This window comes from Lolium rigidum, chromosome 3 (assembly GCF_022539505.1).
Source record: "Lolium rigidum isolate FL_2022 chromosome 3, APGP_CSIRO_Lrig_0.1, whole genome shotgun sequence".
In the NCBI taxonomy this organism is placed as follows: domain Eukaryota; kingdom Viridiplantae; phylum Streptophyta; class Magnoliopsida; order Poales; family Poaceae; genus Lolium; species Lolium rigidum.
The window spans coordinates 98,501,393-98,565,733 of NC_061510.1; the positions used below are offsets into that span (position 1 = coordinate 98,501,393).

The following is a 64,341-nucleotide window of genomic DNA, read 5'->3' on the forward strand; positions in this document are numbered from 1 at the left end:
GCGTCTCGGAACTTTTTCTGTATCGTGGCTCTCGGTAATAGGGTTTTCGTGACGGAGAGTTTAAGTAGGCGGAAGGGCAGAGTTGGAGGCGGCGCAGGGGCCCCACACCATAGGCCGGCGCGGGCCCCATGCTGGCCGCGCTGCCCTATGGTTACGGCCCCTCGTGGCCCCACTTCGTATGCTCTTCGGTCTTCTGGAAGCTCCGTGGAAAAATAAGACCCTGGGCGTTGATTTCATCCAATTCCGAGAATATTTCCTTTGTAGGATTTCTGAAACCAAAAACAGCAGAAAACAGCAAGTGGCGCTTCGGCATCTTGTCAATAGGTTAGTGCCGGAAAATGCATAATAATGATGTAAAGTATGTATAAAACATGTGAGTATCATCATAAAAGTAGCATGGAACATAATAAATTATAGATACGTTTGAGACGTATCAAGCATCCCCAAGCTTAGTTCCTACTCGCCCTCGAGTAGGTAAACGATAACAAGGATAATTTCTGAAGTGACATGCTATCATAATCTTGATCAATACTATTGTAAAGCATATGAGATGAATGAAGTGATTCGAAGCAATGGTAAAGACAATGACTAAACAACTGAATCATATAACAAAGACTTTTCATGAATAGTACTTTCAAGACAAGCATCTATAAGACTTGCACAGGAGTTAACTCATAAAGCAATAAATTCTTAGTAGAAAGCTTTGAAGCAACACAAAGGAAGATATAAGTTTCAGCGGTTGCTTTCAACTTCAACATGTTTATCTCATGGATAATTGTCAACACAAAGTAATATGATGAATGCAAATAAGCAAGTATGTAGGAATTAATGCACACAGTTGACACAAGTGTTTGCTTCTAAGATAGAAAGAAGTAGGTAAACTCACTCAACATAAAGTAAAAGAATGGGCCCTTCGCAGAGGGAAGCATGGATTACTGTTTTTGTGCTAGAGCTTTTCATTTTGAAAACATAGAAACAATTTTGTCAACGGTAGTAATAATTCATATGTGTTATGCATAAGACATCCTATAAGTTGCAAGCCTCATGCATAGAATACCAATAGTGCTCGCACCTTGTCCTAATTAGCTTGGATTTACATGGATTATCATTGCATAACATATGTTTCAACCAAGTGTCACAAAGGGGTACCTCTATGTCGCCTGTACAAAGGTCCAAGGAGATAGATCGCATTTGATTTCTCGTTTTTGATAGATCTCAACTTAGGACATCCATACCGGGTCAACATAGACAACATATAATGGAATCCTCTTTAATGCATAAGCATTCAACAACAGATAATAATCTCATAAGAGATTGAGGATTGATGTCCAAACTGAAACTTCCACCATGATTCATGGCTTTACTTAGCGTCCCAATGTTCTTATCTAACAATATGCATACTCAAACCATTTGATCATGATAAATCACCCTTACTTCAGACAAGACGAACATGCATAGCAACTCACATGATATTATACAAAGGTGTAATAGTTGATGGCGTCCCCAAAAACATGGTTACCGCTCAACAAGCAACTTATAAGAAATAAGATACATAAGTAACATATTCAATACCACAATAGTTTTTAAGGTATTTTCCCATGAGCTATATATTGCAAATACAAAGAATGGAATTTTAAAGGTAGCACTCAAGTAATTTACTTTGGAATGGCAGAGAAATACCATGTAGTAGATAGTTATGGTGGACACAAATGGCATAGTTTTTGGCTCAAGGATTTAGATGCACGAGAAGTATTCCCTCTCAATACAAGGCTTTGGATAGCAAGGTTGTTTGAAGCAAACACAAGTATGAACCGGTACAGCAAAACTTATATAAGAACATATTGCAAGCATTATAAGACTCTACACTGTCTTCCTTGTTGTTCAAACACCTCACCAGAAAATATCTAGACTTTAGAGAGACCAATCATGCAAACCAAATTTCAACAAGCTCTATGGTAGTTCTTCATTAATAGGTGCAAAGTACATGATGCAAGAGCTTAAACATGATCTATTTGAGCAAAACAATTGCCAAGTATCAAATTATTCAAGACCATATACCAATTACTACATGAAGCATTTTCTGTTTCCAACCATATAACAATGAACGAAGCAGTTTCAACCTTCGCCATGAACATTAAAAGTAAAGCTAAGAACACCAGTGTTCATATGAAACAACGGAGCATGTCTCTCTCCCAAACAAAGAATGCTAGGATCCGATTTTATTCAAACAAAAACAAAAACATACAGACGCTCCAAGTAAAGCACATAAGATGTGACGGAATAAAAATATAGTTTCACTAGAGGTGACCTGATAAGTTGTCGATGAAGAAGGGATGCCTTGGGCATCCCCAAGCTTAGATGCTTGAGTCTTCTTGAAATATGCAGGGATGAACCACGGGGGCATCCAAAGCTTAGACTTTTCACTCTTCTAGATCATATTGTATCATCCTCCTCTCTTGACCCTTGAAAACTTCCTCCACACCAAACTCAAAACAAACTCATTAGAGGGTTAGTGCATAATCGAAAATTCACATATTCATAGGTGACATAATCATTCTTAACACTTCTGGACATTGCACAAAGCTACTGAAAGTTAATGGAACAAAGAAATCCATCCAACATAGCAAAACAGGCAATGCGAAATAAAAGGCAGAATCTGTCAAAACAGAACAGTCCGTAAAGACGAATTTTTCAGGGGCACTTAACTTGCTCAGATGAAAAAGATCAAATTGAATGAAAGTTACGTACATATCTGAGGATCACGCACGTAAATTGGCAGATTTTTCTGAGTTACCTACAGACGGGGCTACTCAATTTCGTGACAGCAAAAAATCTGTTTCTGCGCAGTAATCCAATTCTAGTATCAACCTTACTATCAAAGACTTTACTTGGCACAACAATGCAATAAAATAAAGATAAGGAGAGGTTGATACAGTAGTAACAACTTCAAGACTCAAATATAAAACAAAAGTGCGAAGTAAAATAATGGGTTGTCTCCCATAAGCGCTTTTCTTTAACGCCTTTCAGCTAGGCGCAGAAAGTGTGAATCAAGTACTATCAAGAGATGAAGCATCAACATTAGAGTTGGGAATTTTCTCAACAATGCATTGTATCTTGTCTATGTAAGTTTCGTAGGCTCCCCTTTCATTACTTTTAGGCTTACTATCCTCCTCAAATAAATTTTCGTGAACAATCCAATCAAAATTCTTTTCTAGTGCCTCATGCATTCCTATGAGCTTAAGAGGTATTGGTACTTTAATCTCCCCCTCACAATTGGTTTTATTAGTGTACTTTAGCCTATCTTTTTTCATCTTTTCAAGGGTATTTGCAAAATTCGTAAAACACCCAAGCATCTTATGTTTAATAAAGACTTTCCTAGCTTCTCTAGCTACATCTCTAAATTCTCTAAGGGTTTCTAAAACAAAATCTTTCTTTTCTCCTTCTCCCATATCACCGAGTGTAAGAAACATATGTTGCATTATAGGATTAAGATTAACGAATCTAGCTTCCAACATGTGTACTAAAGAGGCAGTAGCAATTTCATAAGTAGGAGCAAGTTCTGCCAAGTGTCTATCCTCAAAATCTTTAACCGTACTAACATGAGTGAAAAATTCTTCTATATTATCTCTTCCAATGATAGACCCACGCCCTACCGGTATATCTTTCAGAGTGAACTTAGGAGAAAGCATGATGAAATAAACAAAAGGTAAATAAAGTAAATACAAGTAACTAATTTTTTTGTGTTTTTAATATAGAGAGCGCAAACAAGACAGTAAATAAAGTAAATGCAAGTAACTATTTTTTTTGTATTTTTGATATAGAGAAAGCAAACAAAGCAGTAAATAAAAATAAAGTAAAGCAAGACAAAAACAAAGTAAAGAGATTGGATGTGGGAGACTCCCCTTGCAGCGTGTCTTGATCTCCCCGGCAACGGCGCCAGAAAATATCTTGTTGGCGTGCAGTTGACACACGTCTGTTGGGAACCCAAAGAGGAAGGTGTGATGCGTACAGCAGCAAGTTTTCCCTCGTAAGAAACCAAGGTTATCGAACCGAGTAGGAGTCAAGGGTCACGTGAAGGTTGTTGGTGACGGAGTGTAGTGCGGCGCAACACCGGGGATTCCGGCGCCAACGTGGAACCTGCACAACACAATCAAAATACTTTGCCCCAACTTAACGAGTGAGGTTGTCAATCTCACCGGCTTGTCTGTAAACAAAGGATTAAACGTATGGTGTGGAAAATGATGTTTGTTTGCGAAGAACGATGAGAGAACGAGTTTGCAGTAGATTGTATTTCAGATGTAAAAGAATGGACCGGGGTCCACAGTTCACTAGTGGTGTCTCTCCAATAAGAATTAGCATGTTGGGTGAACAAATTACAGTTGAGCAATTGACAAATAGAGAGGGCATAACAATGCACATACATATCACGATGACTACTATGAGATTTAATCAGGGCATTACGATAAAGTACATAGACCGCTATCCAGCATGCATCTATGCCTAAAAATTCCACCTTCGGGTTAGCATCCGCACCCCTTCCAGTATCAAGTTGCAAACAACAGACAATTGCATTAAGTATGGTGCGTAATGTAATCAACACAAATATCCTTAGACAAAGCATTGATGTTTTATCCCTAGTGGCAACAAGCACATCCACAACCTTAGAACTTTCATCACATCGTCCCAGCATTCAATGGAGGCATGAACCCACTATCGAGCATAAATACTCCCTCTTGGAGTTACAAGTATCAACTTGGCCAGAGCCTCTACTAGCAACGGAGAGCATGCAAGAACAAAAACAACACATACATGATAGATTGATAATCAACTTGACATAGTATTTCATATTCATCGGATCCCAACAAACACAACATGTAGCATTACAAATAGATGATCTTGATCATGATAGGCAGCTCACAAGATCTAACATGATAGCACAAGAGGAGAAGACAATCCTCTAGCTACTGCTATGGACCCATAGTTCAAGGATGAACAACTCACACATCAGTCCGGAGGCGATCATGGTGATGTAGATTCCTCCGGGAGATGATTCCCCTCTCCGGCAGGGTGCTGGAGGCGATCTCCTGAATCCCCCGAGATGGGATTGGCGGCGGCGGCGTATCTAGAACTTTTTCTGTATCGTGGCTCTCGGTAGTAGGGTTCTCGCGACGGGGAGTTTAAGTAGGCGGAAGGACAGAGTTGGAGGCGGCGCAGGGGCCCCACACCATAGGCCGGCGCGGGCCCCATGTTGGCCGCGCCGCCCTATGGTTACGGCCCCTCGTGGCCCCACTTCGTAAGCTCTTCGGTCTTCTGGAAGCTCTGTGGAAAAATAAGACCCTGGGCGTTGATTTCGTCCAATTCCGAGAATATTTCCTTTGTAGGATTTCTGAAACCAAAAACAGCAAAAACAAGCAATCGGCGCTTCGGCATCTTGTCAATAGGTTAGTGCCGGAAAATGCATAATAATGATGTAAAGTGTGTATAAAACATGTGAGTATCATCATAAAAGTAGCATCGAACATAAGAAATTATAGATACGTTTGAGACGTATCAGTAAGCCTTGTCAATTATGATTTATGAACTAATCCATCATATATGTGCCCTTGTGTTGTCTATGTGGGTTAGGTATCTTTACATGGGCATGCATCCAAAGTGAGATTTAATATAGCCCATGAGAGGATGACATCAAGTGGTGATTGTCATCAAGGTTGAGTTGGGCAAGTTCAAGTTGAGCATCTCAAGAGGATCATATGCTAGCTTGCTGTCCATTTGGTGATAATGGACACGTGAAGATGTGCATCAATGGAGTTTTCCCATCATGGTGTATGGGGGAGCATTTGTGAGTCTTCACGAAGCAACAATGATCAAGTGATGCATTCTGTTTTGAGTGGAGCTTGAAGAGTTATCATCAAGATCAAGCGGGATGCGCAAGGGAAAGGTATGGCCTTGCTAGGTTTTCCTTTTACCGGTTTCAAGGTGGTTGTTGGGAGACCGGGTTATAGGATACATAGCCGGACTATCAAGAGGGGCTTTCGGTTGGGTAACTTGATCACATAGTCTTAGGGAGCTCAACCCTTTGCATGCTTTGCATTCCATAAATCTTGTTGCTTCTTGGTGTTTCTCTGTGTGAGGTTATTGAGCTTGTTTCTAGCTTTACAACAAGCCCAAGTTCATCGAAACGGAATTCACATGCATCTTCTATTGCGTTTTCATGGTTGGAGGTTTTACTGGTTTGATGTTTTTAATTTTTTATAGATAGGCAAAACCTTTTATATTATGTTTCTTACTCAATGGTTGGACTATGATAGTTCTATGCATAATGTTGTAGGGCTCGTTGTCTTGATTCCAACGAGCCCAAGATCATCGAAATCGAAGTCCAGATGCAAAATTTATCGCTGTTTCGGTACACAACCCGGTCCACCGAGTGCTGTTACCGGGTAGGTCGGTAGCCAGCTCGGTACCACCGAGTGCTGCTACCGGGTGGCTCGATTCTGCCCCCAAACGGTCATATTTTGGAGGGGCTATAAAAGGGGCTTCTTCCCCATTGTTCTTAGGGTTCTTAGACACGTTTTTGCACCATTGTTGACCTTCTTGAGCTTGCTTCCTCTCCATTCCCTCCTATGATTCTTGCATAGTCTTGGGGGATTTGAAAGAGGAGATCTAGATCTACAACCTCATCCAATCCATTCCTCCTCTAAGTGAGGGTATCTCTTGGGATCTAGATATTGGAGTCATTTGTTGATTTTCTCCATTGTTCTTCCTCTCTAATCTCATCCTAGCATTTGTTGCTTTGGTGGGATTTGAGTGTCAAGGATTTGAACACCTCTAGTGTTCTTGCTTTGCATCATTGCATAGTATTGAGCTCTCCACCACAATTTGTTCGAGTGAGAGATCGTGAGCTTGTTACTCTTGGAGGGAGACCTCCTAGTTGGCTTGGCGGTTTGGTGCTCCGGTGATCTCTTCAAAGAAGATTGTGAAGAGGCCCGAACTTCTCCTTCGTGGAGCTTGTGAAGTGGTTTTGGAGCTTTCCATCTCCGGAGTGGAGGAAAAGCTAACCATAAGGAAAGGGCCATTATCCTTCGTGGGTTTGGCTCGGAGAAGAAGGTGAGCCTTCGTGGCGTTGGGGAATCCTTCGTGGGACCTCCACCTCTCCAAACGTGACGCACATTCTTACAAAGGAAGGGAACACGTGAATACATCTTCGTCTCCGCGTGCCTCGGTTATTTCTATACCCGAGCTTACTTTTCTTGTGATAGCCATCGAGCTTGAAGTATCTATTATATCTTGCTATCACTTGTTGCTCATATATATATCTTGTGCCTATCTTGCTTAGCTCTAGTTGTTGTTATTGCACTTAGTTGAGCCTAGCATATTTAGGATTTGTGCTTGTAGAATAAACATAGTTTAATTCCGCATTCTTACAAGCCAAGTCCGTAAGAGTTTTTAAACGCCTATTCACCCCCCCTCTAGGCGACATCTCGTCCTTTCACACGGTCACTCCAAAACACATTAGCATAATTGTAGCAAGGATAAAGTTTAATTCCTTTATTTATCTGCTGACCGGGAGAACGCATAATCTAAAAAACTTCCAATCCCTGTGTGTATGTATCTGTGTGCCTAAACGTATACATCCATGACTTGTCCATCTATGAGCATCTAAAGATCGAGACAAATTAAAAGTAAAGACCTAGAGCAGTGGCTATATAGGGGTAGGGAACAACGGTGTACATACCTAAGTATCGACACATAGGTGGTGGAGAACGGAGATGTCCCCCCTCCCCCCGTGTCGATGTGGAGGCAGCGAAGGACGCGGTGGAGAACAGCATGCCCCCCCGGTGTCGGCGGCAGAGCAGGGGAAGCAACAACTAGGGTTTTGTTTGTGGAAACTGGAAAGACCGGGGAACAAGCGAGCGGTGGGATACGTGTTTGGACAAAGTTTAGATGTTGCGCACGCAACATTCCAAGCTCTCGTGTTACTGACATGTGGCCCAAAAAGCTGACAACAACAAATTTTGGTGTCGCGTCAATACCTCTATCCACACAAATTTTCTTATTGCTTCGGGGATGTATAGATGTCGGTAGCAGGGTCGATGCAGAGCCGAGCGGCAGAGCATCGAGAGGACTGCTGGTGTGCAGCTATGCTAGACTTGCGACGAAGTGATGGACCAGCGTACAAGACGTGGTGGTGATGCCACGCGTCTAACAAATGGTGTTGGAGCTTGAGGTTCTGGAGCTCGAATTGGCTTGGAGGGGCGGCGCCGCGGGGGGGAGCTCCATGGCGACCGACGGCGGCAAGACTGGCGCACGCTGAAATTTCATGGACTAGTTGAACTCGCGCATATCTAGATTTGTTTTGGGCATGCCAAAACGCTATTTTAGTGCACCTATTTGGTATCTACATGAGCATGCATCTGTTGCAGATGCTTTAATATCTTTTGAAATGAAGTAGTACCGCTGTTAATAAAACAATGTCTTAAATTTTATATCTAGACCCGATTTAGTATGTAAATACATCTAAATTCTAATAAAGTTAAATCGTATTTTTAGGGACGAAGGGAGTAGATCTTAAAATAAAAGGTGATCATGTGTTACGGGAAGTAACTCCGTGCGACGGCATGGTGTCAGCCATCATTCCATACTCTTGATCGAGAAGACGGGTCTAACAAGAACGGTGGGCCTGAAACCAACCGACCACGAACATACCAAACATGCGGTGGAACATAGACCAAACAAAAACGTCCACGCCACGCGCTGCGTTAGCTGCCGACACTTGGAGCAGCCACAGGCGAAAGCACCTGAGCTTAGTATTCTTTAGAGATAGTGAGATGCAACCAACACCCATACGCATGCAGACAATTTTCTCCACATTCACGAATTCAAAATGATCTTTCTCTTAAACAGTTAATCTAATTGACAAACCGTTTTCACATTTGAGTGCATATCGAAGAGGGTTTTAAAACAAGATCTCATCTTAATATGTTTTGATGATGTTTTTTCACACGTTAGTTGCCAGGTAAAATTACTATAGTTGCCAGGTTAACCTCGTAAATTTTGACCTGGTAACCAACTTTGGCTAAGCTGGTAACAAAGTGACTCTAACATGGCAACTAGGATCGAATTTTTTATCAAAATATATTAACATGAGATCTAGTTTTAAAGATATCGTCGCGAAAAAGCTCATAAAAAGGGATCTAATTTTTGACTTATGGTTCAAAAGAGAAAACATTTTAAAGTATAAAAAGAAAATGAATCATACGAGTACGTGGCAATGGGCTACATGCATGCGTTGACAGTATGTTGTATAAATGCGGTTTCTATATTACATCCGTGTTTACTAGATTAAATTCATACCCATAAAATACTAATCCAGGGCACGTATCGTAGATATCACATTCAATATGTAAACAACTAGTTGATACATATGGTTAGCAACTCAAAACCTGATAAAACAATTAAACGATTCTACAAAAAATGTGTAACAATCTACAAATTGAGCATACAAAGTTTGTAGTATTTGTTTATTTCGCCTCCCTCAGACTGCTCATAGTGGAAGTAATATAGCTAGTAATATCACATATCTCAAAGCATTTTGGTAACATGACATGCTAATAAATGAAGAAAGAAAGTGAGATGGTAAAGCTATGTTAACATAACATCACACGCCTCAAACAAGATAAATCTACAACATAATAAATGATACAATATGATACTACATATAAATTACTACCCATGAAGATACCTAGCAACCTCATATTTACTTTCCCAGACCCTCATTCTTTTGCCTCGCGCTAAACCCAGCTCGACGATGCACCCACGCAGAGCGCGAATCTCAAGGTATTTTCCGGCCCGCCGGCCGGGGACGGGCGGCTCGGTGGCCCAGTTCCGCGGCCAGGCGCGGCTACCCCGCTTCGCCGCGCCGCGCCGTTACGAGCTCCGCCTCCGCCCCGACCTCGTCGCCTGCACCTTCTCCGGCTCGGTGGCCATCACCGTCGCCGTCTCCGCGCCCACCCGCTTCCTCGTGCTCAACGCCGCCGACCTCTCCGTTGACCGCGCCTCCATCCACTTCCAGGTAAAGGGAAGAATTGAAGATGAGCTTCCCCTCTTAATCCATAGCGCCACATACAACCTCATCATCCCTGCCTGGTGCCACCGCGCCCAACTCTCGCAGGTTCTGGCGCCCGAGGAGGTGGTCTTCTTCAAGGATGACGGTATACTGGTGCTCGGGTTTGCGAAGCAGTTGCCGCTTGGCGAGGGCGTGCTCAAGATGGACTTCAACGGGACTCTCAACAACCAGATGAGAGGCTTCTACAGGAGGTATGCCTGCCTGACTTAGGATCTAATTGAGCAATTTGTGCACAGCTAGGGTTGGCATGATTTCCTTTCCTGCTATTTATTATTCCATTTGATTGCAGCAAGTACCAGCATAAGGGGAAGGAGAGGAACATGGCGGTGACACAGTTTGAGTCTGTAGATGCGCGGCGGTGCTTCCCCTGCTGGGACGAGCCTGCATTCAAGGTAATTACCGATAGCACTGCGGAGATTTTTGCCACCTGGCTTGTTTGATCTACTCCCTCCTATCCAAATTAATTGTCACAGATTTAGGCGAAATGTTGTCTAAATCTGTCTAGGTTGGTTGAACTTGCGACAACTAATTTGGATCAGAGGTACTCTCCCTCGGTAGTCGGTACCATATTACTTGTGCAGAATTAGTACAACTTGGGTCAGAGAGAATAGTACTATTTTGGTACTGCTAAATGACATTTTTAGTCTGCTCGTGTGTTGACTATGTCTATGTGTACATATGTCAATCATATTCTTCTTAGTCAACACATGACTTTATGTTCCGCCCAGAAATGAGAAATGTGTACGTGGACCATGTGTAAGGGCAGATATATATTTTCTAACACTTTGTATTACTATTTATTTTCTCCAGGCAAAGTTTAAGCTAACACTTGAAGTTCCGTCTGAGCTTGTAGCACTGTCCAACATGCCTGTAGCTACCACGACAGTTGCTGGTCCTATAAAGACTGTCCGTTACGAGGAATCGCCACTTATGTCAACTTATTTAGTGGCCATAGTAGTTGGTTTGTTTGAGTATGTAGAGGGTGTGACATCACAAGGTATCATCTCTGTTTCTCTCATTACTTTGACATTGTCCATTCAAATAGTTGAATGAGTCGTTTCATTTCGTTTGTATGTTTAATGTTATTCAGGCACGAGAGTTCGTGTGTACACTCAAGTTGGTAAGAGTAGTCAAGGGAGGTTTGCACTAGATGTTGGAGTGAAGTCGTTGGATCTCTATAAAGAGTAAGAATGCAATCTAGCCTTGCTTCCACACTTTGGTTTCTAACAAAGATACATGATTTGTGTTAATGAAATAGTCTGCCTTTAAAGCCGGGCACTATGCCTTTTATCTAAAAAAAGTGAAATAGTCTGCCAAGCCATGGTAGTTTCTGAAACAGTATCATTAAGAAAAAATTCATTTCCTCCATTTCTCAGTTACTTTGACACTCCTTATCCACTTCCCAAGTTGGATATGGTTGCTATCCCTGATTTTTCTGCTGGAGCGATGGAGAACTATGGATTGGTCACATTCCAGGAACTAGCTTTGCTTTTTGATGAGAAGTCGTCATCAGCCTCCAGCAAACAGAAGGTAACTATCATTGCTCAGAAACTTATTTAATTATATATGTTCATCTTTTGCTGTTCACTACTTAACTGTGCGCTTTTTACATACATAAATCGGTATCACAATAAAACTACACTATCTTATGATCATCTATAATTCCTTTGCTATACCTATATTTTTTAAGTAACCTTTTTATCTGTATATATCCTTTCGTTTATTTATATCAGCATGTATTGTTCTAGGTTGCCATTATTGTGGCACATGAATTGGCTCATCAATGGTTCGGCAATCTTGTAACCATGGAATGGTGGACTCACTTGTGGTTAAATGAGGGATTTGCTACATGGGTAAAGCAAATAAATTACTCCCTATCTGAAAATGATTTACCAGGTTTACCAGCATATGCTGAATGAATAGGCTTTCTGTTTTCACAGGTGAGCCATCTAGCAGTAGATTCCATTTTTCCGCAATGGAATATCTGGACTCAGTTTCTTGATAACACAACCGGTGCTCTAAGATTGGATTCATTAGAAGAGTCTCATCCTATTGAGGTAATCTCATTTTTTACTTCGTAGCCTGGTCTGGTGGTTGGATAAGTTGTGCACTACTTCCTCAAAACACAATAGATGGCATGCACTATATTGTGGTAGAACTACAAGAACCTATTTGAAATCGTAAATTTTGACTATGGCGAGTTTAATTGATGATTTTGTTGTTGTTATGGACACATTATCATGCTTAACTCGTAAAGTGTCTACGGAATATTGAAATTGATGCTTAAATCTTTCTAGTCTGAAATATTACTTCGAAGATTAACTTCAGTAGATGCATCAACACATATTCAGCTTGTGGCTTTAACATTTTTGACTTCTCATGCTGACCTGTGATTCATTTTACACTTTTGACTATTCGTTTACTGGATCCTCAGGTTGAAATAAACCAAGCCAGTGAAGTTAATGAGATTTTTGATGCTATTAGCTATGACAAGGGTGCTTCTCTTATCCGGATGCTACAAGGTTACCTTGGCGCAGATCGTTTTCAGGTCTAGTACCGCCTCTGCCTAAACTCTATGAGAGTTATTTTCTTAGTCATGTTGCTTAACAGTGGACCGGATCTGTCTCAAGCTGATCTATTGTTCTTCGTGGAAACAGTGATACTTAATGTTGATGGCATTTCCCCTTCTTCATCTGACGGATACACTAGATGTCTCCATGGCTTATCCAATAGATTAAATCTTTGTATGTTCTTCAGTATTGAATCGTACTAGTTCTAGTTCGTGCATAAGTTTTTGTAAACAGTTTTTTAGGGATACTGTTGTTTTTGAAACATGTTGAGAAAAGTAGCCATTTCTTCCTAAATTGTCCTGTACTTGTTTTCATGCAAACACTATATAGGTCCATTTATACTTCACTGGTCACATGGGTAAAGGTGGATGGTTTGGTAAGTGAGCATATAGAGACAACATGCAACTTTTATCTTTAGAGGTCATATTTGAGATGTGGCGGTCATCTTATGTTTGTTGTAGTATACATCACACCCATAGAGAAAACAAATGGATGGAGTTAACTTTAGCTATCTTTGACCCCTTCGTTGATTATATTATGAATCTATCAAATTCGCATTGACATATATGCTGGAACTCAATTTTTAATCAATTGCTTTATTTATTGAGACAGATTGCTGCAGTCTCCTATCTATCTTGTTTTCCCTTGATATTGTTTAACTCCAGAAAGTTATCCTAGTGTATTACACTAAAGTTATGAACCTATTTTATCAGAAAGCACTGGCTTCATATATGAAGAAATATGCATACTCAAATGCTAAAACCGAGGACTTATGGGCTGTAATTGAAAAGGAAACTGGTGAACCTGTCAAGGATTTGATGTCTACATGGACGAAGCAAAAAGGGTACCCTGTCATTAATGCAAAACTTAAAGGGAATGACATGGAACTTGATCAGGTAATAAGTTATCTTAAATAACTATCCTTCATATTTATTATGAATTTATCGTCAAGAGAACGACTAAGTACACGTTTGTTTTGTTTAAATTTCCTTTTTATTGTTTGGTTAAGGTAGAGTCGTGCTGCCTGGAGTTGCTTCTTTAATAACTCATCTACTCACTAGTAATGATAAAGCTTGACCAAACCTTTTTTTTTTCTTACCAGTTTTTGAACATATATAACTGACTGTTATAGTTGCTCCTCTCAGAAGAAGGTACCTAAAGGTGGACATAATCGAAAATGCTATAGTGCCCCTTATGCAGGGGCAGATCCATAAATTACTAATGCCCAGCGTTGGTTCTGCTCAGCCTAACTTACTCTACATTAAATTCTTGTAGTCTTGGCTTTTTTCTGTTTTTCTATAGATTATAAAGACGGTTTCAGGCGTTGGTGTCTGTGCCTGCCCGTATGACCATTAATCCGTCCCTCGACATATTAATTTATCTACGCAGCAACCCCAATATCTGAGCAAATATTATGGGGTTCAACGTGGGCGTGAACAGTATCAGGAACAAATTTGTTGAATCTCGTAGAAGAACTTGTCGATCTGAGGGTTTTCTTTGGAACCTTCGGTTCTCTATTCCATCTCTTGCTACAGATACTACTACTTATACAAATGGGCCTCATGGGCCAGGATCTAACACACAGAGCCCCCTTCAAGATGGGGGATAAATATCAATCATCCCCATCTTGTCACATGCTGACAAATAATCGTTGGGAATTTGCTGATACCCGTTATATAGTATTTTTCTTTACGAATTTGCTGATTCCTTTTTGTTGCAGGCCAAGTTTTTATTAGATGGATCATCTAGCCCTGGCATGTGGATTGTCCCTATAACTTCAGGCTGTGGTGTATATGAAACACCGAAGAAGTTCTTATTCAAACTTAAACATGATAAGCTGGTCATTGCTTCACAATGTGCTGACCGCAAGAAGGGCGGAAACTTTTGGACTAAGTTGAATATAAATGGAACAGGATTTTACAGAGTTAAATATGATGAGGAACTTGCAGCTGCACTTCAAAATGCGTTGGAGACGAATAAGCTCTCAGTAATGGATAAAATTGGTACACACAATATGTGGCATGTTGAGTTTGCTTGCAATATTTTGGTGGTGGGTGTTATAACATTAATATTGCAGGCATTGTTGATGACTCACATGCCCTTTGTATGGCCCGCCAGCAAACATTGGCTTCATTGCTACGTTTACTCTACTGTTATCGTTGGGAAGCAGATTTTAGTGTTCTTTCACACATCAACTCGGTATATAACTCTTGTTGGTCCAGTTGATTCCATCAGTTCCATTTTTCTTGAAGATAAATCACCTATATCTTTTTTTTTTTTTTTTTTGCTTTTGCTTCGCAGGTGACTACAAGTATTGCTAAAATAGCACTTGACGCTACTCCTGGCTTAGCCAGTGACATCAAACAACTTTTGATCAAGATTCTTTTTTCACCTGCAGAGTATGCTCAATCATGTCATATTTAAGTGCTTATGAGTCTCTTGATGTGTTACATTACAAGATAGCATCTGTCCAGTAATTTTTTCAAAAATGAAGAGAAAACATAAATAAAATAATTCTCTTCTAGCTCAAGTTTCTTGAACGTATCTTCTATGTGGCAATGCATGCACAATCATATGATTCTTTATGTATTATTACTATATGTTTCCATAAATTTGTGTGTTTCTTCTTTCTGACTATATGACAAGTGTCTTTGTGCTCTAATCTTTAAGAAAGTTAGGCTGGGATCCCAAGAATGGTGAGAGCCACGTGGATGTAATGCTTAGACCACTTCTCTTGATTGCACTTGTCCAACTTGGACATGGTAAGACCATTAACGAAGGAGTTAGGCGCTTTAACATCTTCATACATGACCACAACACTTCTCTTCTTTCTCCGGATACTAGAAAGGTCCCACCTTTTGCTATTACTTTGCATGGTGCTCCTATGATTACTGCTTCCATTTCCAACTTCCGTTATTCTGCAGGCTGCATACCTTGCTGTCATGCAGAATGTTAGTAGCTCAAACAGATCAGGCTATGATGCTCTTCGAAAAGTCTACAGTGAGTCAGCTGAGGGGGAAGAAAGGTTTACTGTGTTAGGTGTGTAGGCCTTCAGCTATGTGATACTAACAGAGGTTAATGTTTTTGGTTGGTCTGAAAGCACTTCTTTAATTGTTTGTAGGCATATTATCTTCTTGCCAAGATAAGGATATTGTCCTTGAGTCGCTGAACTTGATTTTCGCCAATGAGGTAAATGCAACAATCGTTACTTTGTTCTACTTTATTCCACGATTGTAGTGTAAGGTCTTTTTGAGCTTGTACTTCTGTGTTAACTACTTGCAAGTTGTACTCAGATCTGCATGCCTCTCTTGTTTATAGGTCCGCATTCAGGATACATATACTGCCCTTAGAGGTGTTCAAATAGAGGCACGTGAAATTGCGTGGAACTGGTTGAAGGTACAGTTAAAAAATATACAACATGTACTAGTGTGTAAATATGCAAGGAAACCCCTCATTATAACTTACACCCTACCCCCAAACTCATGGTGGGTTAATGACACTTAATTTGGAGAGGTAGATTGGTGAGGAGAACTCGGAAGACACATACTGTACAATAACCACCTGAACCTGCACATGGGAGCACATGAAGGAATAGTCGGCATCAGTAATTGGTGAGCTCGTGCTTCAGATGGTCTCACACGCACCTGTAATGTCTGAGAAAAGAGGAGTCAGTGTAGTAACAAAAACACCAAAATCCTCAAGGCTCAAGCAACCACATTAGCCAAGTCACTTGTGATATTAAAAGATCCATAGCCTGCAACTCAGCCTCTACAATCCAACGGCAAAGTGCAGTATGCCGTCTTCTAGGCAATGAGAGAACCACAAAAGAAATCACTGCTACTAGAAAGGACCAACGATCCAAAGGATCACTAGCCCAAGTAGCATCCAAATAAGCCTGAAGTTGTAACAAATTGGAGCATGGAAAGAAAAGATAGTGAGAGATAATCACAAGAAGATATCATAGAACCCGGAGGAGGGTGAATCTGAGTGGGAACAAAAACAAACTGACTCAAACTGACTCAGAGTGTGAATTGGATAGGAAATATCCAGACGAGTGACAACTAGGTAGACAAGACACCCAACAAGATGAAGATAGTGAGTCGGGTCAGAAAGAGGCTCGCCATTAGAATCTCGGAAGTGGACTTTGTGCTCCATCATAGTATCAACAATTCGCCCATCACTAAGACTGGCAAGAGTAAGAGCATGTCTAACAGGCCCCGTATAACCCGCCCACCCCGTAAAATTCCGGCGACATACGGGGCAGGCGCGGTTTGGGCCGTCTAGCAGGCCCCGTATTCGGGCCGCCCCGTTTCGGCGGAATACGGGGCCCGGAAATCGGCCCCGTCGCCCCGTACATATAGTGGGCGCGAGGTGCGAGTGAGGGGTTAACCCCTCACTCGCAACCCTAGCTCCGCCGCGCGCCGCCGCCTCCTCCTCCTGCTCCGGCGAGCAATTAGCCGCTCCCCCGCCACGCATTCCACCCCAAAAGCTAGGATGGACTCCCGCCGCCGCGATGAGGCCTCGCCGGCGAGCGGATCGAAGCGATCCCGCTCGCCGGACACCGTAGAGGAAGCGTGGCGGCTGAAGTGCAAACTTTCCGCCGCCGGGAGCCGTCGCGCGGCCCGCAAGTACGCAGCGCGCGCGTACGTGCCGGACCCGCTCCGCGAGTTCGCCGCGGGTGGGCGGTGGTACAAGCGGGACCCGCCGCTCAAGCCGATGAGCGGCGAGGCGTTCGAGAAATGGCGCGCGCAGTGGGCTCGCGCGACCGCGCGGCGTTGGCGGAATGGAGGGCGACCATCGGCGGCAGCGGCGGCGGCGGAGGAAGCGGAGGCGGCGAGGAGGAAGCGGCGGCGGCGGAAGAGGAGGAAGAGGAGGCGGCCTACCGCCGTGCGGTCGCCTTGTCCGAGGCGGATGCCGCCGAGAAAGCGGCGGCGGAGGCGGAGGAGGAGGGCGGCGGCCATCGCCGCCGTCCGGGAGTTCGAGGCGCGGCGGGCGCGGGAGGCCCGGGAGGCGCGGGAGGAGGCGGCGAGGATCGCCTTCATCCCCTACGTCATCCTGGACGAGTAGAGGTAGGTTTAGATGTAGTATGATCTGTAGTATGATCAAAATGTATGTATGATCCCTAGTATGATCAATGAAGAAGAACTTCCCGGGGTTTTAATTTTTGAAAATACGGGGCGAAATACGGGGTCTGCTAGACGGCATGGCTCGAAATGGAGCAGTTTTTCGATACGGGGCGAAATAAGAGACTTATACGGGGCAGCGAAATACGGGGCCTGTTAGACATGCTCTAAGAAGATCCTAGATGTACTTTTATTGGGAGATGAAGAAGCCATCAGTGGTTTAAGAAACATGAAATCCGAAGAAGTAAACAAGAGGAGTTAAAGGGAATATCACACCTGCGTTTCAGCCGAGAAGACAGATAAAATGCATCACATGAAGCTCTTAAGAAAAGGTATATGGGGTGACGTGGCTTCACGGGAGGCCAGCAAATTGGGGTCATCTATTTAGAAAGGGAAGATCCGTCCGAACCTAAATCCTAGGGCTATGATACCATGTTAGGAAATATGCATCTGGTATTTCCATGAGGCAAAGTGCCAGCATATACACCTGTATAGGTGTCGTAATGGGGCAAATATACAGGGAGTATAAACTACTCTAACAGGTACTCCCTCCGTCCATAAATAGATGCCAAAGATTTATTTAAATTCGGATGTATCTATACACTAAATCGTGTCTAGATACATTCAAATTTAGACAAACTTTTGGCATCTATTTATGGACAGAGGTAGTATTATACTTTCACCTGTGACTGATAACCCTTTTATCTGCGCATGAAGGTGTGATTTCTGGACCCTGTTTGGAACAGAGAATGTTTGTATGTACTCTGGAGAAAATGGAAAATCTAAACGTTGGATGTTTCTCTTTCTACAAACTTCAGTTGAGATATGTCCAATTATTGGATGTGTTTTCCTATTAACTTCATTTTGAGATTTATGGATTACAAAGAGGATCCAGGTGCTTTTATATTTGTCAACATGAACTATTCAAGTTGCATATTTTGAAGTAAGCAAGCGAACAATATTTATGAATTTGTTTTGTGATCCCGATTCTTTTATACAGACTTCCTTTCTATATCTTCTTTCAGTAGAGTGAATTTGAGGCACCGCCCCACCATTTATATTTTGTGGTTCCTTCATCTCATACCTTGGGAAATGATTGATTGGTCATGTTAGTGTTAGTATACTGAAATATTTGAAACACGGTGCTAATACGTGTCCCATTTTGTCTGTCTCCAGGAAAACTGGGAGCATATCTTCAAAACATTTCCGGCGAGCAAACTAGTGTCAGTGTTTGTTGAAGACATTGTCCCATTGGTACATCTAACCACAGTTCTATTGCCGAGTCTGCCTATTTCCGCAACCTATACAATTTGAACTAAAAACGCGATACTTATTATGGATCGGAGGGAGTACTTAATTTTGCAGGCATTGTTTCCATGAGGCGGGCCATAGCTAATGCGCAGTTGCTTGTTTCTTGTCAGTTTTCCTCCAATGACAAGGCAGCAGAGATTTCCAAGTTCTTTGAGACCCGCACAACGGCACGATTGGAGAAGACGTTGAAGCAGAGCCTTGAAGTGGTGCGGATCAATGCGAGATGGGCTGAGGGCATCAGGAGCGAGCCCGGGCTTGCACAGACTGTGCGTGAGCTGCTGGGCAAGCCCTGACTGATGATGCGCTGCTGCTGGTGTGTTATATTTCTAATCGCGCAGCTTGATGGGAAAAACTTGGAAGCTGCTTGTAGGTTTTGCTGTTGTGGTTGACAAAAAGAATGCATTCCTTGTCATCTTCGTCAACCTTGAGGATAGTCAGGGTCCTAATTAGGGCTGCTCCGGCACTGAAGTTTATGCCCTCGTAGTTTATACTCCCTCCATCCCAGTTCGCAAGGCAAATTCCTAAAAAATATTTGTTCCAAAATCCCTCACCTCCTAGGCACATTTTGCATGTGGGAGTAAACTAATTCATTTTTGCGTGCAAACACTCCTCTTTTCATCTCCCACCATGCACTAGTACTCCATGCATGTGAAACCACCGCGCACTAGTACTCCATGATGTGAAAGGCAAAGTTTTTGCATGTTTTAACGTGCAAATTTGAGCCAATGAGAATTCACTTTAGGCCAAGATATTTGAAAATTTTGCCTTGCGAACTGGGACGGAGGGAGTATGCAAGCATATGTAGACATCAATATCATCAATGCACCATCTCTCCTTACCCCTCATTGTAGGATGGCGAAAGCTATAACCTACGATGATATATACTAGGAAGCAGTGGCGCGGCGCACGCCGCGCCTGTGGTATTATCATATATTGCTAGTGCTAACTAATTTGGAATGTGCCTTGAATAAGGAACTGTAACATTTAAGTGTGGCAGAGTAAATTAGCTTTCCTTTCAAAAGTGCTAGCATGCGTACGTTGGAGGACACATTCCATAGTAGAGGCCAAGCCGCACGAATAGATCTTTCTGCTCAGACCTTGCGTGTGGGAGCTGTAAGGAGAGAGTAGCAGAGCAAGGGATATAGATGCAAGAACAGAGCAAGCAGGCGACGGAGACCAGAGCCGGAGTATGGAGAGATTCAGTACGTTAAGGCTGCGGGTAGGCTGTGGGGTAAAAGGGGGAGCTTTGTTTTGCTCGCGTGCATGGCGATGGAGCGCTGCGGCTGGTCGAGATCTAAGAGCATCTCCAGCCGCGTCCCCCAAAGCGTCCCCCAAACCGCGCCGGATTGAGCGTTTGGGGAACGTGGTTTGTTCGTGCCGCGTTTGGGGGACGTCGCTCCCAGCTGCGTTCCCCAAACGCCACCCCCAAACATTTAAAATAATTTTTTTTAACACATAAACCATTTATATCAAATACATAAACCATTTATATCAAATACATAAACCATTTATATCAAATGTAGCATATGAATAAAAATATTTGCGAGGACTGTTTTCAAATTAAATTACAACAAACAATAAAATAAGTAATCAAATATAATAAATAGGGCTAGATGCTACATCAAGGTGCCACGGTATTTCCTTTGATCCTCCACAAATGCTCAACGAGATCAGCTTGAAGTTGCTCATGCACATTGCTGTCACGGATCTCTGCGTGCATGGCGAGAAAATCAGCAAAATCTGCGGGCAACTCATGATCAACCTCCGCGAGAGGGCCTTGACACTCATAGGGACCAACATGTGACCTAACATGATTCTTGCGGTCATCCTCGATGATCATGTTGTGCATGATCACACAAGCCCTGCATCACCTTCCACATTTGGTCGTGAGACCAGCTTAGAGCAGGGTACCGGACAATGGCAAATTGTGCTTGAAGCACACCAAATGCCCGCTCGACATCCTTCCTGCCAAGCCTCCTATCGCGTAGCAATGTGAGAATTCTTCAGACCTGATGGATTCGAGATTGTTTGGACAAAAGTGGCCCATTTTGGATATATACCATCGGCTAGATAATAGCCTTTGGTATATTGGTGGCCATTGATCTCATAGTTGCATGGTGCAGCATGCCCTTCCACTAGTCTGCTGAACACCGGAGACCGCTGCAACACGTTGATGTCATTGTGTGATCCCGCCATGCCAAAGAAAGAATGCCAAATCCACAGGTCATAATCTGCCACAGCTTCAAGCACCACACTGCAATATCCATGACGGCCTTTGTATATACATTGCCAAGCAAACGGGCAGTTCTTCCATGCCCAGTGCATGCAATCGATGCTTCCAAGCATTCCAGGAAATCCTCTGGCAGCATTTTGTGCCATGATCCTTGCAGTCTCTTCCTAAGTTGGCCCTCTCAAGTAGTATTTGCCAAACTTTCCCACCACAGCTCGGCAAAACTTGTACATGCACTCAATGGCAGTAGACTCACTCATGCGAAGGTAGTCGTCCTGTGTATCGGCAGGTGCTCCGTATGCAAGCATCCTCATGGCGGCGGTGCACTTCGAATGGACGAGAACCCGAGAACGCCTACGGCGTCGAGCTTGAGCTTGAAGTAGGGTCGAACTCTCGAACGCCGTGGAGGATATTCATGAACAACCCCTTGCTCATCCTGTACCGGCGCCGAAAATTGTCGGCTGTGTTGCATCGTCGGCGAAGTAGTCGTTGTGCGGCATGGCATGCCCCTCCATCCTCTGCCGGGGCTTCGACTTCCTTCTTCCCGGCCTTGATCCTCCGCGGCGCGGCCTCTTCCCTCTTCTCCGCCTCGGCGTCAAGCATGTCCCGGAGGGACGCGATGATCAGCAAATGCTCCCGCAGGTCGTCGTCGAACGCTTGCTCGTCCTCCAGCGGCGGGGCAACCATCTCATCGTCGCTGTCCATGGCTAAAGCAAAATCAATGGTTAAAATTGCGCCGAGGCGGACGACGCAACAAACGGCGGCCAATCGCGCCTACACGGCAGAGTCGTCGAGCACCTTCGTGCGTGGAGGTGGGGCGGATTTGACGGCGCGTTCGGGGACGCGGCCGGCGACGCGGCGGCGGCGGCACGACCGGCGAGAGCCCCGGCCGCGACAACGGTGCCGACTCTCGGCGAGAGATCAGACGCCCAAACAGCCGGGAAATCCAGCGGCGGCGGTGGGGTGGGAGGCGCGGGAAGGAAGGAGCGACGAGAAAAGAGGCGCGAACCAACGGTTTATGCAAATAGTCGCCGACATGTGGGAGCCCGCCTCGCTTTTCGTTGTGTCCGGCGTCCCCGAAGCGTCCCCTGTGGGACGGGAACGGGCTCGGGGCGCCGGACACCGTATAGGGGCGCGCCGGACAAAAAAGGGCTTTGGGGGACGCGGCTGGAACGCATTTTTCGTCCGGCGCGCCCCAAATCCCTTTGGAGGACGCGACTGGAGATGCTCTAATACCTTGGTGCAGAAGATGGGGCTTGGGCGCGACATGATTGTTGCCATTGGCCTCCAACAGGCTTGTAGCTAGATGTCGAGGAGTTGAGCGTGGCGGTGGCTCTATGTTTTCGGTCAAGGTAAAAAAAGAAGGTGTAGCAGTCTAGCTACACCTATTTTGGCAAATCGGAAGCACTCTATACAATCTGTCAAATTGATGCAAGATCAGCTACTATCTACTGGTATGTTCTCCTTTACTTCACAAATAGAAGACATATAAAAGAAATTTGTCTTCTGAAATTTCTATCTTCAAAATTTCAGAAGTAACTGAACATATATAGACCATCACTTACTATTAGCTGTAGTGACTACAGAGAAACACAGTAAGATGAAGGTAGTCTTTAGTACATCGGTCACAGCCATACATAGCAACAGAAAATACAGAAAAGAAAATACTTATTGTACTGAGTATAGAACCAATCAGTAGCTAACTGTAGCATTTCAGAAAACACTCGACCGCATCGTCCTCATTGTGGAGAAGACGATGATCTCGTTGTCTTTTGGACGGGGAGGTAAGAGACAGAGGGGCTGCATCCAATGTCGCTGAAGGTCCAGCCTTGTCCGTGTTGAGGAAGCGGGCCTCATCGAGATGAATAACCTCTCATTTCCCTTACAGCGGTGGTGTCGCAGTCCGACTTGATTGTCTCGGAGGCACACTTGACCTGATTTGTTTCTTCTTCTTCTTTGGCTTCTGGTCAGCACTCCTCCAGCTCACAGCCTACCCGCCGGAGGGCTCACGCGTGGGTGACTGCGGTACCTTGCCATACGCAACCATCGCACATACCCCCAGGTAGGCCCAGTTCAACCAGAAGTGAAGCAGCCGCCAACTGCCAAATCCATCAGCAGCCAAGCGCTAAATCACCTACAGGTAGGCCCAGCGATAGCGACACCCCGATCAATCAGAAGCCCTCAAAGCCAGGGAGCTTAGAGCTCTTTCAAGATTACAGCACTTCAGCATTATAACAAAATAGTATATTTGAAGGACAATAAATAGAGGGTTCGAGCTCTTTTGTGACTCGGTCAATCATAATGGTGCAGCATATCCCGTAAAATGGTCGAGGAGAGTCAAAAAAAGCCATCATCATATGCTAATACTTCTCACTGGTTCATGTTGGAGAGATCCAATATAAGATATCGTAATGAAGAGGAAAATAATAGGATACCACCAGAAGAAGCAGCATTGCTAATATGCCAAGGAATAAATCCTCGCTAGGTATAGTCCACAATGGAGTATCAATAAGTGGGGGTATTATATTTTCTTATTGGTGTGTTCAAGCTTGAAACATTATGCATACATCTACACTCAAGACATGGTATGGTATCCTGTAATATTTTACCACAGTATCAGCACGGATTAATTTTGCTTTGCAAGGAACCAGGGTACCATATATAATACAATGTGCATGCACACAAACTAAGCTGAACTAAAAAAACGACATGCTAGATGATGATGCAAGGCTGAGTGGACATACCTGGTAAAAGAATGACGGCCATCATAGCGCGCCAAATTCTGTGACATCACCTGATTAGGCATTTCATCGAAGTGATCAAAGGCCACTTAGGACATGCCCAATGCACTGCCCTAGAGGTGCTGCTTCACACCTTTAGCTAGGTTCGGGTGGTCCAAAGTAGGTTCGGATGAGGAGGCAGCCTCCTCTTCAAGAAGTGGGATCTTAAGCTTTAAAAGCATGCTTTTTGGAGAGAGAAAGAGATACATAGTGTCATATTTGTGGGGTCTCTTCTCTTTTTTTTCTGACTAAAGTTGTAGCTTCCATTGGAGAGATAAAATTCACCATGTTGCTTCTTACAACTTTTTTACATGGAGCAGCTAGTTGTGTATGCCACCATTGCTCATGCCCTTACAATATTATAGCCCCTTCTGTAGTTTGTACCACTTGCCAGCAAATTCAGAGACATGCTTCTTCTAGAACATTCAGACACATATGAGTCTAGCAATGACCAAGCTTTGGCAGCGCAATAGAGGAAGAGTGAAATGATTTTTAGTATTGACATCTGGAATACACATCTTAATCTTAACGTTTTTGCTTGGCTTATAAATTGGAATAAAATTAACATTCCAAGCCTTTCATAAGGTTGGTCTCAATTGCATCGAGCTAACGCTAACAATCTTTAAGCGAAGAGTTCCATACCATAAATATGCACGCCGTATGTAGATATAATAAAGTTTCTCTTGTTACTTAAAACATAGGTTCTCTATGTTAGGATAATTCTCCTATTACAACACCTTGGTGCACTTCTATTGTAGAAGCACTGACATCATGAGGCCTTAAGAAATCAACGAAGAATTCTGAAACTGATATACTGTGAATAAATTTGCCAAAGAATGTAATAGGGTATTGAAGCAGCAAATAATTGTTAGCATTTTTCTGAACTATAAATGCAGAGGAGGACATTAAAAAGGGAATATTTTAAATGCATGATTATGCAGCAATTTCTGCAATTTCATATAGGGAATATAAAGACAAACATAACAATTAGGATATAAATGTGGCAGGAATGAACCGTCAAATTTATCTTGTGATTATGCGTAATGCATCCATTTGTGTGAATCAGATCGAAGATGCCATCAGATATCCCTGAAACTAACATCAACTTCACCAGTCTCCACCCATGATACCATTGGGTAGGCATCAGCAGCACCACTCTTTTGTCATCCACAATTGGTTGGGGACCCCGGAGATCTCAGCAGCACGGAGCAAGGGAAGTGGCAGGGGTCACTCCCACTGCGTCCATGACAATCAGTACTCATCCAGGAAGAAGTTCCTTGCAGGTTTCTGCAATAACAATCGGATATCACATATTATTTACAAACTATAACATCGGCACATCTCAGTTTACAAAGTGTGGTGTGAAACTGCTAATTCATGTTAGTATGAATAGGCGATAAAACTGAATCATGACACTGTGAAAAACAGAGAGGAATGTGTACAGATGAGCACACATTAGAAGCTAAAATTAAACTACAGAGAGTTGTTGTTTTCGGAAAAATAATACATCCTTCAATACCTCTTATTAGCCTACAGTCGGATCATTATATTTAGGAAAGGGAAACTGCTATAGCAAACCCTTATTTAACTTCTCCATTAAGTACTGAGAATCCCATGAAGTGGTCTGCACAAGAGAGAGCAGCTGCGACGCCCTTGAGAGCAGTAGCAGCGCTGCATATTACTCGAGCGTGCCCATGCGACATACAGATAAAGATCAGCCGCCATAAGGGCGTCGGGGCAAGTAGTCGACGGCATCGCGGCCAGGAAACACACGGCAGCGCGGCCGGATATACACGGAGGCGGTGGGAACGGGATGAGACAGGCCGCGTACGCGACGAACTGGCCGCGGATAAGGATGTCAGATAGGCAGTGGTAGAAGCCTCACCGCGAGCACTGGCCGCGCCGGCTCCTCCCATGGCCGCCCTGCCACTTGATGGAGAGAAGCGCTGATGTCCTCCGCCCAGGTAACCGCCCTGGGAAAGATATGAGGACGCCGAAATCGCCCTCCTCACGGCCATCCGCCTTGGGGCCTGGGAAGGAGATGAGGGCCCGATGGTTGCGACCCCCGGTGGGGAAGATGTAGTCGGCGGCGATGGGTGGAAGAGTCTGGCTCGTTTTTTTCTTCTAATCTAGGTTTAAGTTCCGAATCGTGAAGACGTGAGCTCCCAGATTATTCGATGGTAGGGACAACCGCACCGTTTTGACCGCCCCGCCGTGACCGGAGTGAAAGGCAACCGGAAACCGGAAAGAAAACCTACCAATCGGTATATCATAACCCGAAGAAAAAAAAACACAAATTAATAGCTGCAGAAAAGAGGAGAACGTGTGACGATCCAATTGGAGGAACGGGAGAGAAATTACCCCATCTACAGTGCCCAAATCAAGGTGGGATCGTTAATTTGTTTACCTTTTATATAGGGTTTATACGAGCTATGCCAACATTGGTGATACCGAGTTCCTCACATCAACTTTGGCATATAAACGCATGAACAGTCCGTCCCGTGAGTGACGGTGTGGTGCTCTCTTTGAGCGACAGTAAAGCGAAAATAGAAGTTCCCAGAAAACACTCGATTCCACTCAAATCCACCAACTTTTCTCAAGTCTGATTCCAGTGTAGTTTTCAGATTCGGGCTCGCGAGTGAGTGTCCTAGTTCCCTTGGCCTGAAATCCCACCACCATACAGATCTAGAGGGGTGTGGCGGGGGTGATGGTGGCGGGGATGGAGAGGATGGAAGGGATGTTGAGAAATCTCAAACTCTCAGAGGCAGAGATGGTAGGGTTGCGAATTTCGGAGAGGCAGATGGAGCTGGCGGATGGTACAGGAAGAGAGGGGGAGGATCCGAAGGTATTGGTGAAGGTGCTGTCGGAGAGAAGGGCGTCTACAGAGGGATTGAAGCAAGCTTTGGGGCCGATTTGGTGCCCAATCAGGGGCATCAAGTGCTCGAGGAAGGGGGAGAACATCTTCATGATCACACTTATACAACAATCAGGTAAGAAGAAAGCGCTGGATTGTGGCCCCTGGATGTTCAATAATGATTTAGTTGTGGTGGAAGAATATGATCCTGATAAATCGGTAGAGGAGTATAAGTTTAATGTAATTCCCATTTGGATCCAAGTTCTGAAGTTACCTCTGGGGAAAATGAACAAAGCAACTGCTGAGATGATTGGCGAAAAGGTGGGGGAATGGTTAGAGGCGGATGTTGGAGAGGATGATTTAGCGGTGGGGGAATATCTGCGAATTAAAGTCAGAATCAACATTACGAAGCCTTTGATGAGAGGCATGATGATTCAGATGGGTGAAGAAGGCAGAAACAAGTGGTGTCCCTTTCGGTATGAATTCCTTCCGGAGTTTTGTTATAACTGTGGTATTATTGGACATGATGAAAATTGCTGCTTGCGCCCAATAAACAAAGGTGAGGAAAAGCAATTTGGCAGTTGGCTTAGAGCTTACATTCCAAAAAAAACAGGGCAGTGGTGATAGACAGAAGTGGACCAGTGAAGGAGGCAGTGGAAGTGGTGACCGTTCTTTTGCCTTAGGGGAAAAAAGGGGTACTGCAGGAAGCTATAGCCTTTCCTGGAGGAAGGACGATTCAAACAATTTGGTTTTACCTAATGAAACCACAAAAAAAGTTGGTACAGAGGAAGAAATTACAAGGTCGGCGAGGTCAATTATGCAAAAGGAACAGTTTGGAAAGTTTGAGAAGAATATCTCTATGGGTACAAAAAAGGAACTGGACTGGGCTACTCTGGTTGAATTAGAAGAGAAGGGCCAAATATTGATAGGTGAAAATTTGAAAATGTCGGTTCACAGGGACTCCTCCCAGTCAGAAGTGGCGGTAGACAAGGTTTTACAGGGACATAATGAGATGCAAAAGCAGGCAAGTCCGGGTAAGATGTTAATGGATAAACAATCAGGACAGAGGGCTATGAATCAAAATGTGCTGAATACAGGGAAGGAAGTGGGAAAGGGTAATACTTTTCAGAGAAGAAATAGGCCAAAGGAAGGGAATGTTCAGAAAATGGAAGTGATGATAGGTGCAAAGAGGAATCAGGACCAAATGGAGGTGGATGAATTGGAGATGCAGATGACCAAGAAAGGGAAAGTTGCAGAAAACAATAAGTATGCTGATAACGCGGGGCTGTCGGAACAGCCCTGCGGGGACCAATGAAGATTGGGAGTCTGAATTGCCGGGGTTTGGGGAATGGCCTGGCAATTCGTATTCTTCTGGAGTTCCAGAAGAAGGAGGACCCCGATGTACTCTTCTTGTCAGAAACAAAATTAGATGAGAAGAGACTCCAATGGTTTAAGTGGAAACTGGGATTAGTAAATATGGTGGCAAAAGATTGTGATGGTCAGAGTGGTGGATTGGTGCTATTCTGGAGAAGTGATGTTAATCTTACGGCAGGGCTGAAGTCAAGGTATCATATAGATGCTACAATAATCCAACCAGATGGTTTTAAATGGAGGTTCACTGGTATCTACGGGGATCCTAAAACTGAAAAAAGAGAAAATACGTGGAAATTACTCAGGAATATTAAGCACCATAGCAAGCTTCCTTGGATGTGTGCAGCAGACTTCAATGAGATACTCTTTGATTTTGAAAAAGAAGGTGGGGCTATGAGACCACAAAGTCAGATGGATAAATTCAGGGATACTTTAGCGAACTGTAATCTTCATGATTTGGGCTTTGTGGGTGATCCGTTTACATGGAGGAATAATAGCTGTACTAGTCAAGGCTATATAAAGGAGAGGCTAGATAGAGCAGTTGCAACAAAAGAATGGTATCAACACTTTTCTGATTATAAGGTGGTAAATGGAGATCCAGGGCACTCTGATCATCGGCCAATTATAATCCATCTGCTAGGTACCTATGTACAACGCCCTGCTAAGTGGGATCCAGGTCCATTCCGCTTTGAAGCAAGGTGGCTTGAAGAAGAGAGCTGTGATGATGTGGTACATGAAGCCTCGCGAAATTCTGAAGTAAATGGGGAAAAAACGATTGCACAAAGGCTTAATTCAGTGGCTGAAGAGTTAAGGAGCTGGAGCAAAGAGTCAATAGGAGATCTGGAAAGAAGTATTTTCAGTCTAAAAAAGAAGCTGGAAATTTGCAGAAGGAGCCCTATATCCCAAAGTCAAATAAACAGAGAACAGATTCTGAAGTACAAGTTGCAGAAACTAGAAACAAAAAGAGATCTACATTGGAAACAAAGGGCTCATGTTAATTGGCTCCAAAAAGGTGATAAAAATACAAAATTCTTTCACTCTTTTGCTTCCCATAGAAAGAAGAATAATAGTATCAAAAAACTAATTAAAGAAAATGGTGAAGTGGTGGAAAAAGATGAAGAACTGAAGGAAGTGGTTACCCAATACTATAATAAGCTGTTTACTTCTACTGCAGGAAATAAGTTGGAAGACACCATTCAACAAGTATCTCATCGAGTTACTCCAGCCATGAATGATATGCTCCTACAGGAATTTACAAGAGAAGAGATAAGAGAAGCTTTATATATGATGGGGGATCTCAAGGCTCCAGGGCCTGATGGTATGCCACCTATTTTCTATAAAAGATATTGGGATCTAATTGGTAGTCAAGTGGAGGAAGAAGTACTCCAAGTGCTTAATGGTGAAAATATAACTTTGGGATGGAATGACACTTGGGTTGCTCTAATACCAAAGGTAAAAAACCCTCAATCCATGAAAGATTTACGGCCTATTAGCTTATGCAATGTTGTTTATAAACTAGTTTCGAAGGTTTTAGCTAATAGGCTGAAGATCATTCTAGAAGATATTATAGCTCCCAACCAGAGCGCCTTTGTGCCAGGCAGACTCATAACTGATAATGTTCTTCTCGCTCATGAAGTAAATCTTTTTATGCATAATAAAAGAAAAGGTCAGGTGGGCTATGCAGCTGTCAAACTTGATATGAGTAAAGCTTATGACAGAGTAGAATGGGTTTTCCTTGAGAAAATCATGAGGAAAATGGGCTTCCATGATAAGTGGATTCAGTTGGTGCTGAAATGCTGCTCCACTGTTAAATATAAATTCAAGATAAATGGGGCACTTACGGAAGAAATTATTCTTGGTAGAGGTCTTGGACAAGGAGACCCTATTTCTCCTTACCTTTTTTTTGATTTGTGCTGAAGCCTTTTCGAGTATGCTTAATGTAGCGGAAAAGGATGGGAAATTAGAAGGAATTAAAATTTTCCAACAAGCTCTGAGTTTTAATCACCTACTGTTTGCAGATGACTCCTTAATTCTTCTAAAAGTGACAGAAGAAAGTGCTATTCATCTGCAAAATATTCTAAATTTGTATGATCAAGGAAAGCTCAGGACAGACCATTAATAGTGACAAATCATCCATTATATTTACTAAGAATACAAAAGATTCTGATAAAAATAAAATGATGCATACCCTGAAAATTACAGGTGAGGGCAGGAGTAGTAAATACCTAGGCATGCCGGCCTTTATAGGAAAGTCTAAGAAAAAAGCTTTCAGCTATATAAAAGATAGAATTTGGGGCAAGTTACAAGGCTGGAAGGAGAAAATTTTATCTAAGGCAGGGAAAGATATTTTAATTAAAGCTTGTGCCCAAGCAATTCCAGTCTATGCTATGACTTGTTTTGATATAACTAAAAGTCTTTGTGAGGAAATCAATAGTGCAATTAGCAGATTCTGGTGGGCGCAGCAAGAAAAAGATAACAAAATTCATTGGCTTGCCTGGGATAGGCTCACTAGAACCAAAAGAGAAGGAGGATTAGGATATAAGGATTTATATGCCTTCAATCTAGCTATGTTAGCAAAACAGGGATGACGGCTACTCACAAAACCTGAATCTTTATGTGCCAGAGTTTTGAAAGCTAGATATTATCCTAACTTTTCAGTCCTGCAAGCTGAATGTCAAAATGGGATTTCCTATGCTTGGAGAAGTGTTTTAAAATGCATCGAATTATTAAAACGGGGAATAATTAAGAGAGTTGGTGATGGGAAGACTATAAATATTTGGCAAGATCCTTGGTTGCCTAGACTTTGGAGTAGGAAACCAATAACAAAGAAAAAGAATAATATCATTACTAAAGTTAGTGAACTAATTAATCCAGTTACAGGCTACTGGGATAGTCAATTAGTGAGAGAAATCTTTTGGTCACAGGATGCTAGTTTAATTTTATCCATCCCTCTTGTTGATGATATGCAAGATCATTGGGCTTGGCACTTTGAGGAGAATGGCTAGTTTTCTGTGAAGTCTGCTTATAGACCTAAAAGAAAGCTGGAGGATATAGATAGAAATGGACAGACTGAATGTCAGGATCCAACTGAAGGTTTTAATTGGCTCCAAATCTGGAAACTGGAATGTTCACTTAAAGCTAAAATGCTAATCTGGAGAATTGCTCATGATAGTCTACCACACATAGTCAACTTGGAAAGGAGAGGGATAGAATTAGATCCCATCTGTCCGGTTTGCAACAGATTGAATGAGGATGGAGCTCATCTTTTTCTGAAATGCAAAAAAATAAAAGGAAGTTGGACTGATCTTAAGATAGATAATGTTAGAGAGAAACTGTTAAGGTGCTATGATGCCCAGGACTTTGTCAATCAAATTCTCAGGCTAGAAAGAGAAGATAAACTAAAAACTATTAGTTTAATTTGGTGGATTTGGCAGGCTAGGAATAAGATGGTAGCAGGTGAAAATAAAAATTTACATGGCTCCATTTCTTTCCTGGCTATGAAAATGGCTAACGAGTTCAAACAGTTCTTTTCAAAGGAGAAACAAATCAAAAAACAGAGTCCTCAATCGTGGCTTCCTCCAGATGAGCATGTTTTGAAAATCAATATAGATGGAAGTTATGTAGCGGACAGATGTAATGGTGGATGGGGTTTTATCATTCGGAACTCTGATGGTCAATTTATGGGTGCAGGTGCAGGCCAAATCTCACATGCCTTTGATGCACTTCAAACTGAAGCCATTGTCTGTCTTGCCAGCCTTCAAAATGCTCAAAGATGGGGTATGACGAGAATTCAAGTTGAGACTGATTCCCAGTTGCTTGCCCAGGCGATAAATGGGAAAAATCAAGATATGGCGGTAAATGGGACCTTATTCAGAGAAATTAAGTTCTTTGCTAGTTTAAATTTTAGTACTTTTGAAGTCAAGTATTGTCATAGAGGTTGTAATAAAGTAGCTCATGCTTTAGCAAACTTTGGTGCAAACTTAGATCAAAATAGTACTGTAAGTTGGTTTCTGGAAGCACCAGACTTTGTAAATATTCTTCTAGCCAGTGACTTTGCTGTGCTAGACAAGTAATGAAGTTTCTGTTTCTAGTTCAAAAAAAAAACATTGGTGATACCGTGCTCTGTCTTCTCTCCTAAAAGAAATGGCGACGTGCAACCTCTCACGTACGTACGTTCATGGTAATTAAACTCCAAGAAAGAAGATTGTACACTACTTGCTTAGTTTAATTCTATCTCGTACCATTTGGATATAATTAAGAACCATCTGGGGTCCTTGGATTTGGATATCTGAGCGCTTCTGCCCACGTCCGAGTCGCATTCTCCTCATATTGCACTTCGTGAAGGTAAGGCTTGCCACTAACACCTTCCCTAGATCCCGCATAGTGCGGAAGCTCTCAACACTGGGTACAATTTTTTTAGCGCCTCTACCTGCAAGGCTGCAATGGTGACCCTGGTGGGGCTCTTCATGAGATGCTATTCGTCTTCGCTGCTGGTGGACTGGGAGGCGGAGGCCGACCCGGCATATGGTGACTACGCCGTGCTCCCCATCCTCGCTGCCTTCTTCCCTGCCCTGCGCTTCCTCCTCGACCGATTCCTCTTCGAGGTAAATTTGTTTGTTTGTTTGCTTACGTTGGTGTGTGATGGGTTGGGATATCAAGATCAACTCCTCGCGTATGTGCATAGGCCGGGGTTATCTTTTTAACGAGAGCCAGTCTTCTTCTATCTGGTTGTGGTGAGCTATTTTCTTATTCGGTTGGAGGTGTTAGGGCAATATGCGTGTTGTATTACCAGGAGACCAAAGGCCACAATATATAGTACATGTACAGGTGCACATATGCAGAAAGCCCCCTAACATATGGGGAAACTACAATATACAGATATATACATCTAACACCCCCCTCAAACTCATGGTGGATCCACAACACTGAGTTTGGAGAGTAAGAAATCATGCTGCGCTCGAGTTCTGTGCCTTCGTGAAGAAATCCGCCAACTGCAAATCTGAAGGCACATAATGAACCGCAACAACGTCATCCTGCACCTGAGCACGTGTGTAAAAAGCATCAACACCAATATGCTTGGTCAGCTCATGCTTGACCGGATCACGTGCAATGCTGATAGCACTGTATCTGTCGGACAAAAGTGGAGTGAGTGTCGTAACAGAGACCCCAAAATTTGCAAGCAACCACCGTAACCAGGTCACCTCAGCAATCAACAAAGCCATAGCCCGCAACGCAGCCTCAACACTCGAACGGGAAACTGCTACCTGTTTCTTCGTCTTCCAAGCAACAAGCGAACCACCAAGAAACACAAAGTAAGCAGAAAGTGAACGACGATCCGTAGGATCACTCGCCCACGTAGCATCCGAGTAGCACTGGAGCTGGAGAGAGCTGGAACGGGGAAAGAAAAGGCGACGAGTGATCGTGCCACGAAGGTAACGAAGAACACGGAGGAGATGACTATAGTGAACAGTGGTAGGAGCGGAGACAAACTGACTCGGAATATGAACAAGATAAGAAATATCAAGACGAGTGACAGCAAGATAAACAAGACTCCCAACATAATGGCGATAACGGGTGGGATCAGGAAGAGGATCACCATCAGTAGGACGAAGCTTAACATTAAGCTCCATGGGAGTATCAACCGTGCGCTCATCCCCAAGAGCAGCACGAGCAAGAAGATCCTGAATATACTTTTCCCGAGAGATAGAAAAGCCATCAGAAGTGGAGGAAACCTCAATGCCAAGAAAATAGCGAAGAGGACCAAGATCAGTCATAAGAAACTGACCGCGAAGACGAGCCTTAACAAAGGCAATATACTCAGGATCATCACCAGTAATGATCATATCATCAACATAGAGAAGAAGAAGAGTACGTCCACGAGGAGAAGTGTGAACGAAAAGTCTTTGGATCATGAAGACTAGGAGAGAAACCAGCATCGGTCACCACGAGAGGCGAAGCGCTCAAACCGAGGCACGAGGGCTGTTTGAGACCATAGAGAACGTCGAAGACGACAAACCATCCCATCGGGAACAGAATACCCGGGAGGAGGCTGCATGTAAACCTCCTCACTCAACTCGCCATTAAGAAAAGCATTCGAACATCAAGGCTGGGAGACAGACCAGCGGCGAACGGAAGCAACAACAAGAAGAGTACGCACGGTAGTCATATGAGCCACGGGCAAAAGTCTCATCATAGTCACGGCCGTGCTCTGGCTGAAAGCCACGAGCCACAAGACGCGCTTTATAGCGCTCAAGAGATCCATCGGAGCGAGTCTTAATTTTATAGACCCACTTACACGTGATAGGACGAACACCGGAAGGGGGAGAAACAAGATCCCAAGTGCCAGTGCGCTCAAGCGCAGCGATCTCCTCAGCCATGGCAAGCTGCCATTCAGGATGACGCTCGGCATCCCGATAAGAAGTCGGCTCGGAAACAACAGAGAGACCATACTGACTAGGAGAGTATTGAATTGGAGCACGACGCTGACGAACAGGCCGTGAAGGAGGAAGCTCATCGGCAGAAGACAACTCATCAGAAGAAGAGGAAGAAGGGACATCATCGGAAGGATCCGAAGCCGGAGAACAAGGAGTACTAGGTGGACTAGACGAACGAGAAGATGACGCCGAAGGGGGCGCAACAGAAGTAGGAGGGAGGGGAGGAGGGACAGCAGGGGGTGCATCCGGAAAAAGAAGAAAAGAGATATCATCCACCGGGTAAGTACCCGAGGTGGGGCGAGGATAGAAGGGACGCGTCTCATCAAACGTGACATCACGAGAGATGCGCATCCGACGACCAACAGGGTCCCAACAGCGATAGCCCTTATGCTCATCACTGTATCCGAGAAAAACACACTCAACAGACTGAGCGGTCAGTTTGGTGCGTTCGCGAGGAGGGAGAAGAATATATCAAACACAACCAAATAAAAGAAGAGTCGAGTAATCTGGAGAGCTACCAGAAAGACGCTCGAGAGGAATGCCACCTTGAAGGGCAGTAGAAGGCTGAATGTTAATGAGGTAAGTAGACGTAGCGACAACCTCAGCCCAGAAATGCGGCGGAAGAGAGGAAGCAATCATCATAGCACGGGTAGTCTCAAGAATATGATGATGCTTACGCTCGGCGACACCATTTTAAGCATGGGCGCCGGGACACGAGAACTGGGCAAGGGTGCCTGCTCGGCAAGAACACCACGCGAGGTCTTGGGAGATATACTCTCCTGCGGAATCGGCACGAAACACACGAATAGGCGTGGAATACGAGTACGAACCATGGCTGCAAAACGCTGATAAATAGAGAGCACCTCCTTTGCGAGAGTGCATAAGAAACAACCAGGTGTATCGCGAAAGATCATCAATAAAAAAAATATAGTATCGATGACCCCCTTTCGAAGGAAAGGGAGCCGGACCCCAAACATCCGAATGAACTAAATCAAAAGGTCGTTGAGATACAGACACACTAGTAGGATAGGGAAGCTGAATCTGTTTGCCTAACCTACAACCCTGACACGAATGCAAAGACGCATCTCCTGAGACAGACCCCAGAAGACCACGATGAACTAATGACGATAAACGGGAGCCACAGAGGTGACCCAACCGATGATGCCACTGCTGAAAAGATCCGGTGACGGAAGCGGCAACCGCGGGAGAGCGGCGGATGAAGTGTCAACGGAGGAACGCGAAGCCGGTCTAACCCCCGAGCCCGGGGACTCAAGGCTGCGAGGGCCAGCTCCAACCGGGGCCTGTGTACGGCGGTCCCGAACAGCACAAGAATCAGCGTCAAGAATGACGCGACAACCGAAATCGATAGGTCGACTAGCAGAAAACAGGTTCATCTTAAAACTAGGAACATGAGAAACATCGGGAACAGAGAAAGAGGTAGTAGAAAGGGTGTCTCGACTGGAAACAGGAAGAGAGGTACCATCAGCCGTGATAACACGAACATGAGAAACAAGAGAGCGAAGAGCAGAAAGAATAGAAGACGCATATGTCATATGAAAAGAAGCTCCAGAATCCAGATACCACGGGGATGACGTACCTGACTGTGTGGAAGGTGGTGGTCGCGCGGTGCCAGAAGAGCCAGGCAAATAACCAGCAGTACCCGTTGATGTCTACGCACGCTTCTATTCCTGTAGACAGTGTTGGGCCTCCAAGAGCAGAGGTTTGTAGAACAGCAGCAAGTTTCCCTTAAGTGAATCACCCAAGGTTTATCGAACTCAGGGAGGAAGAGGTCAAAGATATCCCTCTCAAGCAACCCTGCAATCACGATACAAGAAGTCTCTTGTGTCCCCATTACACCCAATACACTTGTCAGATGTATATGTGCACTAGTTCGGCGAAGAGATAGTGAAATACAAGTGGTATGAATGAATATGAGCAGTAGTAACGGCGCCAGAAAATAGCTTGCTTGGCGTGCGATTGATGGTAGTAATATTGCAGGAAGTAAAGATGCAGTAAAACAGTAAATAAGCGATGATTGCAGTATTTGGAAACAAAGCCTAGGGATCCTACTTTCACTAGTGGACACTCTCAACATTGATCACATAATAAAACCACTCTACACTCTCTTGTTGGATGACAAACATCATTAATTGTGTAGGGCTACAAGAGCACCTCAATGCCGGAGTTAACAAGCTCCACAACATTCGATGTTCATATTTAAATAACCTTAGAGTGCATGATAGACCAACGCAATTATACCGAGTACTAACATAGCATGCACACCGTCACCATCAAGCTATGAAAGGGGAATAGATCACATCAATACTATCATAGTAATAGTTAACTTCATAATCTACAAGAGATCACAATGATAAACTACGCCAAGTACTACATGATGCACACACTGTCACCATTACATCATGGAGAAGGAATAGACTACTTTAATAACATCACTAGAGTAGCACATAGATTAATAGTGATATAAAGCACATTGCAATCATAAAGGAATATAAATAAGCACTTCACTATGCTATTCTGAATTACTCTCTGGCAAGATAACGAACACTAATTCATCATGTAGGCAAACCTTAAATATGTATTCTCAAGTACTAATAAACACCCCACGTTGTCACTGTGAGCATTCATAGGAGGTACTAACACACCACAATTTCATAGAGACATCCAACTCAAATCATAACTCAGTGAATAAGTATTCTGTGAAATATAGCCTAAGAGACCCACACGGTGCACACACTGTCACCTTTACACACGTGGGACAAGGAGTCTCCGGAGATCACATAAGTAAAATCTACTTGAATAGCATAATGACATCTAGATTACAAGCTCATCATATGGATCTCAATCATGTAAGGCAGCTCATGAGATCATTGTATTGAAGTACATAGGAGAGAGAGATTAACCACATAGCTACCGGTACAGCCCTTAGCCTCGATGGAGAACTACTCCCTCCTCATGGGAGACAGACGGCGTTGATGAAGATGGCGGTGGTGTCGATGGAGATGCCTTCGGGGGCACTTCCCCGTCCCGGCGGCGTGCCGGAACGGAGACTTCTGTCCCCTAGATCTTGGCTTCGCGATGGCGGCGGCTGCGGAAGGTTTCTCGTACCGTGGCTTTTTCGTATCGGGGTTTCGCGACGAAGGCTTTAAGTAGGCGGAGAGGCGAGTCGGGAGAGTCACGAGGGACCCACACGCTAGGGCCGCGCGGCCGGGGCACGGGCCGCGCCGCCCTACTGTGGCGTCGCCTCGTGGCCCCACTTTGTATCTCCCTCGGTCTTCTGGAAGCTTCGTGGAAAAATAGGCCCCTGGGTGTTGATTTCGTCCAATTCCGAGAATATTTCCTTACTAGGATTTCTGAAACCAAAAACAGAAGAAAACAACAACTGGCTCTTCGGCATCTCGTCAATAGGTTAGTGCCGGAAAATGCATAATAATGACATATAATGTGTATAAAACATGTGAGTATTATCATAAAAGTAGCATGTAACATAAGAAATTATAGATACGTTTGGGATGTATCAAGCATCCCCAAGCTTAGTTCCTACTCGCCCTCGAGTAGGTAAATGATAACAAAGATAATTTCTGAAGTGACATGCTATCATAATCTTGATCATACTATTGTAAAGCATATGAGATGAATGCAGCGATTCGAAGCAATGGTGAAGATAATGAGTAAACAAATGAATCATATAACAAAGACTTTTCATGAATAATACTTTCAAGACAAGCATCAATAAGACTTGCATAAGAGTTACTCATAAAGCAATAAATTCAAAGTAAAAGCATTGAAGCAACACAAAGGAAGATATAAGTTTCAGCGGTTGCTTTCAACTTCAACATATATATCTCATGGATAATTGTCAACACAAAGTAATATAACAACTGCAATAAGTAAACATGTAAGAATCAATGCACACAGTTGATACAAGTGTTTGCTTCTAAGATAGAAAGAAGTAGGTAAACTGACTCAACAATAAAGTTGAAGAAAGGCCCTTCGCGAGAGGAAGCATTGATTACTATATTTGTGCTAGAGCTTTTCATTTTGAAAACATAGAAACAATTTTGTCAACGGTAGTAATAAAGCATATGTGTTATGTATAAGATATCCTATAAGTTGCAAGCCTCATGCATAGTATACCAATAGTGCTCGCACCTTGTCCTAATTAGCTTGGATTAACATGGATTATCATTGCATAGCATATGTTTCAACCAAGTGTCACAAAGGGGTACCTCTATGTCGCTTTGTACAAAGGTCTAAGGAGAAAGCTCGCATTGGATTTCTCGCTTTTGGTTATTCTCAACTTAGACATCCATACGGGACAACATAGACAACGAGATAATGGACTCCTCTTTAATGCATAAGCATTCAACAACAGATTAAAATTCTCATAAGAGATTGAGGATTAATTGTCCAAAGCTTGAAACTTCCACCATGGATCATGGCTTTAGTTAGCGGCCCAATGTTCTTCTCTAACAATATGCATACTCAAACCATATGATCATGAAAATCACCCTTACTTCAGACAAGACGAACATGCATAGAAACTCACATGATATTCAACAAAGGTAAAAGTTGATGGCGTCCCCAGAAACATGGTTACCGCTCAACAAGCAACTTATTAAGATAAGACACATAAGTACATATTCTTCACCACAATAGTTTTTAAGGCTATTTTTTCCATGAGCTATATATTGCAAAGGCAAAGAAATAGAATTTTTAAAGGTAGCACTCAAGTAATTTACTTTGGAATGGCGGAGAAATACCATGTGGTAGGTAGGTATGGTGGACACAAATGGCATAGTTTTTGGCTCAAGAATTTGGATGCACGAGAAGAATTCCTCTCAATACAAGGCTAGGCTAGCAAGGTTGTTTGAAGCAAACTCAAGTATAAAACGGTGCAGCAAAGCTCACATATGAACATATTGTAAGTATTATAAGACTTTACATTGTCTCCTTGTTGTTCAAACACCTTAACGAGAAAATATCTAGACTCTAGAGACCAATCATGCAAACCAAATTTTAACAAGCTCTATGTAGTTCTTCATTAATAGGTACAAGGTACATGATGCAAGAGCTTAAACATGATCTATATGAGCACAACAATTTCCAAGTATCAAATTATTCAAGACATTATACCATTTACCACATGCGGAATTTTCCGTTTCCAACCATATATCAATGAATGAAGTAGTTCAACCTTCGCAATGAACATTAAAAGTAAAGCTAAGAACACATGTGTTCATACGAAACAGCGGAGCGTGTGTCTCTCCCAAACAAAGAATGCTAGGATCCGAATTTATTCAAACAAAAACAAAAACAAAAACAAAAACAAAAACAAAAACAAACAGACGCTCCAAGTAAAGCACATAAGATGTGACGGAATAAAAATATAGTTTCACTAGAGGTGACCTGATAAGTTGTCGATGAAGAAGGGATGCCTTGGGCATCCCCAAGCTTAGATGCTTGAGTCTTCTTAAAATATGCGGGGATGAGCCACGGGGCATCCCGAAGCTTAGACTTTTCACTCTTCTTGATCATATTGTATCATCCTCCTCTCTTGACCCTTGAAAACTTCCTCCACACCAAACTCAAAACAAACTCATTAGAGGGTTAGTGCATAATCAAAAATTCACATGTTCAGAGGTAACATAATCATTCTTAACACTTCTGGACATTGTCCAAAGCTACTGGAAGTTAATGGAACAAAGAAATCCATCCAACACAGCAAAAGAGGCAATACGAAATAAAAGGCAGAATCTGTCAAAACAGAACAGTCCGTAAAGACGAATTTTTTAGAGGCACCATATTTGCTCAGATGAAAATGCCCAAATTGAATGAAACTTGCATACATATCTGAGGATCACTCACGTAAATTGGCAGATTTTTCTGAGTTACCTACAGAGAATCATACCCAAATTCGTGACAAGAAGAAATCTATTTCTGCGCAGTAATCCAAATCTAGTATCATCTTTACTATCAAAGACTTTACTTGGCACAACATTGCAATAAAATAAAGATAAGAAGAGGTTGCTACAGTAGTAACAACTTTCAATACACAAATATAAAACAAAAGTACTGTAGTAAAATAAAAACATGGGTTATCTCCCAAGAAGTGCTTTCTTTATAGCCATTAAGATGGGCTCAGCAGTTTTAATGATGCACTCGCAAGAAACAAGAGTTGAAGAAAAAGAGGGCATCAAGAAGAAAATTCAAAACAAATTTAAGCCTAACCCACTTCCTATAAAAAGGAATCTTGTAAATAAACAAGTCATGTAGGCATAATGCAACAAGCATAGGAAAGGTAGACAAGCGCAACTTCAAGATTTTCAGCATATAGAGAGGTGTTTTAGTACCATGAAAATTTCTACAACCATATTTTCCTCTCTCATAATGATTTTCAGTAGCATCATTAACAAACTCAACAATATAACTATCAAATGAAACATTCTTATCATAAGTCTCATGCATAAAATAATTACTACTCCCAACATAAGCATAGTCATTCTTATTAATTGTAGTGGGAGCAAATTCAACAAAGTAGCTATCATCAAATATAGGAGGCATATTGTAATCATAATTAAATTTATCCTCCATAGTAGGCGGCACCAGAAGACCACTATCATTATAATCATCATAAATAGGAGGCAAAGTATCATCAAAGAAAATTTTCTCCTCAAAACTTGGGGGACTAAAAGTATCATACTCATCAAAACCAGCTTCCCCAAGCTTAGAACTTTCTATACCATTATCAACAATGGTGTTCAAAGCATTCATACTAATATCATTGCTACTAGCATGCAAATAAGGTTCCATAGGTTTTTAAATTTTCGCATCAAACAATCCATGTCTTAACTCAGAAAATAGAATAAAAAGCTCATTGTTTTCCATTATGCCTAACTAGTGTAAACAAGAAACAAAAAGATGCAATTGCAGGATCTAAAGGAAATAGCTTCGAGCACTCACACACCGGCAGCAAGACTAGGAGATAGCTTAGTAGTCGGAGGATGTGAATACCTTTTACCTTACCTCCCCGGCAACGGCGCCAGAAAATAGCTTAGTTTCCGGGGTCCGGAGTGTGAGTGCCTTTTACCTTTCCTCCCCGGCAACGGCGCCAGAAAATAGCTTGATGTCTACGCACGCTTCTATTCCCGTAGACGGTGTTGGGCCTCCAAGAGCGAGAGGTTTGTAGAACAGCAGCAAGTTTCCCTTAAGTGAATCACCCAAGGTTTATCGAACTCAGGGAGGAAGAGGTCAAAGATATCCCTCTCAAGCAACCCTGCAATCACGATACAAGAAGTCTCTTGTGTCCACAACACACCCAATACACTTGTCAGATGTATAGGTGCACTAGTTCGGCGAAGAGATAGTGAAATAAAGTGGTATGAATGAATATGAGCAGTAGTAACGGCGCCAGAAAATAGCTTGTCTGGCGTGCGATTGATGGTAGTAATATTGCAGGAAGTAAAGATGCAGTAAAACAATAAATAAGCGATGATTGCAGTATTTGGAAACAAGGCCTGGGGATCATACTTTCACTAGTGGACACTCTCAACATTGATCACATAATAAAACCACTCTACACTCTCTTGTTGGATGACAAACATCATTAATTGTGTAGGGCTACAAGAGCACCTCAATGCCGGAGTTAACAAGCTCCACAACATTCGATGTTCATATTTAAATAACCTTAGAGTGCATGATAGACCAACGCAATTATACCGAAGTACTAACATAGCATGCACACCGTCACCATCAAGCTATGAAAGGGGGAATAGATCACATCAATACTATCATAGTAATAGTTAACTTCATAATCTACAAGAGATCACAATCATAAACTACGCCAAGTACTACATGATGCACACACTGTCACCATTACATCATGGAGGAGGAATAGACTACTTTAATAACATCACTAGAGTAGCACATAGATTAATAGTGATATAAAGCACATTGCAATCATAAAGGAATATAAATAAGCACTTCACTATGCTATTCGAATTACTCTACGGCAAGATAACGAACACTAATTCATCATGTAGGCAAACCTTAAAGATGTATTCCCAAGTACTAATAAACACCCCACGCTGTCACTGAGCATTCATAGGAGGTACTAACACACCACAATTTCATAGAGACATCCAAGTCGAATCATAACTCAGTGAATAAGTATTCTGTGAAATATAGCCTAAGAGACCCACACGGTGCACACACTGTCACCTTTACACACGTGGGACAAGGAGTCTCCGGAGATCACATAAGTAAAATCCACTTGAATAGCATAACGACATCTAGATTACAAGCTCATCATATGGATCTCAATCATGTAAGGAAGCTCATGAGATCATTGTATTGAAGTACATAGGAGAGAGAGATTAACCACATCGCTACCGGTACAGCCCTTAGCCTCGATGGAGAACTACTCCCTCCTCATGGGAGACAGCAGCGTTGATGAAGATGGCGGTGGTTTCGATGGAGATGCCTTCCGGGGGCACTTCCCCGTCCCGGCGGCGTGCCGGAACAGAGACTTCTGTCCCCCAGATCTTGGCTTCGCGATGGCGGCGGCTCTGGAAGGTTTCTCGTACCGTGGCTTTTCGTACTGGGGGTTTCGCGACGAAGGCTTTAAGTAGGCGGAGGGGCAGAGTCGTGAGAGTCACGAGGGACCCACACGCTAGGGCCGCGCGGCCAGGGCCTGGGCTGCGCCGCCCTACTGTGGCATCGCCTCGTGGCCCCACTTCGTATCTCCCTCGGTCTTTTGGAAGCTTCGTGGAAAAATAGGCCCCTGGGCGTTGATTTCGTCCAATTCCGAGAATATTTCCTTACTAGGATTTCTGAAACCAAAAACAGCAGAAAACAACAACTGGCTCTTCGGCATCTCGTCAATAGGTTAGTGCCGGAAAATGCATAATAATGACATATAATGTGTATAAAACATGTGAGTATCATCATAAAAGTAGCATGGAACATAAGAAATTATAGATACGTTTGGGACGTATCACCCGTCGAGGAAGAGCCTGTAACAGCGAGCAGACCACGAAGACCACAGATAATGTCCTGATCAGATAGCGCAACAGCAGAAGATCCTGAAGAACCAGTCTGACGACGAGTATGCTGCGGCGGACGTAAGCCGAGATCCCTCTGCCAGCAAGTAGAGATAGTGTGGCCAGTCCTACCACAGTAGGTGCAAGGAAGTGATGTCGAATCACGAGGCTGCTGGGGCTGACGCTAGCCCTGGAATGGAGGAGTAGGGAGTATCGGCTGTGCCGGAGACCGCAACGAAGCCGGCGGCATAGGAGGTCCACGAGCAGACGGTACAGGAGGGCCACGAGCAGCAAGAACATAGGGAACCTCAAGAAGACCAGCACCACGAAGACGAGTCTCCTCAGCACGAAGCTCAGCAAGTACCTCAGAGAGCGGAACACGACCACGAGCAAGCAGCTGGGCACGGCGCGGCTCAAACTCCTTGCGGAGCCGCGACAAGAACTCAAAAATGCGCTGAAACTCCAGATCCGCGCGTACAGTCAGACAGCAGGGACAGCTGGCACACACAGCTGTACGGAGAGAATCAAGCTGATGCCAAATAGCAGCACTCTGAGTGTAGAACTCATCAATAGTAGAAGCACCCTGCTGAAGGGCATGCTCCTGGCGGACCACAGACAGGTAAAGAGCATCCCCAGACGGCTGATAACGCTGACGAAGAAAATCCCACTGAGCAGCAGCGGTGGGAAGACCCATAAACTCAGCAGCTTACTGACTGGAGGTGAGAACAGCAGCAGCACGAGCATCCTCATCGATCCACTGAGTGTAGTCAGTCAGATCCAGCCGGTAAGTCGCAACGGCAGTCGAGTGGTCCTGGACCTTCCGGTCATAATCAGCCAGAGCAGTGTTATCAGCACTCTTGGCTGCATCCTTATCCGCCTGAGTAGCATCAGGGGCAAGGGCAACAGGTGACGGTGCAACATGCACCGTAGGAGCAACAGGGTGCGGCGGACAGGAGACCTCGCCAGAAAGCACACCCCAAAGACGAAGACCGCGCATGTGGACGCGCATAAAGGCAGCGAAATCAGGGTAATTCGCGCCATCAAAGATCACCGGGCAGCGAGGGATCGCAACATATGTCGAGGAAGAGATAACTCTTTTTTTTTTACCTCAGATGGAAGTCAACTGCAGGACGAGCAGGGAGATCGATCGGGCCAGCACGGCCACGCGTGGGCCGATCGGAGAGCAGGATTCGGAGAGCAGGGAGCGGGGGCCAGCACTTGGGATCGATCGGGGCAAGCACCAAGGACGAGCACTTGGGATCGACCGAGGCCAGCACACTTGGGACGGGCGGACGAGAGGGCTAGGAGGAGGCGGACGGGCGACGGAGAAGATCCCGCGGCAGGTGGCGCGGGCGAGCTGTGGCTCGGGTGGGCGAACGGTGAGGACGGCCGGGGACAGAGAGGCCGGAGAAGCGGCCGGAGCGGCCGGGAAAGCGGCCGGGAGCGGCAACGATGGCCAAGGAACATGTACTAGACTAGAGGACCAATTTTTTGCTCTGATACCATGTTAGGGCAATATGCGTGTTGTATTACCAGGGGGCCAAAGGCCACAATATATAGTACATGTACAGGTGCACATATGCAGAAAGCCCCCTAACATATGGGGAAACTACAATATACAGATATATACATCTAACAGGAGGCATGTGGATGAAGGTGAAGATGTTTTAAAAAAAACCATCTTTCCAAGTTAGCATTCTTGTCTCGTACTCTCTTGTGTTGTCCATCAGCGATGCAAGATTGAAACAGGAAAAAAAGGTATAATTCCGGTATAACATGACACTGCTGGATATGGTTTGAGAAAGATGTTGTTGTGACCACTCCGTGTAAATTCCCTTCATTTTACCATGATCAAAAGATATAATTCCGACATAACATGGCATTGTGCTGGATGTGGTCTGCCGATGACGATGTTATCAACTTAGACCGACATGAGTATGAAACAACCAACCGTTGGATTGGGTGATACCTCAACTGAGGCCACTTGAGAGACTATATATTGCAGACAATGGTCGTTACATGGTTTCATCATACACACGATTACACCACCGTGACTTGCACTCCAATACAGCCAGAGGTGATTATACACTAAGAAATTAACACAAAATGCCATTAAAAGTTTATGAATATGTTCAGCCAACATTAAATTTAATTGGTGATAGTCACATCCAAAGAGAAGTCTTAAGGGAATCCAAGTATTACTTTACTTCGCATTGTCTACTGCATGAAGAGAGAAACTGATTTGAGCCAGAACATACTAGTTTTGTACCGTGTACTTTTCTAATTGACTTGCTAGATAGTTAGTCGGTGTTATATTTTCTATGCTGTCATATTACAAGAGTGAATCACGAGCAAAAAATTACTTCAAGACCGTGGTGGTTCACGTATTTTCAACGATATTCTCTATTATGTAGTGTTCATGCCATTCCAGTACCTATACATGCATATATTATAGTCCTTTCATCCCACTGTATTGAAGGAATTAGCAAGAAGGCTTATATTTGGAAAAGGATATGGAAATCTTACTGAGACAGATGAAAGGATAAAAAAAATCGATAAATTTAAAGAGTCGGCATGGAAATTTGTTTATTATCTTTCTGCAGAATTGCTTACATTATCTGCTACATACAATGAGCCATGGTTTACATGTACCAGATGCTTCTGGGTAGGGCCTGGCGACCTGTTATGGCCTGATCAAAAGATAAAGTAAGAGAGAGACAATACCTCTCCTTTTCCTCATTATTGCCAATTTCCTTTTACCCAAGAGTCATCCATATTGCCTTTTTTTAAATTTTTATTTCTCCCAGACTGAAGCTTAAGGTTGTTACACATGTATGCCACCGGATTTAACATATATTCAATCTTTGCTCTTTTGTTCTGGGAAACGAGACGCAAGGTCTTCGGAATCATGATGATCAATCCGATGATCTCATGTATTATTTCAGTTATGAAGTACTTATGATCCTGGATGAGGAAAGACAACAAATATACAGATACTATGCTGTCAACTGTCTCCTGTCGTCGCTTCTACTCTTACACATATATTGGTCGATACTGATTTACCGGATGCTATGCAAACAAATCCAATCGGGAGGACGTGTTGGTGACGATGTACGATCTGGTCAGTGATTCTTTTTCTTGCAAATTCTCTTGTTTGTTATATTTGTTTTCTCTTTCAGTAGCATATTCTTATTGATTTGTCATACGTACCCCTGCTGTCAAACTAGTGACAGTGTTTGTTAAATACATTGTACCATTGGTACATCTAACCACAGTTCTATTTCCGAGTCTGCCTATTTCCGCATTCTATACAATTTTAACTAATACCATGACACTTATTATGGATCAGAGAGAGTACTTTATTTTTGCAGGTATTATTTCCATCAAGTCATAGCTAATGTGCACTTGCTTGTTTCTTGTCAGTTTTCCTCCAATTACAAGGCAACAGAGATTTCCAAGTTCTTTGCGACCCACACAGCGCCACAATTTGAGAGGACGTTGAAGCAGAGCCTTGAAGTCGGGTGGATCAATGTGAGATGGGTAGAGGGCATCAAAAGTGAGCCTGGGCTTGCACAAACGGTGCGTGAGCTGCTGGAAAAGCCCTGATGTGCTGCTGCTAGAGTGTTATATTCTGATAGGCAACTTCATGAGAAAAACTTGGAAGCTGCTTGTAGGTGTTGCTGTTGTGGTTGGCAATAAGAATGCATTCGAAAATGTTGCTTGCCATGTTCTTTAATTGTAGTAGTGGTGACTGGTGAGCCATCGAGTACCAATTTTTAGCCTAAGCATTCTAGGGCAAACAGATTGGGTAGAATATGAGAATGTTGAGGACGAGCTGGTTAGAACAACATTTTGGAAAAATCCAGGCACCAAAATTGCTTGAATCCTGTGTTATTGCCGCAGCCTCTCTGATGTGTCGTTTGATTGATCAATGTATGAGGTTATCCTAACATAATGCTATTGATCTTCATCAGTAACAATGTCTCTTCATAAATATTGAGAGTCTTGGAGTCATATTAATCTTCGAGGAAGAGCTCTTTTTTATGTGGTTTGTGCTTAATGATGGTCCAACATGGTACTAATCCGAAAAAATGAAACAAGTGGTATTCTTTTGTGCTTCTAGTTCATGTTAGGAATGATTACTATGTCGCCAGTATGTTGTTGAAACCCACGGTTGCTCTATATCAGATGGTTAGCACTGCAAACATGTGCTCAGAAAGAGATCCTTGATTAACTAGTTGATACCCCTAGTTAATCAATGAAGAAATTTCACGTGGTCAATCACGTAGGTTCAGCATGCATAGATACACGCCTTGTTAAAGGCACCAAGAAACAACACCATCAAGCTTGAAGCCATACACGATTGGCTAGTGCAAGAAACTTGACATGGTACGGTATCAGAGCCAGGGTCTCGAGTTTGAGTCCTGCCTTTCGCAATTTATCCTAAAATTGCTGTTGCACCCTCGGAGTCCACGTATATGCCTTTTGAGCTATACCTCTGAGTCTTTCCACGTGTTGACTTGTCTCCCGTCACATTGAGTCTTTCGCAATTTAATTTTTTTGAACCTTTAATGATTTTTGGGTTTTTTAAATAGTTAAAAAAATCAAAACTTAGGCTTTCTCTAATTTTTAATAAATATGAATTTTAAATGTATTTTATTTTACATTTTTCTTAAATTTTTCAAAAAATGAATCTTTTGAAATTTTTGAATTTCCATTGAATTTTCTGGCTGAAGATCAGGTTGCAAGTGGACAAGTCCACGGAGTGTCCGCATGTGCCTGCATAATCCGCATGTGTGCTAAGCAGGTTTAGCAGGTTCCTGCGTCCGTTATAAATGCAGGCCAGGCAGGAATAGCAGGTTCTGCGTCCGCCCCACCCAGTTTTTCTGTTCGTCGTCTATTATGCGTTTCTGATCATTTTCATTTGGGATCATCAGACAAGCTGCCGATTGAGGAGCTGGAGCAGATATTGGAGTTCCAGGTGCCGCGGCAGTGGGCGCTGTAGTTCTGCGAGCTGCCTCTGACGCTCGGCCAGCAGAGGAAGAAGAGGAACAGCCTGCCGTCTCTCCAGTTCACGCTCATGGGGCCCAAGCTCCGTGTCAACACCACCAAGGTCGGCTCCGCTGGCCGGCCGGTGACCGGCATCCGGCTGTTCCCAGAGGGCAAGAAGAAGAGCCAGCTGGGCATGCACCTGCAGCACCTATCGGTTTCGCCGAGTGTGATCACCGTCGCCGCGGGCGACGCGGTACGCGCCGGCGCCGGCATCGCAGAAGTGAACGAGCTAGCGTACTACGAGCCGGTCAGGTCGCCGCTGCTGACGCACGCGTGCACGGCGCCGGTGCCGCACAACGGGGCGCGCATCGACGACTGCGCGGCCGTGGTGACCGGCGCCGTCGCCGTCGCGGTCGAAGCGCGCGAACAGGCCGCGGTAGAGCCCCGTGAGCTCGTCGGGCCCTAGGACGCCGGCGACGGGTGCAACGCGGGCTGGCCGAGGTTCTTTGAGGACGACGGGGAGGCGCAGGGTAGGGAGGGACGACGATGGCGACAAGCTTAGGCGCCGGCGGCGCACGTGGGGATGGATGGAGCGGTCGATTCCTATCCTGATTTGAGTCGTAGAAAAGAAGCGGAGATGGGGTGTGTGGTGCAGATGGTGGGCCGAGAGGGTAAAGCACGACTGGGCCACAAAGCCCGCTTTGGGGTAGCAGGTTGTCCGCGACGAGGCGATTTTTTGGCGGCGCGAAATAGCGGGCCTGTGGAATCCTGCGGCCACTTTCATCAGGAGCTGAAGAGGGTTGATATAATACTAATATTAATAAGAACTATAGTAGCATAAGGGTAGCTCAAGTAGGTAGCACACAGAAGTTAAGCGTGTTTGGGTGGAGCAATTTGAGGATCGGTGACCTAGTTGCATCCATATCTCTGACTTTAATTTGCCTTGGTTTCAAGAATATGAAGAGATATCGTTCATGTTTTATAGTCCTCAACCGGACTCCTTTATGTGGACTAGTGGAATCTATCCCACCTTCTGTCAACCCGACACACCCACATCCTGGAAGTTCACTCAATTTTTTTAGGATGTTCACATTTTTCTTTTTGAAATTTCGCTTCATTTTTGGGAGTTCACTTCACTTTTTGGAACTTCACTTCATTTTTTCGGAAGTTCGCTTCATTTTCTGAAAATTCTGTCCATATTTTAAAGTTTACTTCATTTTTTTCTTGGAAGTTCACTTTTTTTTAAGTTCACTTATTATTTTTGGAAGTTCAGTGATTTTTTTTGGGAAGTTTACTTCATTTTTTCGAAATTCACTACATGTTTGAAAGTTCACTATTTTTTTGGAAGTTCACCTTTTTTTTCAAAAGTTTCACATCATTTTTAGGATCATACACATTGTTTAGATCACACACAGATTTTAGAATCTTTTTCCAATTTTGAACTTCTAGTTTTAAAAATAAGTTTTATAAATTTCTAAAAATTAGTTTTTTTGATTTTTTGATTTTTCTAGATTCTTTTTTAAAAAAATTATATTATTCGAATTTTACATTTTTTATATGTATTTTTTTTATATATTTTTTGAATCTTTAATGTTTTTTTGAATAGTTTTTTAAAAAACCTGAAAACATACAATTTCTCGGTTTTTTATTAAAATAATATTTTTACATTTTTCTCAAAAAAAAATTGTGTTTTTGAATTTTTAAATTTTTGAATTTTCTGGCTTAAGAGGGTTGATATAATACTATATTAATAAGAACTATAGTAGCATAAGAGTAGCTCAATTAAGTAGAACTCAGAAGTTAAGCGTGTTTGGGTTGGAGTAATTTGAGGATTAGTGACCTAGTGGGAATTCATCATTTCATTGACCCCAGCTCACCTCCCGATTACCACCCCATCCCATCTCTCGCGGGACCTAATTAAACACCCACATTTCGAGAGAGGAGGACTACTGCGGAGCCTAAGTGCAACTGTATCACCCGATGAGCGGGCCCTACTTCACAAGATGTCGAAGGGGATTATGTGACTTAATTTGCCTTTCCTGACTTTGGTTCATTGCTAGCCGGGTCCCGCACCCTGTGCGACCCAGATTTCAGTGATTCAAAGTCAGGGAAATGTTAGATAGCTAGGGTCAAATAATATTTTCCCAAGGATGTGTTCGCTGAGAGTTTCGAGAGAGGTGGACTACTGCGGAGCCTATGTGCAGCTGTATCATCCGACAAGCGGGCCCTACATCACAAGATTTTGAAGGAGATTCTCTGACTTCGCCTTTCCTAACTTGGTTCACTACCAGCCGGGTCCCGCACCCGGTGCGACCACATTTCAATGATTCAAAGTCTTGAAAATGTTAGAGAGGCAGTGTCAAAGAATATTTTCCCTAAGATTTGGGCTCACTGAGATTGGACTCTGCCTATATATTATATTGCACCGCTATAGCCAGAAACTATATGTGACATTGCTCACCGGCGCCAGCGTAGATCAGCACCACAGCTGTAGCTTGCACCGAGGAGAGAAGACACGGTCGGCGAGATGGCGAGTCCTCGCCGGACCTGCCGGCCGTCGACAGCATATCGACTCCGGCTACTCAAAGGTATGTATACTACTACTCGTGCAACCGCCGTCGAGCTGAAGGACTAGCTAGATTACAACGTTCGCCACCGTTTTCTCTTGCGATGACTTACTCCATGCCACTAGTAAATCATGATGGCATTAAAAATTTTGTTTGCAAGATTCAAAATAAAGTTGATGGTTATATTTTGAAAAAAGTCGATGGTTACAACAACTAAGAAAATATATACTACTACGGTGTACGTACTACTATGAGTAGATAAAATGGGTCTAAGCTTGGAGTCGTCTCATTTTGACTTTTGTGTATGTACTGGATCGTATGAGCAGATGTGCTAAACTATGTACTACTACGTATCAACTTTTCCTGTTTTTTTTTCACTCCGCAACGCCTTAGCCCTAACCGTGCACATCAGACATATTAAGTATTGTGTATTGTATATGAATTTGGTATTATGAACGCTCTACTTTACAATTTTGAATACAGTTTGTCAAACATCATCTGCACAAGATTTATTAGGGAAGAAGGGCAGGCGACGCATTGTTGCTGGCTGGCCGCACAAGATTGACGGATCTCTGGACGAGTGAATTATTAGACTTCGTGATGGTGCACGAAAAATCTGCAGCCCGTGTCTGGGGTGATAACCGTCTAAGGCCTTCCACAACGTATAGCATGTGCCCCAAACCTGAAAAGAGCACCGATGCTCTGAAAAAGTAATCTGGGCACCGAGTTGGGGCACCGCTTGGGCAGCGTAGGGAACCGACCATCGATGCCCCAAAATTGGTTTGGGAACCGAAAATGGCACACAGTGCTCTCGGGTGATAACCATCTGAGCTCGCTCTTATTTGATTTTCTCTCCGATGGGTTGGATGAGTAAACTGTAGGTGAAGTTGTAGAATCAAATTTTGCTAACAATATACTTTTCACCTATCCACCGGACCGGCCGGAGACTTGTTGTATTTCAGATTCCGAGATAGCTAAGAGAGGAGAGCGTTTAGGGTATCTTTAGGAAATCCAGGATGAGAGATAGGCAATTCTATTAAAGGGCTTAAAATTGGTGGAAGAGGAACGAATCTTAACAATTTTGAAAAAAAAGATTGACCTTGAGAATAAGGAGGAAGGTCTGGAGACTCTTGTATTATCAAAAGTATCCACCCTTTCTGAGGATTTAATGGAGGATGATGATAACATACTAGATTTAAATGAGCATTTGGAACATCTTAAACCAGTTGTCAAGGTAAAGAAAAATAGACTCAGAAAAGTGTATGATATTACCAACATTCGCAAAAGTACTAGAAAAAGAATTAAGAAACAATTTTCTTAATGCAGAACATAAAAGGAATTAACTGGAATCCAGGGGATTTTGGTGATACTGCTAAACATTTGTTTGTCAAAGAGGCAATTCGTGAACATAAATTAGACTTCATAGCCTTGTTGGAGACTGGGAGATCTAATTTCTCGATTCCTTTTTTGAACCAATTAGCTGCGGGATATAATTTCTCTTGGTTTTGTTTACCACCGCATGGTCACTCAGGGGGTATTCTAATTGGAATAAACTGATACGCTACAAGTGTTAACGGTAAGCATGGGAGATTTTTATTTTAAGCTTCATATTAAATGTAAGAGAGAAGGAATCGAATGGATTCTGGTGCCGGTATATGGGACTGCCCAGGACTTGCACAAAGCAGAATTTATGTCAGAATTAGTAAGAACTTGTGTGTCAGAAACATTACCTATGTTGGTAGGGGTGATTTCAATATTATACGCAACAAGGAGGAGAAAAAACAATGGTAATTTCAAAGCGCGTTGGCCCTTTGTTTTTAATTCAATCATTGAGCATTTGAATTTGCGGGAAATTGCTTTAACTAGGAGACAATATACATGGGCAAGTAGGAGAGAAGAACCTACATATGAGAAGCTAGATAGAGTACTCGCATCCATCTCGTGGGAACACAAATTTCCTTTGGTGACTGTAAGAGCTTTAACTAGAGCTGATTCTGATCATACTCCAATACTTATTGATTCAGGGGTGAAAGCACATCTGGGTAACCAAGCTAAATTCTCTTTTGAGCTACATTGGTTGTGGCAAGAGGTTTTTTTTGACATGATACTAAATGAGTGGAAATCAGTTGTAGGTGGAGCTAGTCCAATGGAGGTTTGGTTGAATAAGTTAAGAACATACGTAGATTCCTTAAGGGATGGGCAAAAAATCAAAGTGGAAAGTATAAAAAAGAAAAAGAGACACTGTTAAATATTATTGACCATCTTTATTTGAAAGCGGAAACAAATATATTGAATACAATTGAAAGAGAGGAATTAAAAAAGGCAAATGATAGTCTAAATATATTAAGAAGGGAAGAGGAGTCTAAATGGGCCCAAAGAGCGAAAGTTAAGCATATTCAAGAAGGGGGGAATAACAGGAGATATTTCCACTTAATAGCGAATGGTAAACACTGAAAAAAGAAAAAATTCCAATTAGAGCAACAAGAAAGGACTATTGTTGGGGATGATAATTTGAAGGTTTATATTACTGAATTCTATAAGAAATTGTTTGGGGCACCGGCACCAACCAATATTTCTTTAGTTGAAGAGGAGATCCACGATATTATGCAAATCTCATCAATAGAGAATGAGATATTGACAGCCCCTTTTATGGAAGAGGAGGTTTTTCAGGCAATTTCTCAGATGGAATTGAATAAAGCCCCTAGACCAGATGGTTTTCCAGCTGAGTGATACGTCCCAAACGTATCTATAATTTCTTATGTTCCATGCTACTTTTATGATGATACTCACATGTTTTATACACATTATATGCCATTATTATGCATTTTCCGGCACTAACCTATTGACGAGATGCCGAAGAGCCGATTCTTTGTTTTCTGCTGTTTTTGGTTTCAGAAATCCTAGTAAGGAAATATTCTCGGAATTGGACGAAATCAACGCCTAGGGGCCTATTTTTCCACGAAGCTTCCAGAAGACCAGAGGAGATACGAAGTGGGGCCACGAGGCGATGCCACACTAGGGCGGCGCGGCCTAGAGGGGGCCCGCGCGGCCCTAGCGTGTGGGGCCCCCGTGACGCCTCCTGACCTGCCCTTCCGCCTACTTAAAGCTTTCGTCGCGAAACCCCCAGTACCGAGAGCCACGATACGGAAAACCTTCCAGAGACGCCGCCGCCGCCAATCCCATCTCGGGGGATTCAGGAGATCGCCTCCGGCACCCTGCCGGAGAGGGGAATCATCTCTCGGAGGACTCTACACCGCCATGGTCGCCTCCAGAGTGATGTGTGAGTAGTTCATCCCTGGACTATGGGTCCATAGCAGTAGCTAGATGGTTGTCTTCTCCTTATTGTGCTATCATGTTAGATCTTGTGAGCTGCCTATCATGATCAAGATCATCTATTTGTAATACTACATGTTGTGTTTGTTGGGATCCGATGAATATTGAATACTATGTCAAGTTGATTATCAATCTATCATATATGTTGTTTATGTTCTTGCATGCTCTCCGTTGCTAGTAGAGGCTCTGGCCAGTTTGATACTTGTAACTCCAAGAGGGAGTATTTATGCTCGATAGTGGGTTCATGCCTCCATTGAATCCAGGACGAGTGACGAGAAAGTTCTAAGGTTGTGGATGTGTTGTTGCCACTAGGGATAAAACATCAATGCTTTGTCTAAGGATATTTGTGTTGATTACATTACGCACCATACTTAATGCAATTGTTTGTTGTTTGCAACTTAATACTGGAGGGGTTCGGATGATAACCTCGAAGGTGGACTTTTAGGCATAGATGCATGCTTGGATAGCGGTCTATGTACTTTGTCGTAATGCCCTGATTAAATCTCATAGTACTCATCATGATATATGTATGTGCATTGTTATGCCTTCTTTATTTGTCAATTGCCCAACTGTAATTTGTTCACCCAACATCTGTTTATCTTATGGGAGAGACACCACTAGTGAACTGTGGACCCCGGTCCAATTCTTTACATCCGAAATACAATCTACCGCAATTGTTCGTTACTTGTTCTTCGCAAACAAACATCATCATCCACACTATACATCTAATCCTTTGTTTACAGCAAGCCGGTGAGATTGACAACCTCACTGTTACGTTGGGGCAAAGTACTTTGATTGTGTTGTGCAGGTTCCACGTTGGCGCCGGAATCCCTGGTGTTGCGCCGCACTACACTCAGCCACCAACAACCTTCACGTGCTTCCTTGACTCCTACTGGTTCGATAAACTTGGTTTCTCACTGAGGGAAACTTACTGCTATGCGCATCGCACCTTCCTCTTGGGGTTCCCAACGGACGTGTCAACTACACGCAGCAAGTAAAATTTCTGGCGCCGTTGCCGGGGAGATCAAGACACGCTGCAAGAGGAGTCTCCCACATCCAATCTCTTTATTTTGTTTTTGTCTTGCTTTACTTTATTTACTGCTTTGTTTGCTCTCTATATCAAAAACACAAAAAAATTAGTTGCTAGTTTTACTTTATTTACTGTCTAGTTCTCTATATTGAAAACACAAAAAAAATTAGTTACTTGCATTTACTTTATTTACCTTTTAGTTTATTTCATCATGTTTCCTCCTAAGTATACTCTAAAAGACATACCGGTAGGACGAGGATCTATAATTGGAAGAGATAATATAGAAGATTTTTTCACTCATGTTAGTACAGCTGAAGATTTTGAAGATAGACACTTGGTAGAACTTGCTCCTACTTATGAAATTGCTGTTGTTTTTTTAGTACACATGTTGGAAACTAAATTTGTTAATCTCAATCCTATAATTCAACACATGTTTCTCACACTCTGTGATACGGAGGAAGGGGAAAAGAAAGACTTTGTCTTAGAAACACTTCTTAAAGAATTTGGTGGTGTAGCAAGAGAGGCTAGAAAGGTCTTTATTAAATATAAGATGCTTGGCTCTTATACCAACTTTGCTAGTACCCATGAAAAGATGGATATGGATAGAATAAGGTACACTAATAATGTTAATGATGATGGGGAGATTAAAACAACAATACCTTGTAAGCTCCTAGGAATGCATGAAGCTCTAGAAAATAACTATGGTTGGCTTGTTCCTGAAAATTTGTTTGACGAGGATAGCAAGCCTAAGAATAATGAAAAAGGAGCCTCTGAAACTTACATAGATAAGATAAAATGCATAGTTGAGAAAACTCCAAACCCCTATGTTGATGCTTCATCTCTCGATAATACTTGATTCACACTTTCGCGCCTAGCCGAAAGGCGTTAAAGAAAAGCGCTTATGGGAGACAACCCATTATTTTACTTCGCACTTTATTTTATATTTGAGTCTTGGAAGTTGTTATTACTGTAGCAACCTCTCCTTATCTTTATTTTATTGCATTGTTGTGCCAAGTAAAGTCTTTGATAGTAAAGTCAATACTAGATTTGGATTACTGCGCAGAAACAGATTTCTTGTCGTCACGAATTTGAGCGAGTAGTCTCTGTAGGTAACTCAGAAAAATCTGCCAATTTACGTGCGTGATCCTCGGATATATACGCAACTTTCATTCAATTTGGCATTTTCATCCGAGCAAGTCTGGTGCCTCTAAAAAATTCGTCTTTACGGACTGTTCTGTTTTGACAGATTCTGCCTTTTATTTCGCATTGCATGTTTTGCTATGTTTGATGGATTTCTTTGTTTCATTAACTTCCAGTAGCTTTGTGCAATGTCCAGAAGTGTTAAGAATGATTATGTCACCTCTGAATATATGAATTATGCACTAACCCTCTAATGAGTTTGTTTTGAGTTCGGTGTGGGGGAAGTTTTCAAGGGTCAAGAGAGGAGGATGATACAATATGATCAAGAAGAGTGAAAAGTCTAAGCTTCGGGATGCCCCCGTGGTTCATCCCTGCATATTTTAAGAAGACTCAAGCATCTAAGCTTGGGGATGCCCAAGGCATCCCTTCTTCATCGACAACTTATCAGGTCACCTCTAGTGAAACTATATTTTTATTCCGTCACATCTTATGTGCTTTACTTGGAGCGTCTGTTTGTTTTTGTTTTTGTTTTTGTTTGAATAAATTAGGATCCTAGCATTCTTTGTTTGGGAGAGAGACACGCTCCGCTGTTTCGTATGAACACATATGTTCTTAGCTTTATCTTTAATGTTCATTGCGAAGGTTGAACTATTTCATTCATTGTTATATGGTTGGAAACGGAAAATGCCGCATGTGGTAAATGGTATAATGTCTTTAATAATTTGATACTTGGCAATTGTTGTGCTCATATAGATCATGTTTAAGCTCTTGCATCATGTACTTTGTACCCATTAATGAAGAACTACATAGAGCTTGTTAAAATTTGGTTTGCATGATTGATCTCTAGAGTCTAGATATTTTCTGGTTAAGGTGTTTGAACAACATGGAGACGATGTAAAGTCTTATAATACTTACAATATGTTCATATGTGAGCTTTGCTGCACCTTTTGTACTTGAGTTTGCTTCAAACAACCTTGCTAGCCTAGCCTTGTATTGAGAGGAATTCTTCTCGTGCATCCAAATCCTTGAGCCAAAAACTATGCCATTTGTGTCCACCATACCTACCTACTACATGGTATTTCTCCGTCATTCCAAAGTAAATTGCTTGAGTGCTACCTTTAAATTTCTATCCTTTGTCTTTGCAATATATAGCTCATGGGAAAAATAGCCTAAAAACTATTGTGGTGAAGAATATGTACTTATGTGTCTTATTTCTTAATAAGTTGCTTGTTGAGCGGTAACCATGTTTATGGGGACGCCATCAACTTTTACCTATGTTGAATATCATGTGAGTTGCTATGCATGTTCGTCTTGTCTGAAGTAAGGGCGATTTTCATGATCATATGGTTTGAGTATGCATATTGTTAGAGAAGAACATTGGGCCGCTAACTAAAGCCATGATTCATGGTGGAAGTTTCAGTGTGGACAATCAATCCTCAATCTCCTATGAGAATTTTAACTGTTGTTGTATGCTTATGCATTAAAGAGGAGTCCATTATCTGTTGTCTATGTTGTCCCGGTATGGATGTCTAAGTTGAGAATAATCAAAAGCGAGAAATCCAATGCGAGCTTTCTCCTTAGACCTTTGTACATGCGGCATAGAGGTACCCTCTCGTGACACTTGGTTGAAACATATGCTATGCAATGATAATCCATGTTAATCCAAGCTAATTAGGACAAGGTGTGAGCACTATTGGTATACTATGCATGAGGCTTGCAACTTATAGGATATCTTATACATAACACATATGATTTATTACTACCGTTGACAAAATTGTTTCTTGTTTTCAAAATGAAAAGCTCTAGCACAAATATAGTAATGATTCCCTCTGCGAAGGGCCTATCTTCTACTTTATTGTTCAGTCAGTTCACCTAATATTTCTATCTCAGAAGCAAACACTTGTATCAACTGTGTGCATTGATTCTTACATGTTTACCTATTGCACTTGTTATATTACTTTGTGTTGAAAATTATCCATGAGATATACATGTTGAAGTTGAAAGCAACCGCTGAAACTTATATCTTCCTTTGTGTTGCTTCAATGCCTCTACTAAGAATTTATTGCTTTATGAGTAACTCTTATGCAAGTCTTATTGATGCTTGTCTTGAAAGTATTATTCATGAAAAGTCTTTTCTATATGATTCATTTGTTTACTCATTGTCTTTGCCATTGCTTCGAATCGCTGCATTCATCTCATATGCTTTACAATAGTATTGATCAAGATTATGATAGCATGTCACTTCAGAAATTATCTTTGTTATCGTTTACCTACTCGAGGGCGAGTAGGAACTAAGCTTGGGGATGCTTGATACGTCCCAAACGTATCTATAATTTCTTATGTTCCATGCTACATTTATGATGATACTCACATGTTTTATACACATTATATGTCATTATTATGCATTTTCCGGCACTAACCTATTGACGAGATGCCGAAGAGCCGATTCTGTTGTTTTCGCTGTTTTTGGTTTCAGAAATCCTAGTAAGGAAATATTCTTGGAATTGGACGAAATCAACGCCCAGGGGCCTATTTTTCCCCGAAGCTTCCAGAAGACCGGAGGAGATACGAAGTGGGTCCACGAGGCGACGCCACACTAGGGTGGCGCGGCCTAGAGGGGGCCCGCGCGGCCCTAGCGTGTGGGGCCCCCGTGACGCCTCCTGACCTGCCCTTCCGCCTACTTAAAGCCTTCGTCGCGAAACCCCAGTACCGAGAGCCACGATACGGAAAACCTTCCAGAGACACCGCCGCCGCCAATCTCATCTCGGGGATTCAGGAGATCGCCTCCGGCACCCTGCCGGAGAGGGGAATCATCTCCCGGAGGACTCTACACCGCCATGGTCGCCTCCGGAGTGATGTGTGAGTAGTTCATCCCTGGACTATGGGTCCATAGCAGTAGCTAGATGGTTGTCTTCTCCTCATTGTGCTATCATGTTAGATCTTGTGAGCTGCCTATCATGATCAAGATCATCTATTTGTAATGCTACATGTTGTGTTTGTTGGGATCCGATGAATATTGAATACTATGTCAAGTTGATTATCAATCTATCATATATGTTGTTTATGTTCTTGCATGCTCTCCGTTGCTAGTAGAGGCTCTAGCCAATTTGATACTTGTAACTCCAAGAGGGAGTATTTATGCTCGATAGTGGGTTCATGCCTCCATTGAATCTGGGACAAGTGACGAGAAAGTTCTAAGGTTGTGGATGTCTTGTTGCCACTAGGGATAAAACATCAATGCTTTGTCTAAGGATATTTGTGTTGATTACATTACGCACCATACTTAATGCAATTGTCTGTTGTTTGCAACTTAATACTCGGAGGGGTTCGGATGATAACCCGAAGGTGGACTTTTTAGGCATAGATGCATGTTGGATAGCGGTCTATGTACTTTGTCGTAATGCCTCGATTAAATCTCATAGTACTCATCATGATATATGTATGTGCATTGTTATGCCTTCTTTATTTGTCAATTGCCCAACTGTAATTTGTTCACCCAACATCTGTTTATCTTATGGGAGAGACACCACTAGTGAACTGTGGACGCCGGTCCAATTCTTTACATCTGAAATACAATCTACTGCAATTGTTCTTTACTGTTCTTCGCAAACAAACATCATCATCCACACTATACATCTAATCCTTTGTTTACAGCAAGCCGGTGAGATTGACAACCTCACTGTTACGTTGGGGCAAAGTACTTTGATTGTGTTGTGCCGGTTCCACGTTGGCGCCGGAATCCCTGGTGTTGCGCCGCACTACACTCCGCCACCAACAACCTTCACGTGCTTCCTTGACTCCTACTGGTTCGATAATCTTGGTTTCTTACTGAGGGAAACTTACTGCTGTGCGCATCACACCTTCCTCTTGGGGTTCCCAACGGACGTGTCAACTACACACAGCACTGAGTTCTATCCAAATTTTGGGAAGTAATAAAGGATGATCTGATGGCTTTGTTTTCACAGTTTAGCAAAGGGGATTTGCCTCTTTACAAACAAAATTTTGGTGTTATCACTTTACTACCCAAGAAAGATAATGCGGTCCAAATACAGCAAGATCGACCTATTTGTTTGCTAAATGTATGTTTTAAGATCTTTACTAAAGTTGGTACGAATCACATCTCGGGGATTGCCCCAAGAGTTATAAAGTCAACTCAATCAGCCTTTATGCCAGGTAGAAATATTTCGGAAGGGGTAGTCATACTTCATAAAAAAATACATGAGTTCCATACTAAGAAAATAGATGGGGTGTTATTTAAAATCGACTTCGAGAAAGCATATGATAAGGTAAAATGCCTTTTCACAACAAACATTGCGAATGAAGGGCTTTGCTCCAGAATGGGGTAGATTGGTGCAACAGTTTGTTCAAGGAGGTAGTGTTGGGGTGAAGGTGAATGATGATATTGGTCATTATTTCCAGACAAAAAATGCTCTAAGGCAAGGGGATCCTCTGTCTCCAATGCTCTTTAATATTGTAGTGGATATGTTGGCTATCTTAATTGAACGAGCAAAAGAGGATGGCCAAGTTGGAGGGTTAATTCCACATTTAATTGAGGGAGGACTCTCTATACTACAGTACGCGAATGATACTATCCTTTTTTTTTTGGAACATGACCTCAACAAAGCAGTTAATATGAAATTAATTCTGTGTCTCTTTGAAGAGTTATTAGGGCTTAATATCAACTTTCATAAAAGTGAAATTATTTGTTTTGGAAAGGCTAAGGAGGAGGAACAGTATAAGCAGATCTTTGGATGTGATGCTGGACAAGTCCCCTTTAGATACTTGGGTATTCCAATCCATTACAAAAAATTAAGGAATTCAGATTGGTATCCGGTAGAAACACGGTTTGAGAGTAAATTAGGATGCTGGAAAGGGAAGTTACTATCGTATGGTGATAGGTTAATACTTATTAATTTAGTATTAACTAGCTTACCGATGTTTATGTTGTCTTTCCTGCAAATACCTGTTGGGATAAGGAAATGTTTGGACTTCTATAGATCTAGGTTCTTTTGGCAGTCCGACGAAAAAAAAATACCGGTTTACAAAATGGAATATTGTTTGCCGATCTAAAGATCAAGGGGGATTAGGTATTGACGTACTCGAAATCAAAAACAGATGCTTATTGAATAAATGGCTCTTTAAACTTCTTAATGAAGAAGGGGTGTGGCAAGAACTGCTACATAACAAATACCTAAGACAGAAGATGTTATCGGAGGTTCAAGCTAGACCTACCGATTCCCCATTCCGGAAAGGATTGATGGGGGTCAAACATGAGTTTTTTGCTAGGGGTTTTTTCAAGGTGGGTAATGGTATGAGTATCCTCTTTTGGGAAGATACCTGGTTAGGAAATACTTCGTTGGCTCAACAGTATCCATTATTATATAATATTGTACACCATAAGACTATCACAGTTGCACAAGTGTTAGCCCAAACACCACTTAATATTACTTTCCGAATGGTGTTGAGTGGTAACAAATGGACTTCATGGTTACAATTATGTCGGAAACTCATGATGGTACATTTGAAGAAGATGACCGTTTTGTTTGGAATTTGACATCTAATGGTTTGTTTACAATGAAGTCGATGTATGAATATCTTATGTGTGACCATACCCCTTTTTCTGAGAAAGTATCTCTGGAAGGTTAAAATTCACTTAAGATTAAGATTTTCATGTGATTTTTGAGTAATAAGGTTCTGTTAACTAAAGATAATCTAGCTAAACATCCTTAGAATGGGTGTACAAAATGTCTTTTTTGTGGGGAACAAGAGACCATTCAACACCTTTTTATTGACTGTCCTCTAGCTAAACTCGTATGGCGTACGGTTAATTTCACTTATGATCTTCCACCTCCGACCAGTATTACCAATATGTTTGGTAATTGGTTAAATGGAGTAGATAGACAATCTAAGGATTTTATCCGGATTGGGATTCTGCTTTATGTTGGTCTATTTGGAGGGTCAGAAATGATATAATTTTTAATAAAAAAACCTCTTTTCATTTCTTGCAGGTTATCCATATGGTCTCCTATTGGGTCCAGTTTTGGGCCCTACTCTCTCCGGTGGAGCCGCGGGATGCCATGGCTTCTGGATGCACACGGCTCCTGATGGTCGCTCAGGATATCTTGTGCCAGGCTGGTTGGCAACATACTAGAAGACTATGTTGATGCGTAGTCATAGTATGTGTTGTTTTCGATGGTTGATTTTTGTATCAATCCTCGATGATGCGTGAGTTGTAAAATATACTACTTTGAACCTTTTTTAATAAATGGCCGTGTGCATCGTCATGATGCAGAAGCCGGGGTATACCCCCATTTCGAAAAAAGTGCATTATGAGTTAATGAAATTTTGTTACATATAATTTTTTTGTCAAACATTTCTTTATATCTGTAATAATTAGGCTGATTATTTCTTCCCTCAGTCTTCCAAAAAGGTTGTTCACCGGATGAACTTGAAAGCGTGGATCTCACACGCCTCATGGTGCGCATGTTCCCGAGATCGCTGCGCGTGGTCTGTCAGAGAGGCTCTGCATGAGCGTAGCTGCTCAAGTTCTCCACTCCGACGTGACCCCTTCCGTACCTGCTCAAGTTCTCCACTCCGAGGTGACCCCTGCCATATCTGCTCTGCCTGAGAGGAGAGTATTGATGACCCACAAGTATAGGGGGTGTATCGCAGTATCTTCGATAAGTAAGAATGTCGATCCCAACGAGGAGCAGAAGGTGTTGACAAGCAGTTTCGATGAAGGATTCACCGTAAATGCTCACGGACAAGTATTCGGGGGTTTTGATGTAACAGATGAATAAAGTACAAGTAAGTAAAATGCGAGAGAAATAATTGCAGCGAGTGGCCCAATCCTTTTTAGCACAAAGGACAAGCCGGTTTGTTTACTTATAATGACCAAACGTTCTCGAGGACACACGGGATTTTAGTCTAGTGCTTTCGCTACATATAGCTGATTAATCTTCATTGTTTAGATAAGTGTTGTGTGGGTGAACCTATGCTAATGTACCGCCCTTCCTAGGACTAATACATACTTGTGATTATACCCCTTGCAAGCATCCGCAACTACAAGAAAGTAATTAAGATAAATCTAACCACAGCCTTAAACTCTAGATCCTCGCGATCCCTCCCTGCATCGATATACCAACGGGGGTTTAGGTTTCGTCACTCCGGCAACCCCGCAATTGGCAAACGAGTACAAGATGCATTCCCCTAGGCCCATAAAGGTGAAGTGTCGTGTAGTCGACGTTCACACGACACCACTAGAAGAATAACACCACAACTTAAATATCATAACATTGAATATTACTCAACCATAATTCACTACTAACATTTAGACTTCACCCATGTCCTCAAGAACTAAACGAACTACTCACGAGACATCATATGGAACATGATCAGAGGTGATATTGTCGGGGGGAAGACCC

The 64,341-nt window shown here is 42.8% G+C and overlaps 2 protein-coding genes and 1 long non-coding RNA gene across 3 annotated transcripts; 2 read left to right on the forward strand and 1 right to left on the reverse strand.

Annotated features, from left to right (window-relative positions):
• Positions 1-9,805: 9,805 nt before the first annotated feature.
• On the forward strand, positions 9,806-19,596 carry LOC124695240 (aminopeptidase M1-C-like). The gene is made up of 19 exons (XM_047228110.1): positions 9,806-10,069; positions 10,169-10,314; positions 10,413-10,515; positions 10,934-11,120; positions 11,214-11,307; positions 11,500-11,653; positions 11,872-11,976; positions 12,064-12,180; positions 12,558-12,671; positions 13,407-13,589; positions 14,414-14,696; positions 14,771-14,892; positions 14,995-15,092; positions 15,364-15,541; positions 15,618-15,732; positions 15,815-15,882; positions 16,012-16,089; positions 18,993-19,070; positions 19,238-19,596. Exons 1-19 carry the CDS (start codon positions 9,806-9,808, stop codon positions 19,418-19,420), a joined length of 2,670 nt encoding a protein of 889 aa, XP_047084066.1. The 3' UTR covers positions 19,421-19,596.
• A 3,263-nt stretch (positions 19,597-22,859) lies between these two features.
• LOC124701999 lies at positions 22,860-24,187 on the reverse strand. Its single transcript, XR_007002295.1, has 2 exons — positions 24,102-24,187; positions 22,860-23,491 (listed from the first exon to the last, which is right to left on the reverse strand). It is a non-coding gene; the product is annotated as an uncharacterized LOC124701999 (long non-coding RNA).
• Positions 24,188-32,804: 8,617 nt separating this feature from the next.
• Positions 32,805-46,817, forward strand: LOC124701997 (ASC1-like protein). The gene is made up of 3 exons (XM_047234095.1): positions 32,805-32,966; positions 46,335-46,561; positions 46,670-46,817. The coding sequence occupies exons 1-3, from the start codon at positions 32,805-32,807 to the stop codon at positions 46,815-46,817; spliced, it is 537 nt and encodes a 178-aa protein (XP_047090051.1).
• Positions 46,818-64,341: the final 17,524 nt, after the last annotated feature.

Coding starts and splice junctions, on each gene's coding strand:
- LOC124695240 (XM_047228110.1), top strand. CDS start 9,806: ATGCACCCACGCAGAGCGCGAATCTCAAGGTATTTTCCGGCCCGCCGG. Junction 12,181..12,557: donor AAGAGTCTCATCCTATTGAG/GTAATCTCATTT, acceptor CTGGATCCTCAG/GTTGAAATAAACCAAGCCAG. Junction 14,893..14,994: donor TTCTTTCACACATCAACTCG/GTATATAACTCT, acceptor TTTGCTTCGCAG/GTGACTACAAGTATTGCTAA.
- LOC124701997 (XM_047234095.1), top strand. CDS start 32,805: ATGGTGACCCTGGTGGGGCTCTTCATGAGATGCTATTCGTCTTCGCTG. Junction 32,967..46,334: donor TCGACCGATTCCTCTTCGAG/GTAAATTTGTTT, acceptor ACTGTATTGAAG/GAATTAGCAAGAAGGCTTAT. Junction 46,562..46,669: donor TGGCCTGATCAAAAGATAAA/GTAAGAGAGAGA, acceptor CCCAGACTGAAG/CTTAAGGTTGTTACACATGT.